The sequence below is a fragment of the Lissotriton helveticus genome, chromosome 5_1, assembly GCF_964261635.1.
Source record: "Lissotriton helveticus chromosome 5_1, aLisHel1.1, whole genome shotgun sequence".
NCBI classification, from domain to species: Eukaryota; Metazoa; Chordata; class Amphibia; order Caudata; family Salamandridae; genus Lissotriton; species Lissotriton helveticus.
In genome coordinates this window covers 1,163,026,055-1,163,098,143 of record NC_136065.1, presented here as the reverse complement: position 1 = coordinate 1,163,098,143, position 72,089 = coordinate 1,163,026,055, and positions in this window count along the sequence as shown.

The following is a 72,089-nucleotide window of genomic DNA, read 5'->3' as shown; positions in this document are numbered from 1 at the left end:
GTGGCTTTTTTTTATGAGAGTGGAGACTGCTGAAAAAGGAATGAGGAAAAAGCTGTTGTATAGTAAAAGCTCAACTAAACCATATTGCTGAAGTAGAGGGACTTAAGACCTGTTTCTTCCTCTCCACAGATGAGATAAAAAGAATAAAGCATTTGCAAATCCAGTTGGTCTGTCCTGTGATATCTACTGTTTTTGCTAATTATTTTTTATACCATAACCTACCTCTCCCTCAATGGCTGTCATCTGGGCACATGCAGGTGCGGTGGCCATATTTTAATGGGTTTCATCTGTGAAAGGAGAAAGTTTATTCAAAAATGGCCACCATTCATGCTTATGAACAATGACGCACTGATGGCCATTTTGCTTTTAGTTTTTTCACTATTATTTGCCAAACCAAGGTGACCAACAGCCACTTTGAAGTGGTAAATGACAAAAAAATGCTTTACATGGCTACCGCTCAAAGGAAGAGAAGAGAGCGGCCAAGTAGCAGTGTACAGCTGATGGACCCTCATAAAAATAACAAAAAAATAATTAATGTGAGGCAGGATGAGTAAACAATGCACAGAGCAAAAGTTTGGGGTGGGTGGTGCTTGTTGGAAAAAGCAAGAGGCCTCAAATAAAAAAGCAAAAACAAGAATTAAAATGAATGCAGGAAGCAGGCTACAGGAAGGGGTTTGGGTAAATAAGATGAGGAGGCTGAATGAGGGTTGGGAAAAGCAAGCGGCTTGGTATTGTGCAGCTGCTGGGCATTTGGTGTCTGCCAGCAAACTCATACATGCTGTTCTGTAAGCGGTGGAACTTTGTATTACCATTGCTCCCCCTTTATCCGCTTGTTTTATGATGATGTCACTTCGCAGGCTAAGGGACTTAAGGGCCTCTTTTTCTCTTTTCTTGAGGTTGTTAAAAGTAGCGGTCTTCATTGGTAATTCTTCAACTTCTTTAGATGCACTCTCCTCAAAGGCTAACACCTCAGGGGGCATCATCGATGTAGGAGGGCAGAAGGTTGATTTTAAATGAAGTTTGGTTGTGTCCGGAATCGGTTCAATTCTGGAACCCCTTTTGAAATATACCGACTGGTTCCTCTGTCCTCTAGTGACCCATATCAAATCATACGTACAGGACACCAAACATCTGCTTAACCGACATCACATATGACCCCGCCCATAACATCATCGTGTGTCTAGACGTGGAAGCTCTCTGCACGAATATCCCGCAGGAAGAGAGCATCAGGGTCATACAGAGTCTTCTGGAACAGGAAGAATGGAAGTGGGAAGCCCCGGTAAGCTAAGTGATCACATTGATGCGCCTCGTTCTAACAGAAAACTTCTTTAGGTTTGAAGACCAGTTCTTAAAAGTACATGGAACTTCGATAGGCAGCACGTTTGTGCCCAGTATAGCATGCCTGTATGTGGGCCAGGCAGAGGAACAAAACATCTGGCCCCTCAATTAATACTCTAACAACATCAGAAAGTGGTTGCACTATATAGACAATATTCTGGTCATATGGGAAGGCGATGTTACCACCTTAAACAATTTCTTTGGTTCGTTAAATCAACTCAATCCGCACTTGAGGTTCACAATGACCCACAATGAAAAACAGGTCTCCTTCCTGGATGTAAACATCCATGCCAGAGAGGGGGCACTATATAGCTCACTCTACACAAAACCGACTGACAAAAACAGCCTGGTGCACTTCGGAAGCACCCACCCACGAGCCCTCAGGGAGAATCTCCTGGTGGGACAGTTTTTGCATTTACGCAGAAAACTGCACTGATCTTAATGACTACAAAGTGGAAGCAGACACATTGTCAAAAAAACTAGAGGAGAGAGCATATCCTAAGAGGATTATTGAACGAGCAAAAATAGTGATCTAGGAACACCCTGAGAGAGGCCTAATTGGAGTCCAATCCTAAAGAAGAAAAAGAGAAACTAATCTATATAACCACATATAATGCATCCTCTAATGACATCAAGAGGATCATAAACAAAAAATGGGGTCTCTTGACTTCCAACAAATTTGAGTTTGATAAACCTATGTTTTCATTTAGAAAGAATAGAAGCATAAGAGACTCATTGATACATACGGACTTCCGAAAAACCGAAACAAAAGAGCAGTCAACATTATGGAACCAGAAACCAGTTACTGGTCACTATCCCTGTGGTTCATGTGTTGTGAGCCCCTTAACCACACATACTAAGGAAATAGATCTAGGTATGCACCATGCATGGTAACAACGTACGCACACCAATTGTAACAGTGAAAAAGTAATCTACTTGATTAGGTGTCTGTGCGACATCATGTACATGGGGATGACAGGAAAGAAAGTGAAGGTTCGTATTAGCAAACACAGAAGTACCATAAGGCACACCAACACAGCAACAAAATTAACAGCCCACTATGTGGAAAAAAAACATACAGACACGGATTTGTGGTGGACAGTGATTGAGAAAGTAAAGGGAGAGGGAGACATCACAAGAACCCTATCGGAACGCAAACAAAGGTGGGTGTACAGGCTAAAAACCCACGTCACAGGATTGAATGTCTCCATCCCTTGGAATCAACTCAATAAGAATAGATAAGTTCAAGCGGAAAAAAACTCGCAACACAAGAGACCTTAGAGCCCCAAATAGGTGCGCTTTCCCGCTTCCTACAGATTCTACCCCTATGAGCTGAAAAACCAGCAGACATCAATCAAGGCAGAACACCTCCTCTGAATTCTTAGCACTGTTGCCCAAAGAAGTAGCACAAGATAAGACCACGACCAACTATACAGGTCTCCTCACCCCGAGCTACAACACATATTGTGATACTAACGCTCATACTATAGATTGTGAGTGTACAAACATTTGGACACACATCAATGAGATACTATTTCTCCTTAAAAACCTCTCAGTGGGGAGCTTCCGAGAAAATGGCCGACATCCGTAGAACTCCTTAAGTTATCTGAGACTGCGGATGGTACTCCCGCGGCGTGTTTCAAAAATTTTAAACATTACGCCAGTGTCGGTATAATCGTTTTTTTAAAAACTACCATGAGGTGCACCGATATTAGGGATGGCGTAGAATAAGGTTCCCCAATGGCCTGTACACTAATAACATGTCTAAACTACATTACCCATACTATCCCGGTTGAGGAACAACCTCAAACTGATGGACTTTCCTTTATGACAGTCCCTGGCAGAACGTAATGACGTTAACACGCCAGTCCGGAAGCAAGCGCACTCGCGCAGACACAGGGAAACGTTTAAAATCAGGGCTGCCCTTTGTAGCGGTTCTCCAAGCAACTGGGACCCAAAACGAGTAGATTGAACAACGAGGCAAGACCCTTGATGGCGTGAGTAATCCCAGTGAAGTAACTTCATACAGGTACGATTCGACATGTAACCGCTAAGTCAGCGGGATGTCCTGACGCTAACTGATGTGTGGTTCCTTCTGTTTGTTTCTCTCCCCCTTTTGTGTCCCCCCCCCAGTTGATTCCATGCTTTTCCATGTATTACGATGCCATTTACTTGATATGGCATATACGTTTAAAACAAAACATTCAATGTGGGACCTATGTATTGCATCCACCCTAGTGTCTGACTACAGGGCTACCCCACTATTGAGGTCCTGCATGAAGTGGAGCCTCTCCTGCGTTGGGGTAAGAAAGAACATAGGAGCGTGATGACTAAGTGAATGTTACGGCGATTTTTAATGGCAGGAGAGCATGTGAGCGGCTGACATGAGAGTTTTATCTAATTATATACACACACTAGTGTAAAGAAAGATGGTAGGATGCGACAAATTACCGTCACCTCATGGGTATAACACAGATATGTATGTTCAAAGAAAATACGCACTTAAGTTAAGAGTGTAAGTCATGATTGTGTCACCATTGGAATATATATTGTTTCACTGGGATTGTGGCACATACGCACAGCTCACATTCAAACAGACAGTGAAATTATGATACTATGGTGGTTATGTTTGTTTTTATGTAGTTCTACAGATGGAGTGATAACATTTTATAAGGAGCTGCTATCTGCCCTTACTGTTTCGAGTGTAGGGAAATCCCCATAATCATTCAATCTTCCAAGGGGTGTAAGTCTGTGCCCTGAAGAAAGTCCAACATCCTTTATGGGGCACCTGTGGACTGAAACATGTTGGTAGTAGGGTCTTAGGACCATAATATCCCATAAGACCCTATTCCATAACCTTTTTAATATCCCTGTCACATCCAAGAATAAAGGGAAACCGGGATCTGGCAGAGGAGTTTTAATCTTTATCCCCCTCTGCCCCAAAAAATATTCTAAGTGCTCCCTGAAAGACGGTCGAGCCCACCCTGGCTTCTAGGCATCAGGGTGTCCCGATGATGAAGCATGACACCACTAGGGGGTGGGAGGGAATATAAAACAAAAGGAGTTGCCTCGTTCCTCACCCTAGGGTGAATAACTTTCCTAGCTTCACATAGGGACATTCCACCTTCAGTATCTTAGAGTTAGTGATTGCGGACATCCGGGCTCCCCGGATACACAGTCAGGGAAGTACTTTGTGGTTAGTAGTGTTGAAACACGGGAGGGTGCAATCTCCTCATAAGTTCCTCTCAGCCCTTCAAGAAGTGAGAACAATTCTCGGTCTAGTAGTGTTAAATGGGAAAAAATGTGCCATTAACTTCACCCAATGGTCTATATAAACACTATTAACCTCCCCAGTAACAACAAAGAGGAGCATGTTTTTGGAAGTTGTCCCCTTCTCCCTCTTTCCAGCCTTGCTCAAGGACCGGGGAAAGCTAAATTGCCTACCTATCCACAACTCCAAGGCAAAATCTGTCAGTGGTCTTTTCTCATGGTTGGGCATTGATTGGAACCCCCACAAGCATCTCTTTGAGACCAAAGGCCAGTGAAAGATATAGAATCTCTTCACTCCCCAGCTTTGACCAATGGCTAAGGAGAAACATTTAAAACCCTGCCCCATTCTTTCACAAAGTTCAAGAATGAAAATGTATCCCACAGTGCTTTGGTGAAGGGCCAGAGAGGGGCATACGACTCCTGACCTCTGACCAGTCACCGTGGCTAGGGAGGTAACAAATATCCTCTGTTCCCCACCCTCATATAGCCCCTTCCACATGCTAGAAGAGCTGACTGCTACAATACTGTTGTGAAAAGACACAGTTGCCTCGGTCTTCCACCTCCTGCATGTGGGATGTGGGAGATAATGCCAGCCAACCAGTTGGTTCCGTACACTAAAGCTGCCTCCCAATGTGCCCTCATGCATTTTTTCTATTTTGAATCAGGTGCTATTACTGTTGGAAAACCAAAGCCGGAGCCCATATGAAGTTTGTGACTCAGACTCCACAGACGTTTCTGATAGCCCTGTTCTCCAGTACTGAAGCTATGTGTGCTTTAGCTGTTCTCAATTCTGAAAAACATGCTTGTACCCCCATTCAAACTTCATATCCAGTTCTTCCCTTTGTTCCTCCTGTTTCCTTACTCTTGTTATGTGCTGGACTGGACCTCAAATCCTCTATCCCGTCTTTATTTCCTACACCCTGTTTTCCACTGAGCTCCTTTTCACATCATATTTTGTTCCAGCTCCTGCTAGTTCTGGCTTTCCTTACCACCAGGTCCTTTTTTTCCTTGGCCTGTTTATACTTTCCTTGCTGTCAGCTGCACCTTCCCATTCGCCCCTTCTGATTACCCCACCTTCAGCTTCATTCCTTGCAGCTAATTGACCATTGTGTTCAGTTCAGCAATGAAAAGGCCAGCGAAGCATGTGGAATGTATTACTCAACAATACATTCTCTACTATTCATTAAACCAGACCATACCATATCAGCAACAATTGAAAAAAATCCTAATAATTAACCATCCCGTGAGAACCTGGACAATGAAGTTTGCAGCAATCAAACATGATTCACATCTGCTACTAGATGTCACTGCTTCCCACTACACCAAACCCTTTGCTTGGTGGAACACCTAAACATTTCTTGCCGATTTAAGCAGGTATGCCTGGATACCAGGTGAGCCTCCAATCTTCTATCTATTAGTTCCCATTACATTTCCCTCCATTCTAAATCCTTTTGGCCAAGCCTTTTTTCCATCACTGATCCACAACTGATGCCTCCCCATTCCTGGGTGGTTAAGCAGTAGCTGTTCAGTTTTTTTCATTCCATCATGTACAATATGTCTTTCTTGCCCTCCATACTCTTCTTAATGCCTGTATGGTTAGGTCCACAGGAATTAAATTCTCAGGTCCATTTTGCGATTTTGTAACGTCTATCCCCTTCTGTTTGCTTTTCCCCTTAGGTGCCATAATTCCAAGTCACTCAGTGCTCAACCAATTTCCAAATCCTTTTTTATCAGAATTTAGTGATCTGAAGCCCTAGGTCGAATTGTGGAGTAGGTGCCACCCAATGCAATCTCAATGTGGGTTCGGCCCTAGTAACTTCACCTCCTGATGGACTTCTTTCTCTTTGGAAGAACCCATGCTTACTTTAACTCCTGACTTTGATGATCTAAACTGATTACACATTTTACATATGACCTGTGCAATTGCACACCTGAGGCACTTCTTCAGGCAAACAAAAGGAACAGCAACACTCTATAGACACTTCAGAGTTAAGGAATCCTCCCCCATGGTAGCTGCTTGAATCAACAGTGCATGACCATGTTCTCCTCCTCGACCTTTAGATCTTGCAGGCACTTTTTGGTCTCTAGATGTTTTTACTTCTGGAAAGAGTCATCAATGCATCTCACTGCCATCCTCAACCAAGTAAAAATCCCCTTCCATTTATATTTGGATGACACCCAGCTCTACATTGAAATCTCCTCGCTAGAAGACATTCACCGATTAAATGCCACCCTCAAAGAAGTCCAACACTGGCTATCTCGCAACCATCTACAACAACCAGAAATTCTACTCATACAAAAGACAGAGAAGCCCACCCAGATGCTAGAATAGATAAACTCCATAGACTCTCTCAAATGCACTCTCTCTCTCACTGACTGTCTGTCAAATCTCTAGGGATCACTATGGACTCCAAACGGTTCATTAAAGATAATATTAAGAATAATGCGAAGAGTACCTTCTACAACCTGAAACTTCTGAACAAAATCAAACCCTACCTACTGCAGGAAGATCTCAAATCTGCCACACAAGTGCTGGTGCTGTCTAGATTGGACTACGGGAATGCCACCATCACAGGCTCTGCCAAATACCACCTTGCGCCCATCAGAACCACTCTCAATGCAACAGCCAGATTGGTCACAGGAATCAAAAATGTTTACCACATCTTCCTTGCCCATTGAAAGAATAGATATGGCTCCTGATTGAAGCTAACTGCAGCTTCAGAACAACCTGTCTCTTACCCACAAAGTCCTGCACACAGGAAATTCAACCCACCTCGCCTCTAAGGTCAAAATGGCAAGACAGACAAGAAATGTCAGAAGCTCAAACACCATGCTCCTCATGCCACCCAAAGCCCACAAACAAAAGACTCTGGATCACTCCTTCTCAAGCAAGGTCCCACTCTTTCTTTTTGCCCGAGGGTGAACTGTGTTACAGACCTGCTCTTACCTCCCGGTCCTAAGAGACCGCACCACTTCTGTTCTTTGCTCCTGTCAGTTCCCGCCTGACGCCTGTGCCATAACGGTCAGAGGGGGACCGAAACTACTAGCATTTCCTGTGCCCCCTGTGTGGCGCTCGGCCTCCTATGCCATCGAGAAGCCCGAGGAGGCGCTTCTAAAGCAGCTGCTGGCTCTTGCAGTGGCGGGTCCTGCTCTTTCTTTCTGCCAGAGGGTGAACTGTATTGCAGACCTGCTATTTCCTCCTGGTCCAAGGAGACCACAGCTCTTCTGTTCTACGCTCCTGCCTGCTCCTGCCTGATGCCTGAGCCATAACGGTCGGAGGGGGACCGCAACTACCAGCATTCTCTGTGCTCCCTGTGTGGTGCTCGGCCACCTACGTCATCAAGAAGCACCAGGAGGCGCTTCTAAAGTAGGCCCGTCTACGCCCGTCAGAGCCAGGAAGAGGCTGGGCTCTGCCACCCCTCTAAAATCTGGACTTTTTTGCGGACATCGATTGGGTAATAATTCAGAGTGTGAAGGTATTGTGATATTCTTATTGTAAATCTCCTTCTGTGCTTGGTTACTTGCAATGTAATTCAATATGGATAAACATAAGGGGGAAGAAGATACTTTAGATGCATTTTTAGTTAGGGCAGAGTCATTATTGACGCACAAATTAGAAATAACTGAGCGGTGTCTTTCCCTGGATCCATCTATTCTTCAGAGACGATCATCAGTGGGTATTCCTTCATCTATATCGGGAGATACAGTACAAATATGTCTGCCCGTTACACCTACAAATGTACCGTTTACCCCTTCCCCTTCCGTGCCAGATTTAAGCTCTTTAATATCTGTTGCACCAGAAGCGCCCTGTAGAGTTACTAGGACACGAGTCCCTAACAATCCTGTTGCAAGGAAGGTGGCAGAAACACCTGCAAAACAGAAACGGGGGGGGGGGGGTCGGTGTAAAAAAGGCTAAGATCCCAAAGGGATCTCAAGTGACTAATTGCACTAACAACGTTAATAATGTAAAGGTTGATTTATTGAAAAGTAAGTAAGTCTGTTAGCACACAAACTTACGAGGTCCCATTGACTTCCGTGCCAAGAGACGTTAATACTGTGAATGTTATGACCGAAACCAATGCCACTCCAGATGATTCGGTACTAGGAGTGGTGTTAACCCGCGTTCATGATTTGGTTGAAAAGAATTTTTCCCTCTTATGGGAAAAATTTAATAAAAAATTGAATCAAGTAGATACTGCTATAAAAAACTTACGTTGCTATTATGTGGGCAAACAAGTGAATGGAGGGAAAGAAAAGATTTAAGAACAATGGTGGATAGTAATCTATCTGTAATCCAAGATGGAAATGCTAAAGAAAATCATTTGATGAATTGTATTCCCAATGGTATGGAAGGTAGAATGCAGGATGTTTTTAATGGTTTGAAATGTGTAGGCACACAAGACACCCACACAGCAAGTTTAGACTTAGGAACAACACTGAGTACTTCAATTAAGAATACAAGAGTTGATTTAATTAATAATTGTTTGAACCCCAATTTAGATGTGTTGAGCCTACCCCCAGCTTCATGCCCTTATGTTCTAATTTTGGCCGGTGTTCCTGCCTTAGGGAGGACTAGAGAGAAGTGTGGGTTGACCTACATAATAAAACTATAAACTGGCTGACAAGACAAAAAAGGTTCCACCCTACAGATGAAAAGGAGATTTTAATGGTTTGTAGAGTGGGATGGGTAGGTCAATCCTTTAAGTGCATTAAAGTCAACTGCATTGTGATTAATTTTCGCAGGCCACAGATGGTTCGCTATCTTTTGAATTTGAATTGAGTTTAGTCCTATTTCTAATACTTCTATAAATTACTAGTTGAGCCCCCTGTAATCAGGCCTACTCCAATTCCTATGTCAAATAGGTTTCAGGTATTGTCGACTTGGATGCCCAAGACTGACAACTACCTATATTACAACAAGAAATGGTGTCTGCGGACTGTGGTTAGGTCTTGGCATCTATGCCTTTTGTTATTGGTCAAAATACAAAAGCTGCTGCTGACAAGGCGAATGTAGGAATTGACTCCCGCACTCCATAAGAGGATGCAGGAGGGTTATTTTTGAAGATCGGTCACCAGGGCCAAATATGTAGTCCTAATGACAGGGAGATGGGTTCAACATATGGTACCCTAGATGTACCGCCTATACTTCTACCTGATGAGAATGGGGCAATAACAGAGGCTACTAATTTACTGCAGAATAATGGAAGGACCATTTCCACATGTAACTCCAATTCTAATTTTGCTGTTGAATCTCAGGAAACTCCAGGATTAGGATATGAAAATAGAGGAGTATATAATCAACAAGGTAGGGATGAATGCCAAACAGAGATAAGATTGATTTCTTGGAATATTGCGGGGTTGAAATGAAATCAAGGGGATGTAGTGTGGCGGGAGTATATGGGACAAAATGAAATAATTTTATTACAAGACACATGGGCTTTGAGAATACCCCATAAAGTAGGATTCAAAATATATAGTGTTGTTGCCACCCCTTCGGTTAGAGGGAGGCTCTCAGGAGGTCCTGTTATTTGGGTAAAAGTTACCCTAGGTATTGACATAAAGCAGGTGTAATTCCTAACTCAGGACATTGTGGGAGTAAAGTTCCGGTCCCCGGAAGCTTGTTTCCTTCCCAGTATAAGAATTGGCTTGGTAGTTTGGTTTGCCCTGTTCCCATCATGCACTGGGACAGGAACAGACTAATTTGCATATAGCCAGGTTCTGAGCTGGGATGGTGCAGTGAGCTAAAAAACGGTGATGGATTAAAACCATGATCTATTGACTTGGTAAGAGTATTCTGCATCATTCAGAAACTCTGTCCATCACCACCCCCCTTTTCCAAATTCGGTTTTATCCACACTATGTGTGGGAGGGTATACTCAGACGTGAGTCCCTTGCTCATTGCACCATCAGGATTCAAGCAAGCCGGGCCGAAGAAGGCTGTGATGCCAGAAACCGGTCCCCGGAAGCTTGTTTCCTTCCCAGTATAAGAATTGGCTTGGTAGTTTGGTTTGCCCTGTTCCCATCATGCACTGGGACAGGAACAGACTAATTTGCATATAGCCAGGTTCTGAGCTGGGATGGTGCAGTGAGCTAAAAAACGGTGATGGATTAAAACCATGATCTATTGACTTGGTAAGAGTATTCTGCATCATTCAGAAACTCTGTCCATCACCACCCCCCTTTTCGAAATTCGGTTTTATCCACACTATGTGTGGGAGGGTATACTCAGACGTGAGTCCCTTGCTCATTCGACCATCAGGATTCAAGCAAGCCGGGCCGAAGAAGGCTGTGATGCCAGAAACCGGTCCCCGGAAGCTTGTTTCCTTCCCAGTATAAGAATTGGCTTGGTAGTTTGGTTTGCCCTGTTCCCATCATGCACTGGGACAGGAACAGACTAATTTGCATATAGCCAGGTTCTGAGCTGGGATGGTGCAGTGAGCTAAAAACCGGTGATGGATTAAAACCATGATCTATTGACTTGGTAAGAGTATTCTGCATCATTCAGAAACTCTGTCCATCACCACCCCCCTTTTCCAAATTCGGTTTTATCCACACTATGTGTGGGAGGGTATACTCAGACGTGAGTCCCTTGCTCATTCGACCATCAGGATTCAAGCAAGCCGGGCCGAAGAAGGCTGTGATGCCAGAAACCGGTCCCCGGAAGCTTGTTTCCTTCCCAGTATAAGAATTGGCTTGGTAGTTTGGTTTGCCCTGTTCCCATCATGCACTGGGACAGGAACAGACTAATTTGCATATAGCCAGGTTCTGAGCTGGGATAATGCAGTGAGCTAAAAAACGGTGATGGATTAAAACCATGATCTATTGACTTGGTAAGAGTATTCTGCATCATTCAGAAACTCTGTCCATCACCACCCCCCTTTTCCAAATTCAGTAAAGTTTTTAACACCAGATAAAAATGAATTGTACATAGTAAATATCTACAGCAGACCTAGCTTAGCAAGTAAGGAATCTGTGGTTATTGAACATTTAGACCAATTCCCATGTTCAGTTAACCCAAGGACAGTGGTAATCGTGGCAGTGATTTTAATCGTAAATCTGAACCTGTGGCAGGATTCGAAAATACCTTTGAAGAAGAAGATATGGTTAATAATATACCCACGTTAGAAAGTAGCCTAGTAGTACCCTGTACATCCGCCGTGGCGCAACTAATAAGACTGGTCTCGGGACGTGGCCTTCGAGCCTGCAAAGGCCGACTGCCTACTGATGGCCCGAATGCTCCAACATTTAGTAGGAATAATTCCAAGAGTTGTATAGATTATATACTGGTATCGATTGCCTTATGGCCAATTCTACATGCCTTGGTAGTTGATGACAGATCAAGGACATCTTAAGGATTTTGGGGGCCCTCTGCCACACGTATTTTGGGGGCCCATGTTCATAACAGCTTTGAACTTAAGATCCAATCAAAGCTCTAACGTGCCCTTTTGATACTGACAGTGCACAGGCACAATTATCCAAAATCTAAATGTGTTCACATCTACTATTCAGGGGTAGTGGTGTCGGTTTTCAATATTGTAACACAGCAGCAGCTCATTAATATTACTGCAAATAATCTCTGTGACCCCCCCCCCGTTTCTCATATATGAGGTGCCATTTTGATTTAAACTAAACCTTTTTTATGGATGTTGCATGAAACATAAACACAACATTTCTGAGCTAAATGTCTGTAATAGAGACTCTCACATCACCCACATTAAACATAAAATTAAGTAAATTATATTTAAAGCAATCTGTTTAAGAATTATTTAAGGTCATCAAGAGAAGACCATCTGTAGAACAGACCTTTCTCTATCAGGGGCCCCCTGAAAGGCTGGGGCCCTGGGCCAGAGCCCACTTTGCCATGCATTAAATCGTCTCTGTTCTCGGTGTCCAGCCGAAGCCAAAGGTTGTAGATGAACAAATCTGGTGTTCAAGGGAGACACAGTCTTTGTGGTTGAAGGCAGACAGGTCCCCCAGGGTTTTCGAGGTTGCTGGCTGCAGGACACACAGGGATTTCGCAGGAGCAAATTTGAGGTGGATAAAGGCTGGTAGGGCTGGGGCCCAGTCTGTGGGCTCTTCCTCTTGTTAGCTTTGGCACAGCTGTTCGGTCCTTCTTCTTTTCTTGTAGTTTCTTTTGGTCTGAGGAAGAAAGGTTCAGGGATGCCCCTAAATACTAGATTACGGGGCGTTACAGGTAGTTAAAAGGTTGGGACCAATGGGTCCCTTCACTGGGGTTGCTTAGTGCAGCACACATAGAAGTTTGCAAAAGATAATTTTTTAAAATGCTTTTTATGTGAACATAAACAATCAATGGCATTTTGTTCTTTCTGTGTGTGCTGCACAATGCAGCAAAAACTGGGAGAAATTAAACATTTCTCCTTGTTGCGCCAGGGTAAGACCAGGTTTTCTTTTGTCTTCATTTTGGTACTGCCCCATATTTACGCCACCATTGTAAATATGGGGCAGCATCAAAATCAATGGGTGTTGCTGTGGAACGCCCACCACAACACCCATTGCCGCCCCTTTCAAGCTAAGTGTAGCGTGGAATGGTGTCTTATCGACAAGGCGGGTTAAGCCACGGTTAGTGGCTTAACTCTGCCTTGTTAATAAGGGCAAAGCCCATATCGTCACCACAGCATCGGGAAAAGTGATGCTGTAGTGGCGATAGGGGCTTGTAAACATGCCCCACTCTTTCTCAGGCCCAGACGATTCTTCCAATTTGCACCCAAGTCAGTAAGAGATTGGCCCAAATCTGACCACTAAGCAGCTATAAGAACCAACTTAGTGTTTCCTAGTGGTATTCATGAATTGAAAAAATATGCATTTTTCATTCCGAGCCAGAATACGAATGCAAGTGCCTCTAAATACATCCACAGTAGGATTCTCATGACGATACTGAAAGCGCACCGTCACCTTCAACTTAAGATGAGGGGCAGGGCTTGAGGGAGGAAATACTTTTAAAATGGGTCATACCATGTAGCATCACAATCTATCTAAAAAAAAAAGAAAACTTTCAATGGTGATTATTATGATGAAATATTGCTTAATATGACGTTTGCACGCAACATGACAATGAGATTACCAAAGTATCCTTGAGTCCCTTTGGTAGCTTAAATGTGCAGGATTTAGATGCTATATCATATGTGTCTAAAACGGATTAAAAACACACCAGCTTGTCTCTGAAACCAGCAATGAACTTCTTTCACAACATGTGCCAGCCCAGTACGAGAGGAACTTCTGTACCCCTTGCATTTTCCTTGCTGCCCCTTAAATTCACCTATCCTTGTTTCAAGCCCAGAACCCACCAACCATCACAGTCTTTTAACAAACAGAGCCGCCAAGCATCCAATGCCTGCCCACTATGTATGTGGCACATTCAGCACACAATAAACTTTCATTATCACTACATGCATACCCATGTTTCTTAAATTGTTAGACTAATTAACAGTTCCAACGATCTAAAGTAGTGTGACATGGAAATTCAGATATAGTTACAGTCCTTGCAGTGCCAAGAAGTTCCTCCCAGAGATTGCCACCTCTATGAACAGGTGTGGGGCTTTCAAAATATTTTTGATCTTATGAAAGCAGTACCTTTCTTTCCTTGTCTTTTGGCTTCTCTACTATTGAGCACAGGGTCTTTCGTAGGTCCGTTTGCCCAGTTTCCTTTTCATGATTCCTTATCTCAGAGACACATGAAATGTGTTGCCAGTGTAATAATGCACCTTGACAGCTAGAGCAGGCATTACACATGTAGACCTACACAGCGCCAGCAGAGAAGCAACTGATGAGAGGCGCACCACCCTTGGAGTAAGTGTGACTAAAGGGGGTTTCTCCTTGCCCACCGCCATTTCAAACATGAAATAGGGCTAAACTTGTAAATTCTACGGTTATCTTTGAAGTAATCCCTCGGAAACGGAACTAGGGTTATTGACACCCTCTTATCTTGACCAGAGGTGAGAGTGTTATACAAATACACTGGGACCGGCAGAGTCCTGAAGAAGGCAGGCGTGACCCCAATCAAGGGGCACAGACACACAGCCGAAACATGTTGACAACTTGGCAGTAAGGAGCACATTATATCTCCCAATCACCACCATCCTTCACGTTTTTAATCCTGGCCGGGGGATTCAGGAATAAAGTTATAGGCAGAACAACACCTCTGAGCTAGTTTTAAACTACACCACACTGCACTTTCACGTCTAGCGTTCCCAGTCACTTTTGAAATATTATTGTTTCTCTTTTTTTTGTTGCATTGTCTTCCCCCACCCTATTGCTCCACCCCTGGCGTTGGCTCCACTGGGGTGTTTTGTAAGCCGCCCTATTATGAAGCATTTCACACAATTGTGTGAGTGAGGGCAGTATTATGACACACAACGCATGCCACCACGAAACACAGACATTTTATTGCTCCCTACTCCTTTTGGTGTTAAAATTATTGACTGGGAGTTTAGAGTAGGTGAGTTCATTACCCTCACCCCTCCATTTTGTGTGTACTACTTCACATGTCCCACCAGCAGCCCTTCACTCCAGGGGCAGCAGTCACCGAATGTGCCAGGAAAGAGGGAACATTTCTAGTACCAAAAGCACCAACAATGCACCATTGAGCTGTGTATCATCATAGATGTCATTTAGGGATCACAGCTGCGAACCCTGGCTTGCCCTTTGCTAACCCTAGCACTGCCTTTGAGACCCCTGGTCTCAGAGGTGGCAAATTCAGTGCCAGGAACACGGGAAGCTTGGGCTGCACTCTTTATTTTATGTTAATTCTTTATTACACTAATGCATAAGTATGAGTGTGTGAGTGAAAGTGGATGTCAAAGGGCATGTAATATCACTTCCGCTACACCTGCATTTTGGTGAATTAACGCCCATGTATATCATATCTGTTTTTGCATCGCAGCAGTTTGAGTTGCACCACTAAGGCATTTTATGTGTCTACCTTAAGGTGTGATTCTTGTAGAGTGAAACCCTTCCAACTTTAGAAAAGTACTAAACACACCTGAGCAACAAAATTTTTGTAAACACCAATGCTGGAAGTATTTCAAGCAATACCCTTTAGATATGCTTCTGTGTTTCCGGTATCAGCTACATATAGCGCCTATTGCCTATGTTCATGGCGCCTGCAACAGATGGTTTCTCCCCAAACACAGGGTCACTCCCTCACTTGCCTTTACATCAGCCTCACCAGCAGTGATATCAATTTATTGCCTATTTCTGTTGAATGGTTGTACCACATGAGAATCTTCAGAAATAAGCTGTACACCTCTTTGTGGACAGGTAATGTGTACTACCACTCCCTCGTGCAACCAATATGAGTTCTAGATTTGAGATAGGTCTGAGTGATGTTGGGTTGTCTGCAATGTGTATATTTTTCTTTCGAATAAATGTTTATATAGTACAGCTATTGAAATGATGCCACACGCTGAAGTACTTTGAGGCACTCAAATATCAAAGTAGCGGCTGCTTCCATTGTGAAGTGGTGAGGAGGGAGGGATGGATAATACAAACCAAAAACATCAGTGAAGGCAGAATTAAAAATATATAAAACTGCCCTTACCTGCTCCGACGGCCGCCCCCTTACTCCCGATCCTTGCCTTTCTGACGTCAGTCCGTCCCAGGTGCCAATCCCAGGGCTTATTTCATGCTGGAAATACTATTTCGTGGTTCGGCACTGAGACAGGAACTGGGAGCCTGTGTTGATTCTCCACCTCGGGTTGAAGAAAGGCTAAGTGCCCATGATGGTTTGGCCCACCACTTCCCCCTTCCTTGCTGGTGTCCTTACTGGTGCTGCAGCATCAGAATGGATGGCCAGACGCCCCATCCCTCAGCTAGGCTGGCACCCTGCAGGATGAAAAATAAAATGATAATAAAAATGTTTTATGTCATTTTACTTTTTCCCATCTGCCTCTCTCTGAATTTCAAGTCATTTTGACTTCATGCTGACAACGAGGAGACGATTCAGCCCTATTTGCTGAATTTCATCATTGAAAGACAACCTCGCAACAAACTGTGCGGAGGAGGATTACTAGAAGGAATAGAGTGACCCCCTGGGCTTACTTACCCTCGAAGTGGGAGATCCAATCTCCACTGGAGTCAAAGCTTACCATCGTCAAGAATCCTCACAAGTCAAGTCTGGGTGCGCCCCCTCTGGGTCCCCAGAGGCGACATCACTCCTTTCCCACCCCCCCAGTCCTGATGAAGACCCGCTTTGATCCGCGAATCGGGCATTATTAGGGTCAAAACATTGATGGCACAAGCCTTTGGACTAACAGAGAGTATTCCATAGAACCCGCCAACTGGAGGGGCACAGTGGAATAACTGCAACTAAAATACCGCTTTGGCCAACATTCTGTTCTTCTTCCCCCTCACTTGTATATAAGTCACTATTCCGATATCACTGCTGCACAATATATCACTGCGCACTTAATATCACGATCACCCGGATTTGATGTGCCACTTTATGAATATACTTAAATTGTTATGTATATATTGAGACAGGGTACTTATGAATGCAACTGAATTCATAAAATAATTTGTTTATACCCTACTTTTTGGTTTGGATTTGCATTTGTTTTGTATAGATTGATTAAGATTGCAACTTGACAAACGACTGTAAGAATGAATCTGGAAAGTTTGAAGAAATCAGTTTTTACCCAACAGAACCACTGTTTATACAATATCTCTGACTTTCAGCAGGGGGCCGACGCTCCTCTGCCATACCCGAGGAGAGGCAGAGTGTTTATTTCAAACCACTAAGTGGAACTCTTATCAGTGGTAGCTGGTGAGCTTGCATTACCTTAAGTCAACACAATGGGCCTGTGTTTGTGTCCACCTTCCTGTTGTGTTGCAGGGCAAGTAATGGAACAGCCCTGCTTTTTGTGAGAAACAGTCTGTTGCAGGCTCCTTGAACAAGGTGCTATATATAGTGGATACCGAAAACACAGAAACACATTTACAGGGTACGGCTTGAAATACTTCAAGCAGTGGTGCTCACTTAAACTATTTGCTACTCAGTCTTTGAATTACTTTTCAACTTCATTTTCAGATATTTTACCACAGAAGCACTACTTAAGACTAACTCATGAATTGTCTTACAGATATAAGCCAGACTGCTGCTTTGATGGGAATTTACAGATATGATATACAGCTAAATAGTGCTAAAACAGGGTTCACTGCTTTCAGGGTAATGTCAACTTCTGAAATTGCCATCACATCTTCTAGGTGCCCCATTCTGCTGGTGCCACAAAACCACTCACATTACAAAGTAAGATATATTAGTGCCATTTGTAAAAAGAAAAATCGAGAACAAATAAAACAAATTGGGAATTGCTCCCAGAAGAAAAATCAACCAAGAAATAAAAGAATGTCAGAGTAAGATGAGAAACAAAGCAGCAGAGAATAAAGTGAGGAAAAGAAAAGTAATGAAAAATCAATGCTGGAAAGTAATGATATAAGGAGCAGGTAAAGCAACATGATGAAAGTAAAAATCCAGGGTTTAAAAAAAATGAAAGGATAAAATACAGCGTAAAGAATGACAAACAAATTAGAAAGTATGGAAGCAGGAATGAGAAAAGATACACTAAGAATGAGAAAAGAGACACGAGAAAGTCCAATAATCAACTTTAGAAAGAAAAGAAATGAGGAATCTGAAAAGGCAATAAGGGATGGAAGAATAAAATTAGGACTTAAACATTAAGAAACACAAAGCCCACAGAAGAATTAAACAAGGAAGAAATGAAAGTGTAAAGAGAATGAAGTGAGATGTAGATATTAAAATTGAGAAAAGAAAAACGTAAAAGTGAGAAAGACAGCATGAAAGGACAGGAAGAAAGCAGCTAGGAACAAGCCACAGAACAGGAAGACAAAGAAATCATAGACAGTGCACGCCCCTTTCATCCAAAACAGGTCAAATTAGCACAAGTTCCTGGGTAAACTTGTGAGCAGTAGCACCACGCCAAGGTTTTGACCTTTGCTACTGAACATTCACACCATTCACTCCTTCATCCATTCATACTACCTTGCTTCCCATTAGACCCACAGACATTCCGCACCCAGCTCCAGATAGGGGCGGTGCCAGAGTTTCTGGGGCTCAAGGCGAAATTCAATTCGCCTGAAGGAGAACCCTGTTTGGTACAACTACAAGGTACCTCATTAGGCATTACCACACCCAGCACGGTGATTGAGGCGCCTGGCGTGTTACGGCGCTGCAGTTCCCTTTTAAAATCTTTTCAACAGCTGATTACTAGCTGCATTGTTTTAATCTCTGAAACTGATACCCAGCGCTAACGCGCATTTGTGCATTTGTATTTTGGCATTTGTATTTTATAAACTGTTGGGCTGGGGGCTTGTCTTACCTATCTCCTCTGCTCTGGACCCCGTTCCGCCCCGGCATTGTGCAGTTTGTGCGGAGGGTCGCAACATCGAGCACCACTTCCTGCCCTACCCCACTTCCGCCCTGCCTCTCCCTCGCGCAGGTCAGCGGTCCAGTGGTTGCTATCCTGAGCCTATATTTAGTGCATCATCTCTGCCATAATTCAACTAGCACGGTGATTGAGGCGCCTGGCGTGTTACGGCGCTGCAGTTCGCTTTTAAAATCTTTTCAACAGCTGATTACTAGCTGCATTGTTTTAATCTCTGAAACTGTTACCCAGCGCTAACGCGCATTTGTGCATTTGTATTTTGGCATTTGTATTTTATAAACTGTTGGGCTGGGGGCTTGTCTTACCTATCATCTCTGCTCTGGACCCCGTTCCGCCCCGGCATTGTGCCGTTTGTGCGGAGGGTCGCAACATCGAGCACCACTTCCTGCCCTACACCACTTCCGCCCTGCCTCTCCCTCGCGCAGGTCAGCGGCCCAGTGGTTCACTTCCCTCTTGGATAAAATGGCGACCTGGTGGAAGCGCAGCGGACGAGCGCAGCAGGAGCGCCGACTTCGCGCTGAAGTTGCGCCAAAGTCGAGCCCGTCTGCGCCCGTCCGCGGCCGACTGGGGCTAGGGGCATCCCCCTCCGCTCAGCTGCTTAGATATACTCCATCACAGCTCTGTACCTACTGGACCCCTGGTGCCATTCCCCCCGCTGTATTTAATCGTGTGACCTCCCTTGGTTTGTTTGCCTCGCCCCTTTGCTTTCCTCCAGAGATTGTTACTCAGTTGACACTCTCGCCTTCTTCCTTACCCCCTACCCCACCCCCTTCCTTTAATCCCCAAACTCTGGCATTTAACATCTCGGCTGCCCTTCTTAACACCCGATCAGCTGTTCAACACCAGTACGAGCTCTTTGATTATATCGACACGCATGAACCTGATCTCTTGTTTTTAACCGAGACCTGGTTCAGAGCGGACTCCCTGCCCAATGTTCTAGCTGCACTGCCCCCTCACATTCTGCCATCCGAGCGGATCGGCCTGAGGGCAAGATGGGCGGAGGAGTAGCTTTGATAGCTCGCGCTGACTTGCACTTTCAGATCCTTCCCTCTCTTACAATCCCTGAAGTTGACTACTTGGTAGCGCGCTCGACCTCATACCAAACCCCTCTGACCTGCGTCCTTGTCTACCGCCCCCCTCAACTCACTTCATCTTTCATTCCTAGTTTCCAAGATCTCCTGGCCACCCTGGCGATAAATAACTCATCAGTCTTAATTATTGGCCTAACGACCCCGCCGAAACTTCTTACTCTAAGGATTTCACTGACCTCATGATTAGCCTTAACTTTGTGCCTCACATTCACAGCCCCACTATTACTCATGGTCATGCACTCGACCAAATTTGGGCCCTAAATGTCCCCATAATGCCCTCTACCATCCTTCCCTGCCCTTGGTCGGACCACTCTCTCATTTCCTTTTCCCTGGCACTATCCCCTGAGGTTAAGCCCCCGCTCCCCAAGAACACCTGGATTAGGAAATGGGGCAAAGCCGTCATGCCGTCCCTCTGCTCGTCCTTGTTCGAGTCTAGCCCTGACCTCTCAGGCCTTGCAGCCTCAGTCCAATTGGAATCCATCAAAAACTGGCTGACTCAATCGGGCGACGAATTTGCTCCCCTGAGGCGGATTACGGTTAAGCGAGCCCATGCAGCTAATAGGTGGTTCCAATCTGACCTTAAGGTGAAAAAACTAGCTGCACGGAGAGCTGAGAGAGCTTGGAGGAGAACCTATAGCCCTTTACTGAAATCCGCATACCACTCTGCCTTACAGACTTATAAAAAAGGCATTCTTGAGGCTAAGACAGAATACTACTCAGGAAGGATTTTAGCGGCAGAGTCTCAATCCAAAGAGATCTTTACCACTGTCCATGAATTGTCAGCATCCAACAGAGTCACGACAACAGTCCCTCCCTCTCAACATCTCTGCGATTCGCTAAACGAATTTTTCATTGAGAAGGTCGCACAGATTAAAATCAACATACCACCTCCCTTGCCAACCTTTGTTAACCCGCTCCTTCCCCCCTCTACCTCAAAACTGGCCAGCATTCCTCTGCTGACCAAGGACTCACTCCTTCCTCTGCTTCGGCGGGTGAAATCGGGCTCCCCCTTGGATTTTGGTCCCGCCCATGTTTTAAGAGAGATCTTCTCGGCCTGTCCTACCCCTCCCCTCACGTTCCTCAACGATTCACTAAGCAATGGTGTTGTTCCCTCCTCTCACAAATCAGCAGTCATCATCCCGATCTTAAAAAAAACTGGTGCTGACCCCTTGTCCCCAGCTAATTACCGCCCCATCTCCCTCTTGCCCTATTTGGGAAAGATCTTAGAAACCCATGTTACGAATACTCTGAGCACTTATGTGGAGGCAAACCACTGCCTCTCCCCCTGCCAGGCGGGTTTCCGACCTCTACACTCCACAGAGAAGGTAGTGATCTCAGTGATGGATGGACTCCGCGAGGGTATTGACATCAACCGCCCGCAAGCCCTTGTTCTCCTGGACCTGTCCGCCGCTTTTGACACGGTGGATCACTCCATTCTTCTCACTCGTGTCAGGGCGGCGGGCATAGAGGGCTCTGCCCTCTCTTGGCTCAATTCCTTCCTGTGTGACAGGACACAGGCTGTTCATCTCGCTGGTTTTACTGCCTCCTCACGAAAGGTGGAGTGTGGCGTCCCTCAGGGCTCATCCTTATCCCCTCTTCTGTTTAATCTATACATTCATCCTCTTATTTTTTCATTGCAGCAGCTCGAGGTCACGGTGTTTAATTACGCCGATGACATCCAGCTTATCTTCAACCTCTCTCACTCCCCCTCCTCTGTTCAGAATTTTCAAACCATTATGTTATTCATCCAAGATTGGATGAACTGCAACCACCTTAAACTTAACCCTGACAAGACAGAGTTGGTCTTGACAGGAGGTGGTTGCAGTCCCTGGTCCCCCTCGTTTTGGCCCCCTCACTTGGTGTCCCTCCCCTCCTGGCTCCCAAAGTTAAAACCCTTGGGATCTTTCTCAATTCCCAACTATCTGTAAACCCCCAGGTCAGTTCGGTGGTTTCCTCGTGTTTTTTTTCCCTCCGGATAATTAGGAAAATATCCCGCTTCTTTTCCCTCCCGGCACTGAAAATAATTGTGATGGCAATGGTGCTCTCGCGCCTTGATTATGGGAACATAATCTATAATGGCGCACCGGCCTATGCCATACACCGATTGCAGCTAGTGCAAAATCAGGCTGCCCGCCTGATCTACGGGTTGCCCAAATTCCATCGAGCAACCCCACTGCTGAAATCATTGCACTGGCTACCTGTGCGGGAGCGGGCTTTATTTAAATTGGGCTGCCTCACCTTCCAGGCCAGGATGGGCACTGCCCCCGAGTTTATATGCTCAGCCATTAAACCCTACTTGCCGGGAAGAGAACTCCGCTCTACCCACATGGCACTCCTGGTCACACCTCGCTTTAAGAAAAAGAAAGCAGGTGGGGCGAAATTTGCAGTCCTTGCACCAGTCTTCTGGAACTCCCTCCCCATGACACTTAGATCCGCAACCTCCTACTTGGAGTTCCGGAAGAATCTAAAAACCTTCCTCTTCTCCAGAGCTTTTGCCGCCTAAACCTGCCCCTCCTGCTGCTGTTGCTAGTACTAGCTCCTATAGCGCCATGAAACCGCTGGGTATAAGTGCGCTCAATAAATGCTTTTAAATTCAAATTCAAATTATGAACGCTCCGCCCCCACCCCAAAGTGCATCTCACTGGCGGTCTGCGAGGTGCTGCCTGGTTTCTCCCACTGAACAATCAAACAAGCAAATGGCAGAGGCCATGAGAAGCAGAGCTGCCGCAGCCATCCTGTGAGTCTGAGCTGCCGCAGCCATCCTGTGAGTCTGAGGTTAGCTTGGTGGCCCAAGTCCCTTATTCACACCGCGTTCACACCATTCATAGCCTAGTCCACACACTGCACTTACACTGCAGGCATCCCCGACTACATCTCTATATATAGCTAAGTGGTGAATGATATAAAGCCTGCCAGGGGTATGATGGAGTAGATGACATCACAAGCGATTGATGGGAAATGCTGATAACCTTTATGGCTACCTGGGGAGACCGGTGATACATTATGTTGGTAGGTGTGGACCCATCTGTCACACAACATCGCATAACCAAAAGGTTGAAGGAAGGAAGTCATAATTAACTAATTAAGGTTTTCTGTGTTCTCTTTATTGCATACTATTTTGAACCTGCCTAGAAAGATAGAATGGGTCAGAGGATTTGTTTCAGAATTTATCACTCTCTTGATTATTCTACAGATGTTGTGGCCTCGATAGTCAATAATTCACAATAGTCATCTCCTTTCATTTTTGCTGCCAAAAAGAATGTCCTTCATACCCATGTTAACAGAATCCGTAAAGACGCTGCTGAGATGGGCCTAGTGCCTTGCACAGGAATGCACAGCTTTTCATTCTGTTTCTTCCTATCTGCTCTTCCCACTTCACAGGTGTGATTCAGGAATTCAAATGGCAGGGTGGAATCAAAGGATTCAACAACCTACATCATTATTCTGCACTGACTAGCAGAGCCTGGAAGCGGTCTTATGGCTGGGCTCTGAGTCTTCATCTGTGTGAAGACTTGCAAAGACTCCTTGTTGTGTGACTATGCACAGCTGCAAGAGCATTGCACACATCCATTCAATAAAAGGTAGTTCTGAGTAACCTGGGAGGACAAGGTGCCCAAAGAAACTGTAGCCTTAAAATCTGCTCATGTCAGCTAACAAAATGAACCTAAGATGTCCATACACAGCTGCTGCTTGAGCCTGAAAAGGTATTTTATGTTTTGTGCAGGAGGCATTCCAAACATAGAATTTGCAATCCAAACATAGGTTTGATGTTGCGAATTAGAAGTTTGGTTCCAGTCTGCATTCTAATGGAATTATTTGATTTCCTAATTAGAACTCTCATTCCAAACTTAGAATGTCCTTTACAAAGTAGAACTGTCATTCTAAATTAGAACAAAAATGTCTTATTAGCAAGGTCTGAACGTTACATTATGACTTCATTGTGACACCACAAACACCTTCATTTCAAGTCTTGCTGTAAATTCGACTTTGTGTGGAAACTGGATTTCTTCTCCAAGGGGTGTTGCAAAAAATGTACCACTACTGTACTCTTCGGGTTTCTCAAGGGCATATTTGGTCAGGTAAAGCCTTGTGAAACTTGTTGTTGTGTCCTGGAATAACTTACTGGAGTCCAAAAGTATAGTTATAAGTTATATGTATTCCTTGTGGAGGTCAGCACCTAAGATCCTCACAGAGCGTCTCTCTTCAACAGCATCCAGGGAGTAACTGCTCTACTGGAGCTTACATGAGAGTAACATTCCACAGTGGTAGGCAACAGACACAATGGAAAGATGCAATACAGAGTAAATACATATTATAAGCAATAAGGAGAAAATGAATATTATAGGTAAAGAAGGGAATATAACACACCCTCTCCAATTAACAAAAGCAAATTAATGACACTATAAAGTAAACATAAAATACCAGGAAAAGAGCTTAGGTGATATAATCTTCAAGATACTTAGGCTTGAATTTTTATCTAGAACAGGAAGACTTATTGAACTTGGAAGAATCATATACAAGAACATTTCAATGTTACCTTCAGATAATGATTCTTTGTTTGGTCCTAAATTAAAATCCGTATCCTGCAAAGAAATATTGTATTCCTTTTCTTGCTCACAGGCAGCAGAAGGAAAATCAGAACTCGAAAAATTATTGTTAATTTGAACATTAGTTTCTAAACAACTATCATTTGAAACATACTCAGAATCATTAGTAACATTCTCATCAAAAGTAAAATAAAATGTTCCTAAAGCATCATGTGAAGTATTCCCATGACGAAAATTTGTGGAATTGACAGAGCTGTTTTTTTCTTTGGCAACATTTATTTTACTCCACCACTTTCTGCCAGCAACCATGACAGCATATTTGGCTAACTTTAACAATCACAGTCTCAGGATAATACTTTGAACCTCTTTTTTTAAATGGTCTTTTAACTCGAACACGTTCGCCCACAGTGAAGTTTTCTTCTTTGACTTTTTTGTTTTCATCATACACAATTTTGGATTTTGCGTAAGACTCTTCCACTCTTATTCTTACTAGATCATGATGAGGAACATGGTTATGAAAACCAGACTTAGTAATGACCCATTCAGGAGAGTTTATTAAATGATTGTCTACCTCTCAATCTAGCAAAAGGAGTAACACCTGGAGTTGAATGCGGAGTGTTATTGTATGACCACATTTTATCACTTACCACCTCTTGTACAAGTAATCCTGGAGAAGAAGCAAGTTGAATAGAATCTTTTAAAATATGGTTTACCCTTTCTATTAAACAGTTACCTTGTGGACTATCTCGGGCAGTAGTGAGATGTTTAATTCCAAGATTGTTTAAAAAACTTTTCATGTTGTGTGAGACAAATTGTACACCATTATCCGAAACCAGAAATGCAGGTATACCACATGAGCGAAAAAGTTGTTTTAAGCAATTGATTACATTTTCAGTGTTAGGTTCTCTGATGAATTTATTAGAGACCCATTATGAAAAATAATCCACAACCGTCAAGATGTATCTGAAACCCTCATTTAAACTACAAATGGGATCAACAAAATCAATTCCTAGTTCCTCCCAAGGACTCCGAGGAAGATCAACAGGACATAAAGGAGAGTTGTGAGTAATTTTTCAGGAAGACCACACTCAATGCAATTGCTTAGCATAATTTCAACCAAAGTGTCCATTCCAGGCCACCAATAATATAAGTGTAATCTTTTCTTCATCCCTGTAATCCCTACGTGATCTTTATGTGCCAATGTGATGAGTTTACTTCTTAAAATAGCAGGAGGAATAAGTGAGGAACCTCTTATGATGAGACCACCTTCAACACTTAATTTATCCTTAACCTTACTGTAAGAAATGAACTCTTTGTTAACTTGACCTTCTCTAGGCCAACCATTACTAATACATTTCTAAACCCCTTCGCAGCGGGGGCAATTCCCCCCACTGTGCTGGGAAGCGTGGGGCACGCACAGCGCCCCCAAGCTCATGACGAGCTGAGCTCGTCATGAGGCACAGTGCTCAGGTGCTCATGACGCGCTGAGCTCGTCACAGCAACACCTGTTCCCATGGAACGCTCAGCACAGCAGGGGAATTATCCCCACGTGTGAGCGTTCCACGGGCCATGACGGTTAAGCAAAACTTGACATGTATCAGATGAGGATGCTTGTTGCTGCTCAAAATGAAACATTACTTCCTTGGTCAAAGTTAATCCGTCAACTGAACCAACCATAATTTCTTTCTCATCAATAAGTGGTTCAAAATTGCAATCATTGGAGGGACATCTGGATAGAAAATTTAGATTTTTCACAGCCCGCTGGGCAGAAAATCTGGATTTTATTAAAGACACGGAGGCTAAGATTATGCAAATCTCCTTTATTGCGTAGCTCACAGCAGCAACAATGAAGAGATCTAGAACTTCAAGAAAACAATCCAACAGGGTATATAGTCCATGTGCATGCAGTGATCTCCATTCTTTGTGCAGCAAACAAGATAACTTAGAAACTTAGAAAACTTTATTGAAGCCATCAGAAAGATCTGATGAAGCATCTCATCTGTAAAACAAGAAGAACAATGAACAAAAGTGTTAGATCTGGGGGTCTCTAGTTAGCAATGTGTTGTAATCTTCCTCCTTCCCTTTCCCTTGGAACATTCCTTTCCCCCTCCTCCCTCCTCCCTCTTGGAACGTTCCTCCAGAGTTTACTGTAGAATGTTGTAGAGCCTGTCAGTTAAGGAGAGTGGATGACAGAATAAAGAGTTGGTACACACCTTGTTTCATAGTACTTTAATTTACAACACTGGTGACGAATTGGTGAAGGGGAACATCTCTGTCATCTCCCCTTTCTTTACTCTCTCCATCCTGCATTCTACATGAAGATTCTTTAGTTCTGAAGTGATTGAGCGTGAAGAAGACTCCAGCGTCTATCTCAGGGATTGCCTACATATCCTGGTGGAGTGGAAGTCTCATTGAAGGTTTCCCTGTAATTGTCTCTTATTGAACTTTTATTCCCTCTGCGTCTGTTCTCCGTGACACCCTACCAAGCACCCGGGTTGCCTGCACCTGTTGGTCACAAGTACACCAGGAAGATTTGAGCCTGCAGGGAATCGGCACATCTGCGGCATTCCTGTGACTGGTCTGCCTTTTGTGGGACCTTTGGCACACGTCCCCGGTCTATTTCTAAGTTTGCGGTAGTCTGGACCGTCGCTGGTTGCCAGAACACTGTGTGACAGGCTTGTGATGTGCCGCCCGTCTAAACAGCTTCTGTCTCTGGCCGCTGTGCCGCGCCCCCGGGGGTGAGTCTCTGCTCTGGGGATGGCTGTGTCTGGGCCGGTGTGGTTGCGGAGTTCCCTGGGTCTTGCTATTTCTACAGGGTGAAGGGTCTGGGTGTGACGGCTTCCCCAGCTGAGGCAATCCTCCGGCGCTCATCATCCCCTGCTGGCCCTGCTCAGCTCCGCTGTTTCCTGCGCCCATCAGCTCCCGCCAGCCCTGCTCACAGCTCCGCTGTTTCCTGCGCCCATCAGCCCCGCCTGCGCTACTCACAGCTCCGCTGCTTCCTGCGGTCACCAGCCCCTTGCTGGTCCTGCTTCCTTTTGGCGTCCCAGCCTGTTTTCTGCACAGCGCCTCAGTTGGTTTTCGGGAGTGCATTTTGTCAGCTCCTCAGAAAGACGTTCCTCGGTGCCTCTCCTCCCTCAGCTGGCTCTTCATATCTCTTCAGTTCAATCAATCAATCAATCAATCAATCAATCAATCAATCACGACTACATACCCGTGAGGGTCTCAAGGCGCTAGGGGGGTTGCTGCTGCTATTGATTGAGGAGCCAGGTCTTGAGGAGTCTTCTGAAGGCCAGTAGGTCCTTGGTCTGTCATAGGCTGGTGGGGAGGGCGTTCCAGGTCTTGGCAGCTAGGTGGGAGAAGGATCTGCCACCGGTGGTCATTCTTCGGATACGAAGGACTGTGGCAAGGGCGAGGCTGGCGGAGCGGAGCTGGCGGGTGGGGGTGTAGAAGTTGAGTCATCTGTTGAGGTATGCTGGGCCGGACTTGTGGAGAGCTTTGTGTGCATGGATGAGGAGTTTGAAGGTTATCCTCTTGTTGGCGGGGAGCCAGTGCAGGTCTCTCAGGTGGGGTGTGACGTGGCTGTGGCGGGGGATGTCGAGGATCAGACGCGCTGAAGCGTTTTGGATATGTTGCAGTCGCTTCAGGAGCTTGGCCAACATTACTGCGTAGAGGGCGATTCCGTAGTCCAGCCTGCTGTTGACGAGAGCCTGGGTGACAGTTCTTCTTGTCTCGGTGGGGATCCACTTGAAGATCCTGCAGAGCATTCTGAGGGTATTGAAGCAGGATGAGGAGACAGCATTGACCTGCTTTGTCATGGAGAGGGTAGAGTTGAGGATGACCCCTAGATTGCGAGTGTGGTCGGTGGGTGTCGGGGCTGTTCCTAGAGTTGTCGGTCACCAGGACTCATCCCCGGCTGAAGAGGTGGTGCCGAGGATGAGGACCTTCGTCTTGTCCGAGTTCAGCTTCAGTCGGCTGTTCCTCATCCATTCGGCGACGGCCTACATTCCTTTGTGGAGGTTGGTTTTGGTGGTGTGAGGGTCTTTGGTGAGGGAGATGATCAGCTGGGTGTTGCCGGCATAGGAGATGATGTTGAGGTCGTGATGTCGGGCGACGTGGGCGAGGGGTGTCATGTAGATGTTGAACAGCGTCGGGCTGAGGGAAGAGCCCTGGGGTACGCCAAGATGATTTAGGTGGCAGTGGAGCGGAACGGGGGAGGCGGGCGCTCTGAGTTCTGCCGGAGAGGAAGGATGTGGTCCAGTCCAGGGCCTTCTCTTGGATCCCGGCATCGTGTAGGCAAATCCGTAGTGTGCGGTTGCAGACCGTGTCGAAAGGCAGGTGACAGGTCCAGGAGGATGAGGGCTGCTGTTTCTACGTTGTCAAGCAGGGTCCTGATGTCATCGGTGGCGGCGATGAGGGCGGTTTCAGTGCTGTGGTTGCTGCGGAACCCGGACTGGGACGGGTCCAGGATGCTGTTATCCTCAAGGAAGTGGGTCAGTTGTTTGTTGACGATTTTCTCAGTGGCCTTCACCGGGAACGGGAGCTGGGAGATGGGTTGGAAGTTCTTGAGGTCCTTGGGGTCCGCCTTGGGTTTTTGAGTAAGGCGTTGATCTCGGCATGCTTCCAGCTTTCCGGGAAGGTTGATGTCTCAAAGGAGATGTTGATTACTTTCTGGAGATGGGGTGCGATGGTTGTGCTGGCTTGGTTGAAGATGTGGTGAGGGCATAGGTCCAGCAGTGACCCGGAGTGGATGGTGTTCATGATCTCGCTGGTATCCTCGCCGTTGATGCTGGTCCAGGAGAGCAGGCGGTTGGTGCAGGTGGTGGTCGTAGGGGTGGTGGTTGCCGGGGCTGTCGTGGTGTTGAAGCTGTCGTGGATGTCTCCGATCTTGTGGTGGAAGAAGGTGGGCAGCGAGTCGCACTGGTCTTGCGAAGGCGGGATGTCGCTGGTGTTGGAGCTGGGGTTGGAGAGTTCCTTCACGATGTAGAAGAGCTTTTTGCTGTTGTGTGCATTGTTATTCAGGTGGTCTTTGAATGAGGCCCTCTTTGCGGCTCTGATGAGCTGATGGTGTCTGCGGGTGGCGTTCTTGTGGGCTGCGTAGCTGTCCGGTGTTCGTTTGCGGAGCTAGTTCTACTCCAGTTTTCGGCATGTCCATTTGGAGGCTTGGAGGTCTTCAGTGAACCAGGTGGCTTTCTTGCTGGTGTGGCTGTTGAGGGTGCCTTGAGCGGGGCAAGGGTGTTGGAGCAGTCGACAATCCACTGTCTGAGGTTGCGGGCGGCGATGTTGGGGTTGGCGGGTGGGCTCTGGGCGAGGGTGTTGGTTAGCTGGTCTTCTGTGACCTTGCTGCAGCGGCGTTGAGGCATCTGTTGGGTGCGGTGGTGCGTGGTGGGCTTCTTAAAGGTGGAGTGGATGCAGTGGTGGTCGGTCCAGTGGGGTTCGGTGGTGTGGTTGAAGGAGACGTGGGGGCTTGCGCTGAAAATGGGGTCGAGCGTGTGGCCGGCGGCGTGGGTTGGTGTTGTCACAAGCTGTCTAAGTCCTAGGTTAGCGAGATTGGTGATCAGGGTGGTGGAGTTGGTGTTGTTGTTGTTCTCGAGGTGGAAGTTCAGGTCCCCGAGGAGGATGTAGTCCGTGGAGGCGAGGGCGTGTGTGCTGATGAAGTCGGTGATGGTGTCGCTGAACTGTTGTCTGGGTCCGGGGGTTCTGTAGACAAGGGTTCCTCTGAGGGTGGTGTTGGGGTCGGTGTGGATATGGAAGTGCATGTGTTCGGCAGTGCTGAGGGTGTTGTCGGTGTTGGTCGAGACTCTTGAGTGCGGGGAGGGTGCTGGCATCGTTGCGGAGTCGGGTGTTGTGGTGTTTGCAGGAGCCAGGGGTTCTGGCACTGGGCGCGGTCCAGGCGCGGATGGGCGCAGAAGGGCTTGCCTTAGGCGCGCCTTCGGGGGTTGTGGGAGGGAGAAGCAGCTGGAAGGCGGGAGGCGGGAGGCAGGGGCAGCGAATGGCAGAGAGGGGGGTGGGGCCACAGGGGACGCAGCGGCGGGACAGAGGCAAAGACAATGGCAGCGAGGGGGACAGAGGCAATAACGGGCACAGGATACAGAAAGGAAACAGTGGCAAGGACAATGGCAGCCAGGGGGAAAGAGGCAATAGCGGGCACAGGATACAGAAAGAAACAGTGGCAAAGACAATGGCAGCGAGGGGACAGAGCCAATAACGGGCACAGTATACATAGAAAAAAACAGTGGCAAAGACAATGGCAGCGAGGGGGACAGAGGAAGTAACGGGCACAAGATACAAACCTAGGGCCTACCACTGGCCACCAGGGATGAGGTGCAGGTGGTAACCTCCGAGTGGAGGAGGGCCTCGACTTCCAGCAGCGGCGGCGTCAGGGCACACAGGCAGAGCTATGTGGTGAGTGAGCGACCTACCAGCAGGTCAAGGGTCACTGTCAGGAAGACGTTCTCGGTGCCCCAGCCACCTCACAGCCGGGTCTTCTGTCAGTTTCCTGTCAGAAAGACACTCCCGGTGCCCCAGCCACCTCATGGCTGAGTTTCAGTGATCGCTTTTACTCTACATCACCAACCTCCTGCTACTTTTCTCCTCAAGCTCAGTTCCAGCAACGAATTAGTAAGAACTTTCATATAAAGTATATGTTACTAAAGTCTGCCCTTCAAAATAGTGGGCAATTTGTGTGGCTGTACACCTGGTTTTGTGCATTTCTTTCGGTGATACGCACACCATTCCTACAGAAGACATTGTTTTGTGCGTTGCATACTGAGATACACACTCCTTTAATACAGAAGACATTGCTTACGAAATTTCTGTAATTGCTATAATACTACTGGTGGGGGCAGTTTGCTATGTACTTCAATGACACTGGTATTACGCTATAAGTCTGTGAAGTGTATTTTTATTCAATTGTACTCTGTTTTTATGTAATTTTGCACTGCTTCCCCTGCCCCAGGCCTATCCAGGTGACACGCTCACCTTCATCAGTGATCCAAGTTACTTTGCATGGTTCAATTAATTAAAGCGTAGAAAAGTGGGACTACCACCACGAATGTTGTGAATCTCTTTAAATTGTAGCAGCTTACTAGAGGAGGTTACCATATAGTAATCTTCTTCAGAAGACACAGTACTCTTATCCCTTGAGTAGTGCACTTATCGCACACCGCCCTACCAGTTGTAGCTCGGTATTGGTTCCCTCCATTCTGACTGTTGAATATTTCCTGTGGCAGGTTGCTAGTATAACTACCTTTTCCACTATGGCTGTACAAGGTATGAGCCAACCTCCTCCATTCCTAAATGAAATCAGGGAACCGGAAATTCACTGGAAGGAATGGATAGATGTATTTGCCTCATACCTCATTGCAATAGGCGGCGTCTGCACAACCTAGGCACCTAGGCATATAGGGTAGGAAGATTTATGACACCTTACCTGAAACAGAGCTAGAAGAGAATGAGTATACGGACGAGTTTAAAGTTACGGTGTTACATTTTGGTCACAGGGTAAACATAGTTTTGGAGCGGCATAAGTTCTTTACCCGCATCCAAGGTAAACAGGAATCTGTCATCAATTACATAGTGGCACTCAGAGGCCTGAGCCAATTATGCGACTTTGGTGAACTCACCGACTCACTTATCAGGGACCAACTGGTTAGGTGTATAAATAATAGTCGGATCCAAGAAAAGCTACAGGCAAAAAACCCCACCTTAAAAGAAGCAGTTAGCATATCAGTCTCTGTAGAACACACTGCCAAGTGGGTCAAAGAAATGAAGTCCCCCAATGAGCTCGTAGCTAATGTTTTTAATAGCAGTGGTGTGCAGGACAATTACAGTGATAATGAGGTGTTCAAAGTTAGACCCGGTGAAGTCAAGGGTAACAATTCTGTCAGAGAAACGGAAAGGTTAAAATGCTATAGATGTGGCAGCAGTAATCATCTTGCCAATGATGTGCGCTGTACTGCCCACAATGTCACATGTGTAAAATGCAACAAGAAGCAGCGAGAACAGTCAAGTTAAAGTAGTGTAGAGTGAGGGTGATTTGTCCCCTAAGTACGTGTTCCAAGTAAAAGCTAGAGACTGTCATACTTCTCCAATTTCTCCTGGGCACTCCAAAGACCACAGGTCCATTGAATATCCTAAATGTACCATCCTTGTGAATGATAAGCCCCTAGATGTGTTTGCTGATTCGTGTGCCCCGGTTACCTTATTTAATATTAATGTCATAAATGAGATATTTGATTCCTCCAGTCTCAACATGCTCGAACCTGACATTTCAGCTGTAGGGTATGCTGAAAAGAACATCCCATTAGTGGGTTTGATGATGGTGGGTATTACATTCAAAGGGAGAACCATATGGGGCAAAGTGTACATGGTAAGCATAGTATCCTACATAGGTCCCCTTTTGTCCTTACACCATCTGTTTCTTCAGTTTTTGCCTGACTCACTTTTGTAACCCCTTTCCCCTCCACAGGGAGATGTGTTTTAATCTTCCTCCTTCCCTTTCCCTTGGGACATTCCTTTCCCCCTCCTCCCTCCTCCCTCTCGGAACGTTCCTTCAGAGTTTACTGTAGAATGTTTTAGAGCCTGTCAGTTAAGGAGAGTGGATGACAGAATAAAGAGTTGGTACACACCTTGTCTCATAGTACTTTAATTTACAACACTGGTGACGAATTGGTGAAGGGGGACATCTCTGTCATCTCCCCTTTCTTTACACAATTGTATTTACCTTTGTCCAAATAGGGACCCTTACTTCTAAGTCAGGATAAGAGGATTACACTCCTTAATAACCCCTGCTCACCCCCTTGGTAGCTTGGCACAAGCAGACAGGCTTATCTCAGAGGCAGTGTGTTGAGCATTTGTAAATATACACAGTAATACAGTGAAAACACTACAGATGCACACAACACAGGTTTTATAAAAATAAGTATTCTTTATATAGACTTAAACACAAGACCACAAACGACAAAAATCCACAATACTACACTTAAGATTGCTTAAAAGATGATTAAAGTTGCTTAGTTCAAGTTGATGATAAATGTGACAAAGTTCTCAACAAAGTGCCTAGATACGTAACGTAAAGTAAACATAAGGCTCGCAAAAGGGGGGATGCGTCGGTTCCGTGATCCGGGGAGATGATGCATCGTACCTCAATGCTTGCACAGAGTAGAGGATGCGTCGTGATCCTTACCAGTGCGGAGGTGATGTGTAGATTCTCCGTCTCTGGGCCCGTTGCGGTGCCCAAGATGGCTCCTTGATGCGATGCGATGATCCGGTTGCGATGCGAGAAGATGGCGCCCTTGATGCGGCGATGTGATGACGATGCGATGACGCCCTGGCAGCCCTGCGATGACTCTGTACTTTAGAGCCACGACAGGCCCTGCGACACACTTCTCCAGTGATGCGATGGCACTCTCTCGATGGCATCATGCTTCTACGGTGATGCGACAGCAGGCAGCTTCGATGAACACACGCTTCCAAGGAGATGCGGCGAAGGCTCGCTTCTCCGGCGATGCGACGATCATGACTGCGGCGGCGACACGCTTCCTCTCGGTGCGTCGCGCTTCCAGCTCCCAGCGTCATGCAAATGTCGGGATTTGAGAATTCCCAGCAAGGAAATTCAGAGAGGAGCTGGAGGTGAAGTCTTTTGTCCCTGAGACTTCAGCAGGAGGTAAGCACAGTTCAAGCCCTTGGAGAATATTCTGTAAATGATGAAAGTCCTTTAAAAGTTCCTTCTCCTTTCCTTGGCAATGAAGCAACCACTGCAGGCCAACCCAGAAAACAGCATACTGGCAGAGGGGCAGTAAAACTCCTGCAGCTTCCTTGGTTCTTCTCCTTGGAAAAAGGTTTCTTGTCCAGAAGTGATCTAATTTCTTGGGATCAGAGAGGCCTCTGCCTAGTCCAAACCAGTTCCTGAGCACTTTGTTTACATGACTCTCTTCTTCCATTCACTGTGCAGGGCAGAGACATCAGACGCCCCGCAGGAGGTGGAGCCAGCACAGGGGAGGGAAGATACAGCTCTGGAGCACTCTGTTGACATGATTCCTCCTCTCCTTTGACAGTGCAGGGCAGCAACATCAGACACGCCACAGGAGGTGGAGTCAGCATTGTAGAGGGAAGGCCCAGCCCTATTCAGGTCCCAGGTGCAACTCCTCCCTCCGGTAAACAACGTTTACCACGAAGTTTTTTACTACGCGGTACCTTTACCACGCGGCCGTTACACCGCAAGTCGTTACCACGACTTGCGCTGGAGGGCGCTGTGGGATAAGGAATTTTATAAATTTATATTCCAACACCTTCCCTAGTATCCACGGGGACTGGTGTTGGAATATAAAATTATAAAAATCCTAAATCCGCGCCCTCCAACGCAAGTCATGGTAACGACTTGCATTGTAGCGGCCGCGTGGTAAAGGTATGCGTTGTTACAACCTGCGTTGTAACAACGTACATCCCCTCCCTCCCATCTAGATGCAGATCTCTCTATTCACCACCAGGCTGCCCCAGCCTGTCTCCTGGAATCCTCCAGCCCTGTCACTCACAACCCCAGACAAGGAATACACAACCTAGCAGAGGCAGGCCTGGACAGTTAGACAACAAAATACCTACTTTCTAAAAGTGGTATTTTCAAACACAGAATATTAAAACCAACTTTACTAAAATATGTATTTTATTATTCTGAGTTCAGGCATATTAAATCCGAATTTCTACCATGTTCCCTGAGTCAGTTAGGATTATAAGAATGTAATAATCTAACTGCCCATTCTGGCCAATGGAGAACAGGTAGCCTTCAATATTGAAAAACGAAAATGGCTGTAATTCACTATTAGAACATGCTACACACATCAGAGCATGTCCTACCTTATACTTAGAATGCACCCTGCCCTTGGGCCTACCATTGGGGTATCTAATATGAAGCAAAGGGAAGGTTTAGGGACTGGCAAGTGGGTGCACTTGGCCAAGTCGAGATGGCAGTGCTAGACTGCACATAGGCCTTGCAATGGCAGGTCTGAGACACACTTTACACGCTGCTTCTGTGGGTGGCACAACCAGTGCTGAAAGCCCAACAGCAGCATTTGATTAACAAGCCCTGGGCACACATGGTGCTCTGTACTAGGGTCTGACAGATAACTCAAATAACCCAATCATGAAATAACCAATCAGTACATTCATTTAACATAGGGAGCACTTGCACTGTGGCACTGATTAGCAGAGGCATAGTGCCCAAAGCATAAAGCCAGCAAAAACATATCAAAACAGAGGAGGCAATCCGTCAAAAATGGAAGGGAGACTCACACCAATGATGCCAGGTCTAACAAAAAGGATAAATCACAATCCCAGGGTGGGATCAAAAGAGGTGGGATAATCTTAACCTCTGTGTCTTTAATAAAATCCAGATCTTCTGTCCAGCGGGCTGTTAAAAATCTAAATTTTATGGCATGACACGGAGGCCAATATTATGCAAGTTCAAAGTGTGGTCAAAACATTATCAATAACATTTGATACAGGTTTAAGGTAACATCTTTTGAAAATAGATTAATTCAACCAATCTGCAGCGCTAAGGATATCCTTGCGGCCCCCATCTAGAAAAAAGGCTTTGGAAGCCAAGGCCCCTCTAAGGGAATGAGCACAAAAACTGAAACATCAATCCCAGCTTCTTTCATGACATCCTTAACCCATCTAGCTAAGGTGGGAGAGGAGACGGCTCTAAGGGGAATCTTGTGGGATATAATTAATTGATCTACAGACCCTCTTAAGCCCAAAGTTCTCCTTTCGTACTCCAACAAGCTCTTCACCGCACGCAAATTTTCATTCTGAGGGGAAAAGAGTAGAATACAGAGGTTGACTTGGTTTTAGTTAGTCTTTTAATGAAAAAACAAACTGCCTCAGGTTCATAAGCTCTACTAGAGATATCCAAGGCTTTAACATCTGAAGCACGTCTGAAGGAGACAAGGCACAGTAAAACGGTCAGTTTATAGGACAGTTTCTTCCGAGAGAGAGTAGAGTTCTCGCCCCAACTGGTAATCACTGTGAGGACATCTCTTACATCCCGTAGAGCAGAGTATTTTGGAAGAGGATGATTCAAAACACGCATACTCCTCATAAGCTTTTTGGTCCACAGGTTTTGGCCTACTGAGGTACCATCTATCAAGCAGTGTCCTGCTGCAAAAACTGATCTATATACATTAACAGTTCAGTAAGCTAGGCCTGAAGAAAAGATTTCAGTCAAAAAATTGAGGACCTGAACTACATCAGCTGAAATGGGATCGTAATTCCGTTGAAGGCACCAGCAAACCCATTTACGCCTAGCCAATCAATAGGCTTTTCTTGTACCAGGTGCCCATGATTCTGACATGAGTCTGAAAGCGCCCTCCGAAAGTCCCAGGAGGTGCCACTGTCTCCTGAAATCCTCCATGCCACCAATGACAGGATGCCCTGAAAAACAAGGGGGTGACGCTCTCCCTGAGGGCCTGTTACTATTTCCTCGAAGGTAGGAATGAGAATTGGGAAATCCACGCTCATCTCTAGGGGGATGGGGAACCATGCCTGCGATCTCCACATGGAAGTTATCACCACTATAGATTCTTTGTTCCTACGAACCTGAACAAGGAGGCTTGGAAGCATGGCAAAAGGTGGGAATGCATAAGGTTTCAGACCAAGCTAGTTCTGAAAGAAGGCGTCTATCCCCAAGGCCAGAGGGTCCGGCCTCCAGCTGAAAAACTTGGGCAGTTGAGTATTGAGACGGTACGCAAAGAGGTCTATTCCAAAGGGACCCCACAGAGATTGGATCGCAAGAAAAACCTCCCTGTCCAGCTTCCAGTTGCTCAAATCTATGAAATTCCTGGAAAAGCCGTCTGCCAACCCATTGTTTAAAACCGGAATATATTCGGCAATGACTGAGATGCCTTTGTTGAGGCAGTACGCCCAGAAATTCTTGGCTAGGTCCGAAAGACCTTTGGAATGAGGGCCCCCCATTTTGTTCACGTATCTCAAGGCGGATACATTCTCCAAGCGAAGCATGACCGAACATTTCATCAAATCCTTGATAAAGCTCTGGATTGCAAAGGGTCCTGCCAGTAGTTGTAGGCAGTTGATATGTAGATACTTCTCCTGGGGGGTCCGAGGTCCCCCCGTTGAAGAATCGCCACACGTGGCACCCCAACCTTCAAGGTTCGCATCTGAGTGTATGACTAAATCTGGTTCTTCCCCGAGGATTGTTCTCCTGTTCCAGGCCTCTACATTCCTCAACCACCATAGTATTTCCTTCCTGGAGTCTGTGTCTAGGCAAACCATCTGAGAGTAGGATGGATTCATCTTGAGGGCCTTGGCTTTGAGCCTCTGCAGAGCCCGATAGTATAGGGGACCCGGATATATCGCTTGGATAGTTGAGGACAGTAGTCCCAGTATCCTCGCTAAGGTCCTTAAAAGAAAACTGTGAATCTTTAGAATTTTCCTTAACTCCTTCCTGAGTGTTCTGACTTTGTCCCCTGGTAGTTTCAATTCTGCTTGGAGGGTATCTACTGAAAAACCCAAGAACTGAGTGATCTGGGCTGGAGTTGTAGCGGATTTTTTGTGTTTAACACAAAACCTAGGTGTTCCAGGAGATTTATAGCAAGGGTTGTGTGCTGAGAAGCAACCTCCCTGGACTGGGCCATTATTAGGATGTCGTTGACATAGAGGATTAATCTCACTCTCTTGTTCCGCAGCCACCCTGTTATTGGGCGAAGGACCTTGGTGAAGCACCAAGGGGCCGATGAAAGCTTGAAGGGGAGGCTGCAAAACTGCCATAGTTTGTCTTCCCAAAAGAATTGGAGAAATTTTTGATGCAGGGGCCAGATGGGAATGGTCAAGTAAGCATCTTTGAGATCTAGTTGAGTAAGCCAGTCCCCCTTTCCTCAAAATATCTCTGAGTAGGTGGATTCCCTCCATTTTGAAATGGCGGTAAACCACCCACTGGTTTAAGTCTTTTAGATTTATAACAGGCCTCATTTTCTTGTCCTTCTTTTCTACCACAAAGACATTTCTGAGAAAGCCAATCTCTTCTCCCTCCCGGATTGCACATTTGGCACATAGGTCTCTTACCTCTTGGGACACCAATGCGGAATCCTTTTCCGAGAAGGGAATTTCCTGTGGGAGTTTCTGCTGAACAGGCAAGTCTGTGAATTCTATTTTGTAACCTTTGACAGTGTCTAGTACCCAGGGGGCCTGACTCACCATGTTCCAGTTCCCAGAGAAAAGGGTTAATCTCCCTCCCACCTTTATAGGGGTATCTGAAAGGTCTTTGGATGCTCTTACCTGCTGAAAAGACTCTCGCTTTCCTTTCATCTCTGAATCCCCTTCCGCAGAATCTTTGTCTTTGTGGAAAGAAGGACGACTGAGAACCAAATCCTGATTGGGAGGATCTCCCCCCTTGTCCCACAAAGGGTCTTGATGAAAAATGTCCACGGTCGGGGAATCAACCCCACATCCTCCCGGCCCGTGAAAAAACTCTATTGTTAAACACCTTCTTAATATCTTTCTGTGATTTTTGAATGGAGTTAAAAACTCCTACATATTCGGTCATTTCTCTGATGAATTCCTCTCCAAAGAGAAGACCCTGTGAGGATGCTCCCCCTTCTTTAGTAGCAAGTTCGGCTAGTCTGGGGTCGATCTTTAAAAGCACACTCTTTCGCCTTTTGTTAGAAAGCTCAGTGTTTGCATTGCCTAGAAGGCAGATTGCCCTTTGTGCCCACTGGCGCAGTTCCTTTGGGTCAATGGGAGTATTACTAACGTATGCTCCTTCTGCTAACTCAAACATTTTGGTCAGCAGGCCCGTGATATCCAACAGCCTGTCTTGGCAGGACTTAAGGCCCTTGTCGAGTCCCCTTCTCGGGTCCTTCCCGGTCTTGGCAATAAATGCCACTACCTTGCTGTCCAGCTCAGGGTTCATAGCTATTTTGTCGGGTAGGGAGGGGCAGGGACATTTGGATCTGAGACGAGATCTGCCCTCCTTGGGTATCTCTTTGCGGAGCCAAAAAGAGAGGTATTCTCCAATGTGATGAGACGGGTCCTATTCCGGGGAGAGGAGGTGTTTAATGAGGAGCGGGTCAAAAATATGTTCCCCCAAAAGGGTCATGCATTCCCATTTTAGACCCTGAGGCCCCTAATGCCTCACCTGAAATATCTCTGATTTCCCCTTTCTCTTCATCAGAATTAAAGTCCGAGGAGTAAGAGAGGTCAATCTCATCCTCGATCCCATTGTCACTATCGATGGGGATAGGAAGGTTCGGGCCTCTGAGCTGCCCTTCCAGTGTGCCCGAGGCACCGTCATTGTCACTGCCAGACTGTGAGTTCAAAGATATAAGGTTGGAGCTCCTGGGCTTCTTAGCATCCTTAGAGGGGTTTACAATGATCTGTCTTTTCCTTTGGCTCGTCGTAGCCTTGGTAGGTTCCTCTGGAGGTCTCATGGGTGGCCAGCCTGACTTGGAAAGGCTTTCAAATTGTTTGTTAGTGGTGTTGTCCAGAGACCCCATTACCTTGTCTAGGGCCTTATTAATAAGCCCTTCTAATTTATCTTCCATTCTGGAGGTAGAAGGATCAGAAGACATAATAAATTGAGGTCAGGAAGAGTGGACTGAGTAGTGAGATAATAACTGTCAAAGGTAGGAATGTTGAGCAACAAAATGGATTCTGAGTAGTTATGGTAAAAGAGTCAGGTAAGTCTGCCAAGGAGCTTTCCTTTAATATATATTGAGGTATGTAAGTCCTTTCTCCATTTGTATCAGTGAGGATCTGATAGCCCTGTGTGAAATAAAATGGATGTAACTGTTTGCTAAGAATCTTTCCTTTAATTGGTGTATTAAGGGATTATTACGTAAGCCCTTTCTCTATTTTTATGGACTATAACCTGTTCTGCCCTTCTTCTCTCTTTTTTTTGTAATGCAGTCCGGACAGTGATCAGTAAGGGGAGTGAAGGGTTAGAAGAAATCCCGTAAGTCAGGCTTGTTTAAATTCTATAAATGTTTTGTTTTTGAAAAGGTACTTCTGACGGAGTCTCCGGGACCTCTAACAGAGATCTCCGTCGCCTCCCATCTCCCTGTTAACCCTGCGCGGCCTCCTCGAGCTTTGGGTGAGGCCGCAGGGTCACCATAGAAGCGAAAAACAGTAGCGCGTCGGTCAGCACAGGATCGGCATTTGAAAGACGAGCCTTCCTTGGCCTGAATGAGCCAAGGAAAGCTATGAAAAAGGGTCGGACGGGGTGAGAATGCCTCCGTCCGACTACCTAAGGGGGAGAAATATTACGAAGCTGAAAGAGAAATATTACGAGGCAGAGAGGGAAGATCTCCGTCTCGATAGCCAGATAGCGCGAGTGCAAGGCCGGGGAATTAAAAATAATTAGGAAAAAGTTTGGACATAATGATCGCGAGTCCCAGCAGAGTAGGGGGGGGGCGCCTGCATTATGAGGTACAACATGAACTAAGGCATAAGCAGAACATAAAATCAAAATGAATTAGACAGATTCAGTGCTGCTTAGAGGGCGGGGAGGGGGAAAGGGGTACATTCACCCAGTCAGTAATCACCCACATCAATCAATAAACATGTTCAAACAAGCATAGATCAAGCACAAATAAAGTATAAGTACTTAACTTGTGAGCAGCAGCAACAAAGAAGGGAGATCACTGCGTGCACATGGACTATATACCCTGTTGGATTGTTTTCTTGAAGTTCTAGATCTCTTCATTGTTGCTGCTGTGAGCTACGCAATAAATGAGAATTGCATAATATTGACCTCCTTGTCATGCCATAAAATCATATTCCTCCTGGAATATGTCTCATGGAGAAATTGTAATCTAAATAAAAACCAATGGTTTGTGATCAGAAATTAAAACATACTCCTTTCCCCACAAATATGTGGCAAAATGTTTGACACCCCAAACACAGGCAAGTGCTTCTTTTTCAATGGTGCTATCATTTTTCTCTGATAAGAAAGTCTACGAGAAGCAAATGCAACTGTATTTACAACACCATTAAGCATTTCACTGAGAATGGCACCGAGACCTAAATTGCTTGCATCAACTGTAATATAAGACATCAAACAACTATCATCAAATGGTATAAGAGCAGGTGCATTTATAATTAGATCCTTCAAACTAATGAAAGAGTCTTGTTGTTCATCTCCCCAACATAATTTCACATTACTTTTGATTCGTTTTCTCAAAGGTTCACTAATAAATGCAAAATTCTGAACGAAACGTGAATAATATTCAATTAGGCCCAAAAAAGATCTTAATTGATCCTTGTCAGATGGTTGAGCGCAATCACGGATAGCTTTTAACAAATCTTGTTTAGGATGGCCTAAATAATCAACCTTGCACAGTAAAAATGTGCATTTAGTTTCTTAACTGATTTTGTTGATCCCATCCTCATCGCCAATTTATGTTGTGTCCTGGAATAACTTACTGGAGTCCAAAAGTATAGTTATAAGTTACATTTATTCCTTGTGGAGGTCAGCACCTAAGATCCTCAGAGAGCGTCTCTCTTCAACAGCATCCAGGGAGTAACTTCTCTACTGAAGCTTACATGAGAGTAACATTCCACAGTGCTAGGCAACAGACACAATGGAAAGATGCAATACAGAGTAAATACATATTATAAGCAAGAAGGAGAAAATGAATATTAAAAGTAAAGAAGGGAATATAACACTTGTCCATGGAAAACAGTTCTGTACTTGGGAAAAGTCTGACAAATTCAGGGCAGAAAGGTGGACATCAGCTATAATTCTCCAGTGCTGAGAGGAAAATGCCTCGCAGTGCAATATTCTGCATCGTAGAATGTTCAAACCCTACAGTATTGTCGATTAACGTTATGGAATTTCTGATGCAGTGTCCGCACAGCACTGGTCATTATGGGATCCGCGTCATGGTGCAAGAGCACGGCTGTCACATGAGTGTTCATGCACATTACAGCATTAGCCAGTCAATGACCCAGCACACATTCACAAGGTTCTCCCAGTCAACTTCTCCACCGAAGAAGAGGATGGACTGGTACAGGACCATTCAACTGATCCCAAGGAGGGGAAGGGAGAATGGGATGGTGCCTAATGGAGGGAATGATATAGGGACTGCGTGTTAGGTGCACACATAGCACACCCCAGCTGATTCATATTTAATTACATATTTATTTTATTGATCACAATAATCATATTTTAATTTAACTCATGAATGGCCTTTGTTACAGAGAGGCCATGAATAGGGCCCACAGGTGAAAGATGATTATTCAGTTATATCATATAAGAGAAGTAGAGCCAAGAAGACAAGATTAAATATAGAGGGTATTTGAAGAGACCATATGCTTAGGAGCATGGCTATCGACACATTTGACAGTAATACAGGAAACCTAATGTAGAACAAGCATTTGGAATGAAATAGGTCTCGCATTACTGAAAGATTGAGCTATTCACTTTATTGCATGATAAATTAAAACCTTTGCAAACAAATAAAACATAGGTTTAAAAAAAAACAAAGCAACATCATTGGTAATACTAGAATTAGTTACGTGCTTTTTTAAAAATTACAGTACTTCCATAGAGTTGCAAGGAAATAAAAAACTGGAGTGCAATGCAGCCAGTAAGGAGGATAAGATGGCACAAAACACAGCATTTGTCGGAATGCTAATTACCGGGGGCTCCTTTGTAATCCCAGTTCCTTTGAATTTAGTGTTAGGGATTTTTGATCTTAATAGTGTTTTAGGTCTGTCGCGGGCGACAGAGAATTTGTTATTAATGGGAGCAGTCTGTAGTTCATCATATCATTTGCTCTCGTGGTTTGTTTCACCCCTTGCCAAATTATTCCCATATATGTAATCATCTTGTTCCCTGGCCCATGTTGTTGAGCCTGGGATGACACAATAAAATAATAAAAATTTATATAATTAAAAGGTATGTCCCTATGCTGGCCACCAGCGAAAGGCGGCCGCAGGAGAGTGCGTGGGAGCGTTGATGATAGACAGAATTACCGGGGGAGTCTCTTATAAACAGTGTTGTTATACATTCCTCAGAGGCCAGTGGACCAGAACTGATGACCATTTTGTTAAAGAACTTCCAAGCTTAACTTTGCTTTTGCTGCACTCATTAACCGGACAAGGCTACAGGCCAACCGGACGTTGCTGCCCTCGAAGCAAGCCTTTACCGCCTCCCTGCATGATCCTAACTGGCTTGCAATCAGGTGCGGCTTTAATAGCTGTCTTCGTTCCGCTCCCAAGCGGTTGCAGATGCATAGTAGATGTAATACATCCTTGTTGATGTCTCCACATAATCTACAATGGTTTGAAGTGTCTGTCCGTTTCCATGGTGGAAGATGACACTTTGCGGGTAGAATTCCCAACCTCAGAAGCAAGAATCTTTCTTTTGAGATTCCTAGATAAGGTTGAGGCTTTGCCGTCGCGTAGGTCTGAATTACAAACCAGCCATGGGCCCTCCTGCTAAGGGCAGCTTTGTCTTCTGTGAGGGATACAGTCTTTACTGATTTATTTATCAGGGTCTTGAAACATTTTAGAGATGTACTAGTTTCCCATAGATCCTGTAGAGCGAGCAGCCTAATTGCTAATTGAAGGTAACTCATGGCTGGGTTGTCATTTTTCCTTGTGATTTTCTTTCCACAAGTATGAATTCAATGTGCCTGGGGCGGCTCTCTTTATTTTGAACCAGCATTTGGCATAGGCGCCCTTCCGTTAAATTTGCAGCTTTTAAAGCCCAAACTCTAGCCTTATCTGAGCTGGCGAAGTGAACTGCGCGAGATTAAATATTATTCTTATTGCCTTGGCGACCACATTGTCCAAGGTGACCTCGTCTCTCCCTCTCATTGGTTCACTACCGTAAGTGATCGAAGGTAAGAGTCTAGCTCGGAGCCCTTCTAGTAGTGGAAGAAGACTAGGGCCAGTTGTTTTTTGCTTGATATTTTTTAATGCAACTGCCAATGCGGTCCCTCTACCTTTGATGGTTACTTTCTGTTTGATGAACGAGCCATTCCTATCAAATATTACTCCCAAGTACTTGTATTCCTCAGCTATCTCCAGCAACCTGACCCCCATCGTCCATCTAGGATGGCGTTTGTTGTTCCGTTGGTTTAATACCATAACTTTGGATTTTTCAAGGTTTATACTCAGCCCATTCTTCTCAGCAAAGTTACCTGTGATGTTTATTAAATGCTGCAAGCCGACTGGAGTGCGGCTGATGAGTAACAGGTAATCTGCATATAGGAGGTTCGAAAGGGTTAAGCCCCCCCAGTTTCGGGGCATGATGATTGCATTTGTCCAGCTCGTTGGTGAGGTCTGACACAAAGAGGTTGAACAAGGTTGGGGCCAGGACGCAGCCCTGCTTCAGCCCTTTGGTAGTTGGTATTCTCCTTGACAGGCTGTCTCCTGCTCCCACTTTGATTTGTACCCATGTTTCAGAGTGAAGCAAAATTAGCTGGTTCAGGAGGTTTGTAGCTATTCCACACCTTGAAAGTTTCATCCAAAGTATGCCCCTGTCAACGTTATCAAAGCGGCTTTATAATCAATAAAGCAGACAAAGAGTGACTTGTTGATATTTTTAGTAGCGTCTACCAAGAGAGAAAGAGCAAGCATATTTGTTGAGGTCCCCATGTTTTCTGAAAGCTGGTTGGGTTGATGGGAATTAGGGCTTTTTCCTGTGCCCAGTCCATAAGTTCATTCAATAAGAGACCTGCATAGAGTTTGGCTTCAATGTCTATTAATGCAATGAGCCTGTAGTTTTTGGGCTCAGTCATACTTCCATTTTTATGGATCGGTGAAATAATTGACCCCTTCCAGGAATCAGGAATTCTTGCGAGTTTCATGATATTGTTGTAGAAGGGTAATAGCGCTTCGGCCCAGTAATTCGGATCCTGCTTTTTATATGATTGGTGGTAGGCCATTGGGCCCAGGGCCTCCGTCTTTCCGGCTTTTCGAGATTCTATCCGCGAGCTGTTTGTTTGAAAAGAAGGGGGCGAGTTCCGATCCTTGGGGTCTGGGAAGCTGCTGGTCGCATTGATACACCAATGTACGTTGTATGCTGTCCCCAACTTCCGAATTAAAATGGCGCTGAAGGTACTTTGCCCAGGTGTCCTCCGTTATGTGCGAATTTATTCCCGGAGCTGATGGGTTCTCTAAGCTCCTGACAGTTTGCCAAAACCTGGCGCTGTTGTTGTTTTTTGCATCATTTATATGTTTTGCCCATATATCACTTTCTTTTTTAGCAAGCCATATGATTGTATTTCTGCGTGCCTTGAGCCTCCTTAATTCAAACTGGATTTAATCAACTGGGCCAAGTAGACGGAGACTAGGCAGTGCTTTGTATTAGTCTTGTTTTTCCTTAGTTCGGCATTCTGGTGTCTTGAAAAATAAATTCTTTGGCCGCTTGACAACTTTCATGGTGCCTCCCAGTCTTTCTTTGGCTTTGCTTTTCCTTTGGATGGCACATTTTTGTACTTAGGGGCCGATTATGATGGCGGACGGACCTGCGTCCGTCCGCCACCCCAGAGTAGGAGGGACCGTTCGCAGAGGCAATTTAGGATGTGACCGCCACCCTGGCGGTCACATCCTTTATTGTTAACATTGCGGCGGGTGCTGCTTGAAGCAGCACCCGCCGCAATGTTAAAAATGTAATCAGTGCATTTGCATGCACAAAACGGCAGGCACGCGCGGTGCCTGCCGCTTTGTGCACACAAAGGCCATGTGCACCCCCCACCCCCTTCAACCCTGGGGGCCCGCAACGGGCCCCCAAACAATAGTCTGTATGCCTTTCCACGGCGGAAATGCAGCCGTGGAAAGGCATAGTACTCCAGACATCCTAATATGCCTGGCGGTGTCTGATAGACAACGCCAGACATGTTAGAGCTTTTCCGCCGTGGTCGGAAGGCGAACGCGGCGGAAAAGCTGCGGACGGTCTTCCTGACCCCCCAGCCATCCTAATCTGGCTCCACAGTGTTTTTTCCGCATCCTCCGGGCCGGCAGACACTTCCGCCGGCCCGGGGGATGCGGAAAAACCGCTATCATAATCGGCCCCTTAGTTGGGTCGAAGCTTTCAATTAAATTCTGCCAGGCCGTTAAACTGTTCTCACTCAACTGTTTACTTTCCTCCCATCTTTTTTTCGATAGGGTCAGAAGTTTTTCTGGATCACGCCTGTTACATTTGATTTGTTGGTGGTTTAATGTGACCATTGAGTGTAGATTCTCAAATGGGTGAGTAATTGCTGTTCTATGGGCGTCAAGTATAAACTCTTGAGGTTGATGGTCATTGTAATCCGGCGTTCAAATCATAAACCCTTTTATTAGGCTAAAGAGCGAGAGAGAAGTAAAAGTGTAGTCTATTGCAGTGTTTGTGAGGGCAGTGTGAAAAGTAGCAGCTTGTGGGCGATCTCCCGTAAATCGGCCATTTAATGCTACCAGAGACAGGTTCTCCAGCTCATCCAGAAGGTCCCTCGAGATTTTAGATAGCTTGCCCGACCTGCAGTTGTCCTGGCATGGGATCCCCCATGCAGCGTGTCGATCTGCTGCCGGACAGTCTGAATCAACACCCCCTGTGAGGCACATATTGAAGTCCCCTGAAACAATGTAGTTTGGAGATTTTTCTTCGGGGACAAGCTTGGTTAGTTTGGCTACCAAAACTTTAGCGCCTATTTTTTTATTGTGGGGGTGTATGTAGGTATTAACGAGTATTAACTGTTCCTTGTTTCTAGGGCTGGATATTTCTATCTGTATTGCTTTTATTCCATTTGTTGGGGTGTTTTTACATATTAGCTCCTTCACGGACGTTATAGTTTTGATTGAAGCATAGGTTGTGAGACCGCCTTTCACATGCCCAAATTTTGAGCTTCTTGTTCCCGGGAGGTGGTATGATTTGAACCCTTGTAAATGAAAAGGATCTTCCAACCATGTTTCATGTAGGAGAATTATATTGAATTGTTGGAGGTACGTCAATAGGCCTTTGTCAAAGGTTTTTGCACCGAGACCATTTATATTCCAGGAGCAAAATTTTAGGTTGAGTAATCTTGATCTTACTTCTGGGATCCCATGACATTCTTCAGCAGGCCAGTGTCTGCTGGGTGGAGTGTGAGGGGGGACCAAGTACCAAAAGCCGGGACGGAAAAAAGACATAAATTATATTATTCTCCCAGTCCAAAAGAATCTGAATAAAAAAGAAACATATGTTACACAGAGGATCTAGAGACATCCGTTCTCTAGTGTGTGGAATCCCATAAGATATAAAGATCCACAAGAATACATTAGCAAATTGAAGAAATTTGTTTTTTAAGTAAAAGTCTGTCCTGAAGAAGGTGTTAGAACTGTTTAAGGCACCGAAACGCGTCGACAAAGGACTTTCTTCTGTTTTAATGTTATAATGTTTTGTTAAAATTTCTTCATATGTGAATAGTACTTTGCATTGATTGTTTTTAATTGTAGTAGAATTATTTAAACTGTATGCATTGGATAAACTGATTGATGTAATGTTTTTAGAAAATGCTATGTAAGAAATGAATTCACATGTTTTTAACATAATTAAAATAAACTTTGTGAGACAAAAAGATACCTTAGTTTTGTGCAGATATAATTATCCGTGTCACGTTATAACACTAAAAAGGTCACATTAGTGTGTAGACCTTTGGGTCACAAACTAAAAGCTAGTTACACAGAAAGGAATTCTCTCTTTTTTGTTTGCTTCTCACCCAGTCCTTTCTGGTACTCTGGGAAACTCTCTCTTTTGAAACTAATCCATAAAAAATGTACATTAGTACAGAAGATTTGATTCTACCTGTGCGGAGGTCTAAGATGTACTCATATATTAGAAGTACCGTACTTTATATTATACAAAAGTGGGAGATGTGAGGGACCATGAGGATTCACCCACCATCCGCAAACGCAACGGTTCATGTACATACATCTCTTAGGCTGGCTGGGCTTATTTGCTTGGAGGTGCCACTTGCTAGGAGTCATGCTCCTCACTTTGTCGACTGTAATATACATTTGAGTACTATTTCCAGCCGAAACAGGGCAGACACAATCTAGGTTTTAATCAAAAGTTTGCTGATCTTAATTATGTCAGGTTAATGAGGGTGTTTGAGGTGCACCCGTGGGTCTTGCAGAGAAGAGGTTGTTGTGGGGTAGGATAGGCTTTCATTGCATCCTGAAGACCCGCCATGTGTGCAGACCAATGAGGTCCCCTCTTATGGGTAGAACAGTAGTGTGTAGGATTGGTGCTACAGCAAGGAGAGATGCAGGTGAGATGCAGCCGCCTGTGGTACTTTTCCCATTGCACCAAGATCCTTGTTCTGTCCACAACCGAGTGTCCACATTGTCCACATGTCCATAATGTCCTTGGGTAAAGCTTGGTGTGGATTTCATGGGAACGTATAAGATGCTCACAGGAGGGTACAAGTATGTTTTGGTCCTTATGGACTATGCTTACAAATGGCCGGAGATTAAATTAGTCGGAGAACCCAATACTAAAAGTATTGACTTTTTTAGTGATGTTTGGTCAAACGAAGGATTTCCAGACGTTTTGGTTTCAGACAATGGCAGACAATTTGTCAGTACTGAGTTCTAGTCTTTTCTGTGTGTCTCAGGTGTAAGGCATATGAAAAGTTCCTTGTATCATTCTCAAACCAAGGGCCTTGTTGAGAGGATGAACCGTGTGGTAGGGGAATGTGTGACGTGGGCTAAAGCAGGTAATCATGAAGTGAAGGGTGCTTTAAATAGTATGATCTGGTTTTAAAGGACTACACCCCATTCTTCTACAAAGATGTCACCTTTTGAGTTCATGAGAAGCAGGAAGGCCAATATTTTTTTCAGACCTGGATGGATGTCTAAGTGGATCAGGTCTGAGTCAGATGATTCTAAACGAATGTCTATTGTCAAAGAGGACATGTCTTACACTCAATCTAAGCAGAAACAAGGGTACGATTCCAAGAAGGGTGTTAAAACCTCCACTTTCAAGGTTGGTGTAGGAAGCTGTCTCTATATATACAATACCAAAGTGAGGTATAGTGTGCACAGAGTCTAGTGGAACCCAAAAGGTAGGCAGAGGTAAAGTAGATAGCACCCCAATCTCTATTTGTGGTAGGGTGGTCAAACAGTAAGGTTTTATCAGAGGACAGTGTTAAGCATCTGTTGTACACACTCAGTCAGCAAATGAATTCACACACTCAAAGACAGAACTTCAGACCAATTGTTTTTGTATAACATTTTTATATAGTTATTTTATTTTCTAGCGCCAAACAAGCCTGGCACAGGTAAGTGATGAATACTTTTCAGTAAAATACAGTTGTGATGCAGTTGGGATTGTAATTGTAAATGCACTTTGTTTTGACTTACGGTATTATTTCTGAGAAATGCAATGCTTTGTAAATATAGTACATATACTATGTATATGATTTTCAGTAAAATAATAGGTAAGTTACTTTTGAGATTACTTTTCTTACATAGTGTAGTATACCTGCATACAACATTGGAACATTTCCTCTAAACAGATAAGTAAAATCGTTTTGTAAGTGCAATTTAAATGAATTTCTTTCGTTTTCCAACTCCACACTTTTCCAAGAAAAACAGTCAATGTTAGCCTTTGAAGGAAAATAGTGTTATCTGTTTTAGGGTAAGTATTCGGTAGTGGGAGTTGAGGTTCTAGGGGTGGACTCATGGGTCCCCCAGGGTCAGGAATGCACTCTTGTTACACCCTCAGCTGCACTAGGGCGGCCGGGTGCAGAGTGCTGAGGCCCACTGTTTTCCAAAGGGGCATAGGGTACCTCTGATATGGGGGTTGCTGACGAGCAGGACACTTGGTTGTGGGAGAAAAGCTCCTGGACTTTAACTCAGGGCAATTGGGGCAACAAAGTAGCACCAAAGGTGCACCCTCAGCGGCTCTAGGGCGGCTGGGTGCAGGCTGCTGTTTCGAAGTTGGGTGTCCTGTTGTTTGCAATGGGGATCCTCCGGTCTGCAAAGGCACTGCAGGCTTGGGGCCGAAGGTCTTCTGGGTGTGACCACCCCTTCGAGAGGTAAATTGGGATCTTGGGGGTTGGTTAGGCACCATCGGTTGGACCAACCAAGGTTTTGGGGCAGCGGGTGCAGGTGTGCCTATTAGTGTTGAATCTTGTTACCAGCTCCTGGTCGCAGTTAGGAGGACCTTCCAGATTTAGGTTGTAGGCGTCGGCTGGAAGCTTGAGGCAGGGCAGGGGTCGCCGGATCTCAGTTCAGGATCATCGGTAAGACCTCCTTGTGGTGTTTGCCCACTCGAGCTCGGGCCGTGGACGGCGGATGCCCAGTGGTGCAGATTTTCGGTCAGGGACATTTTAAGGAGTTTGGGGACCCTGGGCAACACGTATTTTGGGGTCCACTGTTCAGAATAGCTTTGAACTTAAGATCCAATCAAAGCTATACCATGCCCTTTTGACACTGACAGTGCACAGGCACAATCATCCAAAATCTAAATGTGTTCACATTTAATATTCAGGGGTAGTGGTGTCTGTTTTCAATATTGTAACACAGCAGCAACTTAATATTACTGCAAATAATCTCTTTGACCGCCTCCCCGTTTCTCATATGTGAGGTGCCATTTTGATTTAAACAAAACTTTTTTATGGCTACTGCATGAAACATGAACACAACATTTCTGTGCAAAACGTATGTAATAGACTCTCTCACATCATCCACATTAAAAATAAAATAAAGTACATTAGTTTTAAAGCAATCTGTTTAAGAATTATTTAAGGTCATCAAGGGAAGACCATCTGTAGAACAGACCTTTCTCTATCAGGGGCCCCCTGAAAGGCTGAGGCCCTGGGCCAGAGCCCACTTTGCCCATGCATTAAAACGTCTCTGTGACAGATCTGAGAGCGATCACTATCCCCTATGTCTGACACTCGCTGCCTACCTTTTTCAGACAGCTACTTTGAGGGTAGGAGACACCAATTGTAGTGTTACTGAGCCATTATTAAGTAACAACCGTAGAGCCCTAAAGTGGCCTTCTATAGGGGGTAATGAAGTGGCCATGAGGCAGATCGACGATATTTTGGCAGTGACTATTTCCCCGTATGTAGATTCATTCGCTACAGAGATTCCAATTATGAGTATACACCAGGTATTGGTAGAAGCTCTGACACCCATATTAAGTAGGATCCCCAAAGAACGTAAAAAGGGGATAACACATGTGAGTAGTCTGGATAACCCCTGGTATAACAAAGATTGCCGTGAGGCAAAAAAGGAATTCATTTTGGCGACCAAAGTTAAAAATGTAACAGCTTTAAGGGATAAAGGGAACAAGTATAAGAGATTATTAATCCAAACTAAGAAAAATGGGGATGACAATATTTGGACTGGACTAATTAATGCAGCTAAAGTCAAAGATCACTCAGGCTTTTGGCGCCTGATATCTTAAGGTAGTAAAAAGGGAAGATGTAGCAAAGACCTTTTTTTAGATGCAAAAACTTGGGTAAGACATTTTTCATGCCTTTATTCAATATCTACGAGTGAGATAGAGTTCAGTCTTCAAGATTATGTAATCATCCCAACTATAGCTCCATTACATTTTAGTTTGGATGAAACATTGGCAGTAATAGATGCAGTTAAACTGGGGTAGGCACCAGGACCAGACAAGATACCAGGATACTTATGGAAACATGATAAAGAGGTTTGGGGCCCCTATATTAATCTTGTATGTAACTCAGTTGCTGTATGTGCCCCCATACCGGAATCATGGAAAGGGGCTGAGATCACAACCATTTTAAAGGTAACCGCCAAGACCCTTCGCATAATTGACCAATTAGTTTAATAGATGTTTTACAGAAAATATATGCACAGCAAATAAAAAAAAATTAATGACTGATTTGAGGAGAATAGCATTTTATCAAAATATCATGTAGGTTTAGAGCTAAAACTAGCACAATTGACCAGGTCTTTAGATTCCTCTGCATAAGTTGAAAAAACATAGTATTTAAGAAGGGTCCTCTGTATATCGCCTTTGTTGACCTAAAGGCTGCTTTCAACCTCATCCCTAGGAATATCCTCTGGAAATCCCTAAAAAAAACTAGAGGTACCGGGGGAAATACTCTTGCAGATAATAAGATTACATGAGGACAATTTTGCAAGGGTTAGATGGGGCCCGAAGGGCGAATTTGCTGAACCCATTCAGGTAAACAGGGGCGTTAGACAGGGATGTGTGCTGGCACCCACCCTATTTTCATTATACATAAATTATATTCCTGAATATGAGCTGTAAACATGATTCTACCAAGCTGGGAGGGGGGGGGGGTGCAAGTACCGCTGCTTTAATTGCAGACTACATCAACTTAATATCCCAAACCCCTAAAGGCTTACAAATCTTAATAGACACTTTCGGGGTATATTACGAGGCTAAGGGCCTGGAAATAAATTCTAGCAAAACAAAATATATGGCAGTTATTCCACATAAATCTTTTAAAAAGAACTTAACTGTCAAAAATCAGAAGCTAGAATATGTGCATAATTTTAACTATTTAGGTATTATTTTGGATACCAAAATGACTTGGAAACCGCAATTGGAGAAAAGTAAGACTATTTTACTCCAAAACCCTCTACCAATAGTCAAAAAATATGAGAGCAGTATGTCTAAAGCGGCATCCCCTGCCCTTGAGGTATGCAAATACAGGGCACAATCGGCATCCTTATATGGGGTAGAAATGTGGGGCCCTCAAGTAATAACACTTTAATGGTGGGTGAAAATACGTTTTTTAGACAATTACTAAGCCTTCCAATGCATACACTGCTAATACCCATTGTAATGGACCTAAATATACACCGTACAGATTACCAGGCAATTTTACGACCATTATTATTCTGGGTGCGTCTGTGGTCCACAGTTGAACTCGTCCATTACAAAGAAGGGTTAGAGGAAATCCTTAGGCTCAAAAATGGCATAGGTTTACCATGGTTGAAGCATGTCTATGGCTGGTTTTATAAATTTGGACGTAAGCATATTTGGGAGGACCCCACTGAACTGTCTATGCCCTCAAAAAAGATATTGAAGCTAACCTTTTGGGCTTATATCCAAGATAGCTTGTCCCATTGTTCAGCCACAGGAACCCTAACAATACAATTCCTTTCAATGAAATCAACTTGGAATTTCGAGCCATTCTTGGATGAAGTGCAGCCGCAGTTAGCAAAATCTTTGTATCTGAAACTTCGATACGGTGTATTACAGATAAATTCAAATACATTAAAATGGGCCCGCAAACATGGGATGAAAGTACTGAGTGCTGTGCCTTATGCCATACGGGTGCAGAAGAAAATTAATTACATCTACTATTCTTCCGCCCAGCTTATCCAAAATATAGATGGAAATGGATCAAACCCATTGGGTACAAGATCCTGCTATGAGGCAGAAAGAATACTGAGAACAGATACATTTTAAGTAGTGGTTTTCTGTGTTAGTAGGTACCTGTTTGATGTAAGTGTAATAAGAAAAAGGAAGGCTTGAAATTTTAGTTTAGTATACTTGAAGTATACCAGCTTTAGCATTTGCACTTTACTTTGTACATATGGAACTCACTGTTAACTATTAACTATTAATTTCATATTAGTCCTGTATTGTACTGAAGAAAATGTGTTCTTCTTTCTGTATATTGTATTTCGTGTATATATCTTATAGCATGACTATTTGAAAATCTTTTTATTAGTGGTAAACCATGACGTTTATTTTATGGATGCCACAAATGATATCTTAGTCTTGTTAACCTACAATGATATTGGATGTAACTCCTCAAAGTCTTTTAAAATTTTAAATGTTGCAATTTTAACCATACTTATCCTTTTTAATGGCTAAGAAAGGTCTTGTATTGGAAATATGTTTCCTAATAAGTATGCATTGGTCTAGCTGTACCATTTTTGGAAGGTTAATATATGAAATGTTTTTACTGTGATGTGTAATGTATATCTTTTATGTTTTTTTAAACCGACATACAGTTTCAATTGATAATTGAAATATGGCTCCTGATTGAAGCTAGCTGCAGCTTCAGATCAGCCTGTCTCTTACCCACAAAGTCCTGCACCCTGGAAATTCAACCTACCTCGCCTCTAAGCTCAAAATGGCAAGACAGACAAGAAATGTCAGAAGCTCAAAGACCATGCTCCTGATGCCACCCAAAGCCCACAAACAAAAGAGTCTAGATCGCTTCTTCTCAAGCAATGTCCCTAAAATATGGAACTCCATACCAATACATATCAGGACCAACGCCTCCTTCTTGTGCTTCAAGATACAGTTAAAAGATCTCCTCCGCACCCGGCATCTCAACTAGCGTATCATTTATCACTCAAAGAGACAGCATCCCAATGCTCAGCTCTCCCTGGATCACCCCCACTGTTTGTCCTCTCTTGTACTCAACTCAACCACTGATTTGACTTGGTCTGACTCACTTGAGATGATTTATCGTGTTACCTTGATGTAAACATTGACTGATGTAAAGCGCTCTGATGCCCTCAGATCTTGCCAGCGCTATATAAAACTCTTAAATAAAATAAACAAATAAATCCATGCCAAATCTTCCTTCTGCCTCTATCACCATGACACACTATTACAACAAAAGGACAGATCCGCGATTCCACTGAATGAACATGCATGGGGGCATAGTGCACAATGTGACATCATGTGCCCTCATTACCATGCATCATTGGGGTGATGTTGGGCCTAGTTATGGCTGGCAGCACCAGCCGGTGTCTGAAGCAGCCTTTCAGTGCTCCCCACCACCAACTGCACAGACACCACTTGGGCTAGTTTTTACACCTGTGGAGAACAGTGATGTGTTTGGTAGATGAATACAGACTATTTAAATCTAATTTGGCATGTTGTTCTGCTTTTGGTTCAATGATTGACTCAAGCTACTACTTTTCTTCAAAATATTTATTTTAAGGTGCTCAGAATTTTAAACCGGGACATTTCACAAAAATAGTAGGACCCCAATTTTACTTCAACCAAATGCCCAGAATGACCGCGCTCCTCATCAGAGAATTAAAGAAGAGGCAGTAAGAATACAAATAAAATTAAATTTTTAAAGCCAGTAACATGTCTGGTAATTACATTGCTTTCTTATAACAGCTGCAACCTATCCCTGCTTTGGAAAACATAAAAAGGCACCTCCCAAAGTCTTCAGTCGACCCTCTATAAAATCTGAGACATCAGCTCAATTTCCCTAAACCTGTCGGGACAGCTGGTGAAAACCGGGACTGTCCCTGCAAATCCAGGACACCTGTTGACCGTAATTTATTTTGGACTTTTGTGTGATATACTTTAACCAGCTTGGATATATGGTCCGCCCCTATGTTTGTATGCTTAGGCCAAAAAGGGATGGATGCGGCGGACAGTGAGTTTATTTACATCTAATAATAACAAAAAATTCTCCCCTTTTTAATGACAAATTAGGTGGGGTGATTCGATCTCAGACACGCAAAGGCATTCATTTGGACAAGGGCGTCTCGGTCCCGTGGTGCACGCAGAGAAACCTATAGACAAGTCCGCCCATAATTTGCAAACAACTCACAACTACAGAATAAGGAAAGGTATGCGCACAAATTCCAAATCAAAACCTTTGCAAACTTTTTATTTCAGTTTATTCTTTCTAACAACCACAACAAATCTAACGCAGCATTTCACATCGTGGGTTGCGGTGAACCAAAGATAATCTTTTGATGCAAAAGTGCAAGGGGGTTTTGGGGGGCAGCCGAGCCTCGAGGTCTGCCCCCCGGGCAGATTGGGACTGGGAGGGGGGCGAGATGGTGGCAGCCATGCTGTGCTGTTTTGGGCTGCTTTTGGGATAGCCCAAGCAGCCCAATTGTGAAAGAAAGGCCAAAGGCTTATAGGGTGTTTCAGCGCCTGCCCAGCCACCATTTTAGGTTTCGGTAACCTGGTGGCTGGGAGGGCTGCAGGATAGGTTTTTGTCTGGGGCTTCTGTATAGGTTTTTGTCTGGGGCTTCGTTTAGCGTGATTTATGTTTTCACCTCCCTCTTGGTGCTGTGTTATGGCGGCCGAGGATATCCGAGTTTTTGAGGCCATCCGCCTAAACAGTGAGGCAGGGCGGATGGACCTCCTTGTGGGCCCCCAGGGGGTGGCGCGTCCGGTGATGAGTGCCTCAGCAGGTGTGGCGGCGGCCATTCTGGCCTGCTCGCCGCCCCGGAAGATGGCGAGGACGCTGGTTGAGGGTCCCTGGTCGCGGGGAAGGGCCGAGCGTGACCCTGGGGTGTGCGGCTGTAGGCGAGGAGGGAGCGGGGGACCGTGGGAGGCCTCTGTGGCGGGGGCACTCGGGGGCCTGCTGGTGGAGCCCGCGGTGGTTGGTGTGGACCGCCCCGCTGCTTCGGGGGCGGTCTCGGTGAGAAAGGCGGGGAGGCCTGGGGCGGAGGTCGCGCCTCAGCCTGGGGCCTCAGGTGCGGGAGCCGGCGGGTCTGGTGAGGTGGCAGGCGGCAAATGGCGGGGAGGTGCGAGGAGCGCTTCCCCCGCTGTGTAGCGGACGCGGAGAAGGCGAAGGTGCGTGTGAGCGCACAGGAGGCAGGAAAGAAGGGGAAGGGCAAGAGGGGACGGACCAGACAGAGCACTGCGCCAGCAGTTGGGGATCGGGGAACGCGGGAGGCGCGCAAACGGGGGGGGGTGGATGACAGTCCCCCCGCGAGACCAGGAGGAGCGCGGGTGCTCAGCGAGGGAGGGGATGATGAGGAAAGGAGAGAGGGGGGGGACAGGGGGACGAATTGAGGGCTGTGGGGGCCGGGGCAACAAGGGGATACAAGAGGAGGAGTCAGCGACTGGGGGGCGGCGCCAAAGAGGGCAGGTGGCAAGGGGGGTCAGGGAGGGGGGGATTAGGGGGTCAGGAGGAGATGGGGGTGCTGGGAGACCGGGTTTGGGATGTGGTGGGGGCAGACACGGAGAGGGGTGGGGGAAGGGCCGGGGTCCCAGGTGGAGCAGGATGAGGTAGGGGGGTGGTAACCGTTATTATACCGGAGGGGAGTGGGGGTAACTGGGAGGGTTTGAATGCATTTGAGTCAGGGGGAGGGGTCATGGAGGTGCGGGGGAGCAGAGAGGGCCTGGGGGGTCCGGGTTTTTTGGGGTGGGGGTGAAGCAGGGGCAGGGAGGAGCGCCGGAGAGGCAGGCGGTGGGCGGGGAAGGTTGGAGGGATGGGGACGTGGTCTGACGACCGGGGAGCGGGGTTTGGGGGTCTGGCGTGGAGCGAGGATGAGTCGGAGGTGGAGGGGTGAAGGGGGGAGGAAGGGGCGGTGTGGAGGTCCGGGGCGCGGGGACGGGGTGGAGGCTGGGTGAGTCGGGGTTCCGTTGGAGTGAGCGACCCAGCACACCAGTCCAGCCATTTTTCTTGCAGGAAGAAGAGCGTCGAGGGGCTCCTGACTTGGCAGGGTTAGGGTCGGTCCAGCGGCGCCAAGGCGAAGGGAGGGCAGAGCCTCACGCGGCGAGCCTGGTGACAGCGGGGATCACGGCGCGGTCGGCTCAAGAAGGCTATCGGCGGGCTCGCCGACCCCAACACCCATGGGGCACCAGCGGCCTGGGGAGTCTCTGCACTGGAGGAGCAATACGCGCATTTTGTTTCCTGTGGCTGGCAGGGGGCAGTCGGCGCCGCCGACAGGAAGGGGATAAGGGGCAGGTTCTGTGCAGGTTGTGGAAGACAAAGATGGCTTAGAGGAAGGAGAGTGGCTTGATGGTGAGGGCGGAGGGGGAGTAATAATGGTGTTGATAGTATTTTACAGAGGTCACGGGGCCAGCGAGAGCAGAGGGCCCGGACATCATGTTGGGAGCCGAGAGAGGCGGCGTTGGAGGGGCATGGTGGAGGACGGCAGGTGGAGACATTGGTGTCAGGTATGGGAACAGTGGCTGCAGCGGCGAATTAGGTGGCAGTGGGGTGGGGGAAGGGGGATTTGGGGATGTGTGGCTGCGCAAAGGAAAGTATGTGACGGATAAGGGGGTGGGGTCTGAGGTGGGGCTCCAGGAGCCGGCGGGCAAGGACACAGGCGCAGCAGGCAAGGAGGTGTTGGGGGATGGGGATAAAGGGGGTAGTGGTGACCGGGTCCTCTGGTGGGACGGGGTCGACGGGTGTAGGCGTGCCGGAAGAGGACGTCGCAAAGCCAGAGGGTAAGGAGTTAAAGATTAAGAGGCTTCCATACATGGGGGTCACAAAGCCATTGGGGGAACACCTGATGTTGGCTACAAAGGAACGGATTTGGAAGGGGGAGTATGTGGAGATCCTTAAGTTGCTTCATCGGGAGGTCAGGGCGAAGGAGGGCTCGAAGGAGGAGGAGTATGAACTCCAGAAGAGGCCGAAAGTGCCTCTCACAATAGAAAACTAGACAGCAGCCTTTTTGATTTTTGCGAGCGTGATTGCGAGAAGTTTCCGGAACGGTCGGTGTCCTTGTTTAAAAACATCGACGTCATATGGAGGGCCCAAATTACGGGGGGCGGGTTTGCCTGGGCGCAATATGATGAAGAGTTCAGGGCACGGATGGCCTGGGATCCGGAGGCCAAATGGGGCAAGCTAGATACCGATCTTTGGCAACATACGATGGGGTTGGCAGGGTCGGGGAAGACCATTTTTACAGCTAGTGGACTTCCCATCATCTATCAGCCCTTTCAGGGCCGGCCCACCCAGGGAGGGGTGGGGGCAGAGGCGAAGAACCAGTCCGGCACCGTGGGACCATGTTGGGATTACAACAAGGGTTTGTGTACGCGAGAGCATTGCCGTTTCAGGCATGAATGTTACGGCTGCGGAAAATGTGGGCACCCCCAGGTCAGGTGCTGGGACGCGGCGGGCACATCCAAAGGGGGTCAGCAAAGGGCAGCAAGTGGTCAGTGGGCCAACTACAATCAGGCAGCCGGGGCCGGCAGAGGTGATGGGGGTCCTGGGCCCAAGGGCTCATACGCCGGTTAAAGTGGATCGGCTAGTGGTGGCGCTGCGTGACTACCCGGACGCGGGGGCCGCCGAACATCTGCGGGGGGGTTCCAGGAAGGGTTCAGTCTAGGGCATGAGGGGCCCAGGCGGAGGAGGTGGGCCGACAGTTTGAAGTCCGCCAAGGAGCACCCGGAGGTGGTGCGGAGCAAGCTGGGGAAGGAGGTGTGCGAGGGCCGCATGGCGGGTACTTTTGAAGATTGGCCGTTGGAGGAGTTGATTGTCTCCCCGGTCGGGGTCATGCCAAAGAAAGAGAAGGGGCAGTTTCAGTTGATACAACACCTGTCTTGGCCCAAAGGGGGCTCATATTCCTCCGTTGATGCGGCCATGGCCTTGGTAGTGCTGGCGGGCGCAACGGCAAGGATGGCAAAGTGCGACATCAAGTCAGCTTTCCGGCTGCTCCCAGTCCATCCAGACGATTGGGGCCTACTGGGAATTCAGTTTGACGGCTGCTGGTACGTGGACAAAGCATTGCCAATGGGCTGCTCGATGTCAGGTGCACATTTTGAGTGTTTCAGCACGTTCCTGCAGTGGCTGTTTACGGGGACGGGTCACCAAGGTGTCACGTACTACCTGGAGGACTTCCTTTTTTGTCAGCTCCCCCGGTTCCGCAGACTGCCAGGAGGCACTGGACAGGTTCCAAGAGCTCATGGGGGAGTTGGGGGTGCCACTGGCGCCACAAAAGACAGTAAGGTGGTACATCGCTGTCCTTTTTTGGGTATGGAACTGGACTCAGAGGCTATGGAGGCCTGTTTACCAGTGGAGAAAAAGCAGCATGTGACGGATAGGTCACCAAGGTGTCCCGAACTACCTGGATGCCTTTTTTTTGGTTGGCTCCCCTGGTTCCGCGGACTGCCAGGAGGCACTGGACAGGTTCAGGGAGCTCATGGGGGAGTTGGGGGTGCCACTGGCACCGGAGACGACAGTGGGGCCAGGCACGGTGCTGTCATTTTTGGGGATTGAACTGGACTCGGGGGCTCTGGAGGCCCGTTTACCAATGGAGAAAAAAGCAGCATATGCTGGAGCTGGTGGAGTGGATGTTGGCACGACCCCAGGTTACAGTGTTGGAGATTCAAGTGCTGTTGGGCCACCTCAATTTTGCTGGCAGGGTGGTGCGTGTAGGGAGGAGTTTTGTAGTAGGCTCGCCAGGGCATTGGCGGGGAGTCAGCGGCCGCGTCACCACGTCCGACGTCCCCCGGGAGTGATGGAGGATTTACGGATGGGGCGTTTTTCTTGCAGCATTTCAAGGGGATCCCCATGCAAGGGGGGAGGCTCTGGTCTGGGATGTTCAGATCTTCTCGGATGCAGTGGGTGAGTGACGGTTTTGGATTGTAGGGGAGGCAGGATGATGTAGTGCAGTTCATCCTGAATGTAATTGGCAAGGGGCTTACGCAGGTCACGATAGCGGGGATCGCGTTTATGGGTATACTGTTGTGGGGAGGTATGTTTGTGATTGAGGAGAGCGAAGACGGAGCAGAGAGGGGTAGGTCGCTGGGTTTCATTGTTGGCAGTTGCGTCGCAGGGTAGGTGCCCTGGGAGGTGGAGATTGAGACTGAAAGCAGCGGGGCGGCAGGAGGGGGCTGTTTTATGACATTGGGACGGACGTCGGGTGTCTCGGGGAGCAACTACTGGCGGTTCTGCACAAGGCATTGCAGGGGTTGGGGCTAGATGGGAAGCTCTTTTGCACCCATTCTTCGGAATTGGCGCGGCGTCGGAGGCACACCGGCAGGGGCGAGGGGACAGCATGCATTTGGGCAGATGGACGTTGGACTGTTATCGTCGGTACATTCGGGGCACGCCCAGCGTTTTGAAGTGCGCGGTGGCTATGGTGGCTGTGGTACTTACTGTTTGTTTCCTTTTTAGGTTCGGTGGCGGATCCCCTCACCTGAGACATGACGGTCTGGATCGTGGGGCATTCCTTTGTAAGAAGGGCCCAGTTGCAGGGCGATCCAGTTATTTTGGAGAAAATTTGGGTTTCAACCATAATGTGTTTAGCATACGTTGGAAGGGTAAAAGGGGTATGCTGTGGTGGGAATTGGTACCCACGCTCAACACCATGGTGATAGCGGGTAGGTGTCCTGACGTCCTAGTGCTGCATTTGGGGGAAAATGATATAGTGAGGGAGACTGGTCTGGTGCTTATGAGGGCCATGAAGAGGGGCCTGGGTGAAATCAAGAGGAGGTGGTTAGGGTGTGTGGTAGTGTGGACAGAGTTTGTGCCACGTTGGGTGTGGAGGGGCGCGGTGCATCCTCAGGCAATCGATAAGGCAAGGCAAGGAGGAAGGTGGCGATGGAGAGGTTCTGTAGGCACCTGGGTTTTCTCTAGGATCTGGTACAAGGATATCAGGTATGATGCCCCGGAATTGTTTGGGGGTGATGGGGTCCATTTGTCCCATATGGGCATGGATCTTTACCTGCTGGAGCTTCGCGAGGTGTTGTCGAGATTTGTTAGGGGTCGCTAGAGGATCAGATGGTTCCGCCCGTTTTTTGGGGAACGGGGGGGGCAGGAAAAGTAGGGAGGCGGAGTATCCACCTATCCTCCAGACTTTTCGTGGGTGGCGGTGTTTGTTTTGGAAGTTGGCCAAGTTTGGCTGGAGTTTTGGTAGTTAGCGTTAAGTTGGGGAGCTGGTGTTCAGGAACGGAACGGGGAAAGGTTAAACAGGTTGGAGGTTTTACATTGGTGCTCATTAGTTACAGTTGCAGGAAGACGGTTAGGTGGTTAGGTTTTGGGAGTAAGAAGGTCAAAGGTTATGGTATAAGATTGTGTATTATGGTGGATTTATGTAATGTATTTGCATTTTATGTATTGTGTTTTGCAGGGTGGGTGATGTTTTTATCATGTGGGGATCGTAGGGGCGGGAAGAGGAAAGGCAAGGGGTCAGGTAACTCAATGTTTAGAGAGGTTTACTTTTGTAAGGCGAGGAGCCAGTTAATAAAGTTTGTGATGTGCACCTGTTTCAATAAAGCGACCTTTTACACACACAATAAGGTTGTCAGTCTGGCTTGCCCCCCTTCTCCCTCCCAAGGGGGTTTTGTGGGGCAGCCGAGCCTCGAGGTCTGCCCCCCGGGCAGATTGGGAGGGGGAGGGGGGGCGAGATGGTGGCATCCATGTTGTGCTGTTTTGGGCTGCTTTTGGGATAGCCCAAAAGCAGCCCAATTGTGAAAGAAAGCCCAAAGGGTTATAGGGGGTTTCAGCGCCTGCCCAGCCACCATTTTAGGTTTTGGTAACCTGGTGACTGGGAGAGCTGCAGGATAGGTTTTTGTCCCCGCCCACCCTCCCTGGGTTTAGTGGTTTTTGGGGAGGTTTTTGTTAGGTTTTTGACAGGACCCGTGTTGGAACAGGTGCACAGGGGTTTCTGAATTGTATGTTGTCGCTTGGAACAGGTGCTGGCGGTGTTTGTTTTGGAAGTTGGCCAAGTTTGGCTGAAGTTTTGGTAGTTTGCGTTAAGTTGGGGAGTTGGTGTTGAGGAACGGGGAAAGGTTAAACAGGTTGGAGGTTTTACATTGGCGCTCATTAGTTACAGTTGCAGGAAGACGGTTAGGAGGTTAGATTTTGGGGGTAAGAAGGTCAAAGGTTATGGGATAAGATTGTGTATTATGGTGGATTTATGTAATGTATTTGCATTTTATGTATTGTGTGTGTTTTGCAGGGTGAGGGATGTTTTTATCATGTGGGGATTGTTGGGGCGGGGGGAGGAAAGGCAAGGGGTCAGGTAACTCGATGTTTAGAGAGGTTTACTTTTGTAAGGCGAGGAGCCAGTTAATAAAGTTTGTGATGTGCACCTGTTTCAATAAAGCGGCCTTTTACACACACAATAAGGTTGTGAGTCTGGCCTACCCCCCTTCTCCCTCCCGATTCCCGTAATTTTCTCACGTCGCCTGTTTTTCCCAAGTTAGTCCACACTTCCTAAATGGCGGAATCTCGCAGGAATCACATCCCTGAAAAGTCAAATTGCTCATGATGCTCAGAGCTCAAAATCCCATCGCAAGCATCATATTTTTGCGGCTTGATAATGTTTATTTATAATAAAGTAACCAGCGCATAAGTAAAACCCATACTAAAAAGCAGACGTTAAAACCCCCAAATACACATTACATTTAAACCAGGTACCCTATAACTTTTTTGTTCTTGAGTTACACATCTTCACAAAGGTAAGCACGGGCATAAATGGTATTTCTTTTACTTTTACATGCCCACATTTTCTGATTTGATCTCAGGGTCACCACCAGCCATGGATTACAAGCCACCACAGTTTGGAAGAACTTTCTTTTGCAAGAGAAATATCCGAAGTGGTAGCTGTATGACTAATCTTTATTCCCGGTAGCAGGTCCGATCCAAACTCCCAGCTGCCAGGCGGTGCAGATCTTCGTCAAGTACTCAGACAGAAACTAGAAAGTACACGAGATGAGCATTCCATAGATGGTAAGTGACAATAATTAACAGCACAAAAATACATATCAAGTACAGAATAAATCATCTCCCTTAATAAAAAATGAAAAATTAAATGAATTACATAAGGTTCTCTATAACATACTCAGGTTTCTTAAATAAACATCCACATCTCGTGATGGTACGGTCTTGTGCTGGTTGAATGCGCTCATCTTCAGTGATAACACAGGTACGTTGACTATCAGTGGAAATAGATTTAGACAAATCCATATCCAATGGTGTATAAGTTGTATTGCTTGGTTGCACCTGCAAGGATGAACTGTTGTCAATCAAAACAGCAAGCAGAGGTACATTAAGATGAGAATATAATGAATTACCAGACACAAGCAACTTATTTTCCATAACAGTTTTCTGAAAGTCACCAAGAGTAATCACATTTCTCAACGACCATCCAATTTAACAGAACGAAAAAGTTGAGTAACTTTAAAGGAACCATGAAAATGGAAATCAACGTCAGATTTTATAGACTTCACATTCTTTATCATGATCAAAAAATCCACATTTGTATCAGTTTTACACACAACATACACACTGTCATGGTAAAGTTTAATTTTATTTTCAGATGCCTCAACTCTAGATTTGAGCTTGTGATAATCAGAACTGTCACTCAGCGATTCAGTCGCTAAACTCTTAGAAGAATGCTTGTCCTCCCACCAGTCAGGAACCAAACCTATATGTGATCTCCTCCCTCCTAAAAGAATAAAAGGTGATGCATCAATGTCAAAGTGAGGAGCATTATGGTATGCCCAGACTTTATCCCTGACAAATCCCACCACATCAAGACCACACATTAAATCAGTGTGTATGCCTTCCTTAAGCAATCTGTTTACTCCGCCCTGCTCCATTAGATTGAGGACTATACAAAGCCACAGTATAATGTTTAAGTATTTTGTCTTTCAAAAATGTTTCCATCCTGTCTGACACAAATTGCACGCCATTGTCAACAAAAAGCTCTGACGGTGAGCCCTCTGAAGGCTAACATTTGACTTAAAAAATCAATGATAACTTGTGTTTATTTCACAGAGAAATGTATAATTATCCCATTTGGAACAGTAATCAATAAGTACAAGCAAGTAACAAAAGTTATCCCGAGATGTTGCTGTAGACTGAGGTACTGAAATTCTGAACCCGTTTCATAAAAGTCGTCGTATCATGACGGTTTTGGTAGCATCAGACCGAAAATGCAGAGTGTAAGGTGTACAAGTATTTTCGTGATATTCGAGTGACGAGATCACCATGAAATCAGGGATTCTGTTCTGAACCCCCGGGTTCCATTTTGTGTACGGCAGCCATTTTGTGGTTGCCCTCACATAGGTCAGTGACTAAGGCCTACCGAGTCCTTGGTACACGTACACCTTTAGCTAACTTCTGTGTGACCTGGGCAAGCTGACTCCATTGCCCGAAGCCAAACCTGCTCAGCCAGTTTCTTTCCCAGTGGCCGATCGAGATTAGGGATCAAGCCACAGCATACCATAAACCCTTTATTGCACACAACTATGTCTAATCTTACTCACACCTGTCTCTACTCCTTTCTTTATGTCCTGTTTTACGGTGAGAAGGTACCTATTTTTATTAGGGGTCCGCCTGATTTACCTGATGAAGAATGGTGGGTTTGACCATAATTGATTGTGGGCTGGGCAAACTGAAAAATGGGCTTGTCATCATGATGTTGCTTTTTCTTCGTCGTGAAAATATGTGAATGGTCAACTGTAAATAGGGAATGTTTGCCTGAAGCATAATATTTGGTATAAAAAGGGATGACTAGCTTTGTAAAGTTGAGCAGTCTCCTGAGAACATACACCGTGTTGTACTTCTAGGATACCTGTTACTGGTTGCAGCCAATAAATTTCATCTTTGACGTCACCAAGAAGTTTCTGAGTTTCTGTAATCTGAGACAGGAGAATCCGAAGTCTTCGGGTGTGTCCCCTGGCACCGCTGGATTCTAAATAACCCGGTACTTCATTTGGCGCCCAATGTGGGGCGATTTCAGCGGTACCGGTCCAAGCCAGAGGTTCGTGAGGAGCTTCGTGTGAAAATTCTGGAGGAAGGCCAACCACTTCATCGACCCCTGTATGTCGTCGTGGTCCGAAAGTCTTTGCTGCGAGGTTCCCCGCTTTCCGACGGCTACGAAGGACTGCTGCCCTGACTATCGCCATGTCTTGGACCCTTTGATGATTTGTAGAGCGAGACGATAGACGAGTCTTCTGGTGACGTCATCGATACCTCAGTGGAGCGTCTCCCAGTCCTTAGTTTTGGGTATCCCCTTGGGATCTTTGATTTGGAACTTGCAAGTACCAAAGCCGAGGGACTCGTGTATTCACGAGACTATCGTATTCGATATTCCCTTGAAGTTTGAAGCTAGACTAGTGAGCGAAGATGCCTGGTTTTAGCAGACTTGGAAATTTGTTTTGTTGTGGTCGAAATAGGGATTCCCGATTGGAGGACTCGTGTCCGGTTCCTCCGATTGGAACTTCAACATATGAACTCTATTTGAAGCATGGCGTGGTCCCCCATCACATATAACGAAGTATGGATTGTTTACACAAAAAAGGACGGTGTCCTTCAATGGCCCCGATATGGTAGTTTTGACACAGAAATTCTAGATAATCTAGAGGTTAGACTTTTTGAGAAGAAAGCCCGGCCGGCGATGTTTGACTCTTTCCGCCTATGGCAAAAGGAAGCCAAACAGAAAGAAATTAAATTAGCGAAGAAAAATAAAAGGGAAAAGGGTATCTCGATAATGCAAGCTGCTATGCAGTATAAAGATAACGAAGAAGAACAAGCAAGTGAGCAGTTGCACAGGCAACGTAAAATGGCAATTGATAAATGCTATCCAGTTTTGCCGCCTCTTCAGCAAGATGCAGCAAAGGAACTCGAGAAAGATCCTTTAATGTCACATTTGTTAAGTTCGCCACCCCCCTATGCGCAGAGTGCTACAGCACCTCCGTAACCTTTAGTGGCCCCTCGCTATTGCACAGCCGCCAGCTCCTCTTCAGTTGGCTCCTACTCCTCTGGTGCAGCCTTCTCAAGGGCTGCCGACTTTGCTACCTGCTCCATCTTTAATTCCTATGACTTTTCCACCTGTTCTTGCTGCCTCCTCTGCTACTGCTCCTACGTTAGCTTCTTCTCAGTCTGCTTTATCTCCTGTTCTATCAACTTCTCCTTCTGTTCGACAAAGAAAGAATGATACTGTTACTAGTCTTTTGTCTCCTTTCTTTGGGTCATTAACTACGACCCCTGTTTCAGAGCATAAACAGTTGCGTAGCCAACTGCCTGATTCTAGAGAGAAGGGAGTATTGGATCATTTGGCGCATAGATGGGTTACTGACCCCACAAGATATGAGTTAGAGTCTGTTATGGAAGTCTTCCGCCAATGGGAAGCACCGAAGCAGAGATATGTTTTTGATAAAATGTGTGCTTTTCTTTGTGAAGAATTGGAGGATAATGATTTGGAATCCAATCCACCTGAGCTGTGCCGTGTACGGTTCGAGTTTGCAAAAGGCACGATTGTGGGTTCCGATGTTGAGAGAGCAGTTGCGACATTGTTGTCATTTAGGAGTGAGGCTATTTCTCGGTCGTTGTTTGAGCCTGATCCCTCTGTTAGGAGGAAAGTGAGACAGTACCCCATGAGAGAAGTTCCCCCAGTTTGGAAAGAAGGGGATCTAGCCGCTAATCCACCTGTTCAGCCTCATTTTCAGCGTGTTTGGGTACATGTTCCGTGGAAACTTGCTGAAGTCTTGGCCCTCAAGCAGACTTTACCTGACCCTCGTAAAAATCCTGCAGGGTACTATAAGGAGTTATCACAGACTGCAGACTCATGTATTATGAATCTAGCTGATATAGACATGTTGTTTGGAAATGTTGTTCCACAGCCTTTATGGGGTTTGATTCGTCACACGGATCATGCGCAGGAGTTAGGGGACACATGGGCTAATATTAGTGCGGCACATGAAAGACAAGTAGGCGGTGCTAAACCTGAGCCTTTAGTAGCAGAACTCCCTGGTAAGATCGTTACCTACATGAAGACTTTAATGCCTGCAATGCATGTAAATTGGGACAAATTGTCTGCGTGTAAGCAGAAGAAAGATGAAACTGTGTCCGATTTCTTCACCAGGTTTGAAGAAACGTTTATCGACCACAGTGGTCAAGACATGAGTACAGAAGGTGGTCAACGGTTGTTCGTTGACAAGTTTGTGCACAATTTGCTTCCCGAGTTGTGTAAGAAATTGAAAGATTCAGAGAGTTCTTGGGCCGTTTCCTCCTCAGCACAGATATTGGCGACTGCACAATACTACGAAAATAGGGATAAGGATGAGAAGGACAGAGCAGACAAGAAAACTAAAGAGTTAAAGACGAAGGTTCTTTTACAGCAAGCGTATCCGTCCCGTAGTAACCAACGTGACTATCAGCAACCTCAGCAGTTTCAGCGCAATTCGCAAAGGTTCGAGCCTTCTCAACAACGTTTTCCTGTAGGCCCTAATCAGTGTGCATATTGCAAAGAAGAGGGCCATTTTAAAAGTAGCTGCCCTGTGTTGTTACAGCCCATGAATGGTATTTCTAGCGCAAGAGTTCGGGGTGTTCCACAAGCTCCTAGAGGTAGAGGACGTGGAGGTTTCCCCCAGAACGCGCGTCCCTTTCCTCCTCAAAATTAAATGAATAGTTTTGATCAGCAGAATAACACATCGTTTAGGACGACTCAGTACTATGCTGATGACTACTATGTCGAGGGTGAGAATATGAAGGGTAATGATTGCTAGGACAGCCGTAGACAAAGAGAGGGAGTTGTTTCAGTTCCAGTAGATCAGAGTGGACCTTATGTTGAGGTGATTACATCAGGTGTGTCAGAGCCTTTTCTGTTGGATACTGGTGCTACGAAGAGTTCTATTATGCACTCTAAACTCCCTGGCGCACCTTTGTCTGGCGAGACGAATGTTTCATTAGGTTTTTCTGGCGCCCCGGTTAGGAACCTGATTTCTAGTCCTATGTCTCTTTCTGTTGGACCTTGTGGATTCGAAGCACCCCTTATTCTGACGACAGGTTGTGGTGAGAACTTGTTAGGATTGGATCTGTTGAAAAGATTGTATGCAACATTGTATTGTTCTCCTTCGGGAGTACAACTCACATTGGGTAAGAAAGTGGTCTCCCCGATGTATTTGTCGAAGGATAAACTTCCGGCAGAATTGTCATCTCTTCCTGATATTCTGTGGGCTACTGGTCCTAATGACGTGGGTCTTTTGGAAATACCGCCATATGTTGTGACGTTAAAAGCGAACGTTAAAATGCCACGCATTCCCCAATACAAGATCTCTAGTGAAGGTGAAAGGGCGTTGCTAGCGATCAATTATGATTTGATTGAAAAAGATGTAATTGAAGAGACAAGAGGTAACGTTTGCAATAGTCCTGTTCTGCCTGTTCTGAGGCGTACTGACTCCTCTCAGCCACCTGTTTACAGGTTTGTAATTGATCTTAGAGCGGTGAATAAAATAGTTGTGCCACAGTTTCCAGTTGTTCCTGACATCACTGCCTTATTGACGATGATTCCAGCTTCCGCTACTTGGTTCTCGGTGATTGACGTGAAAAATGCCTTTTTCAGCATCCCGATTGCTGAGGAGAGTAGGGATATTTTCGGCTTCTCTTTAGGAGGTCGAAGCTTCCGGTTCAAGCACGCTCCTCAAGGCTAATGTGAGAGTCCATCAATATATAGTTAGGCTTTGAAAACACAGCTTGATACAATTGTTTTACCTGATGGTGCTGCTCTTATTCAGTACGTCGACGATTTGTTAGTCGCTGCAGATACTGAGGAAATTTGTAAAGAAGCCACCTTGTCGTTGTTGCGTCATTTGTCTGATTTGCACCATAAAGTGTCTCTTTCGAAATTACAGTATTGTCGACAAGAAGTGACCTACTTAGGTCATCTCTTATCGAAGGAGGGAAGAAAATTGACCCCAGAAAGAATTCAAGCGATTGCAAAAATGAGTGTGCCAGTTACACAGAGAGAAGTGCGTGCTTTCTTGGGTATCACATCATATTGCAGACAATGGATACCAAATTTTTCTCTGCTGGCCAAACCTTTGGTGGCATTCACCTGTAAAGATACACCGAATCCCCTTCCGTGGTCTGAAAATTGTCAGAAAAGTTTTTCCGAATTGCATAATGCATTGGGTTCGGCTCCTGTGTTGGGTACCCCCGACTACAGTAAGCCCTTTACACTGTATGTCCATGAGAAAGAAGGATGTGCATTTTCAGTGTTGACACAGTCTTTTGAGGACAAGCAGCGTCCATGTGCGTATTTCTCGTCGACTTTGGATCCGGTAGCTAGAGCATTGCCAAGTTGCTTGAGAGCCACAGCGGCAGCAGCTGTTTCTATTCGGCAGTCTGCTGGTTTGGTGATGAATAATACGTTGTTTGTAATAGTTCCCCATGCAGTGGACACTTTGCTAAACAGAACCAAGACACAGCATTTAACTAGTGCTAGATTGTCAGGTTATGAGTTGACACTTTTAGCGAGTCATGTGCACATCAAGAGATGCAGCATGTTGAATCCAGCTACGTTGTTGCCGATTGTAGCAGAGACAGATATTTCTGAACAGCATGATTGTTTCCTCAGGACAGAAGAAGAAACGAAAGGGAGAGTAGATCTTAGAGACACTCCTCTTGTGAAGTGCGATGGTACCTTATGGGTGGATGGTTCATGCTTCAAGCTTCCGAATGGTGATACGACTGCGGCATATGCTGTTACGACTTTGCATACGATTGTTGAAGCTGCACTTCTGAGCTCAATCAACTGGCAGTCCCTCGCTCCATGAAGGTTAGATGGGGGAATAAGGCCTTTTCCATCTTGGCACCCCAACTATGGAACTCACTTCCCCATGAGATTAAATCTCAACCCTCACTGGACCTTTTTAGGAGGGCTCTGAAAACCTGGTGCTTTGTTAAGGCATATCAGTAAGCTCTATCCATCTTCTGCCTCAGCTAGCTTGGTGTTAGGCGCCTTGACGCCCATGGGGCTAAGTCGCGCATGTGTAAATCCCACTTCATTCATTCACTATCCCACATAATTCAGCTCAAGCAGCAGAGTTGATTGCACTTACGAGAGCGTGTGTATTATCAAAAGGAAAGAAAGTGACCATATATACTGACAGCCAGTATGCGTTTGGTGTGGCTCATAGTTTTGGACGATTGTGGAAGGAACGTGGGTTCCTCACGTCTCATGGAACTAAGATACAGCATGGTCAGTTGGTGAATGAGCTCCTTGAGTCACTTACTTTGCCGTTGCAAGTCGCAATTGTGAAATGCAGTGCACATAAGAAGGTTACTGACGACGTTGGTCGCGGTAATGCGTTTGCTGATGAAGTTGCGAAAGAAACGGCAAAAGATGTGATGAGCCGAATGTATGTTGCGGGCCCTGCAAGATGGATTGGTGACGTTGGAATGTGTGAAGATACGATAGAGAGTGTGAAGTCTATTCAAGCTGAAGCTACAGAGAAAGAGTTGAGTGTGTGGAGAGAGAGTACGGGTAAATTGGATGCGAATGGTTGTTGGGTTGAGTTGTCAGAGCATCAGAGATGGTTGTTACCCGATGCGTACGTGCTTGCAGTGGTTACGATGGCACATGGAATGGCCCATATCAGTGTGAAAGGGATATGTAAGTTGTTGGCTCCAGTATGGCAAAACGCTGGAATTCCTAAGTGTGCAGAGAATGTGGTAAAAAGTTGTATGGTTTGTCTGAAATACAATCCTGGTAAGGGAACTCCAACTCCAGCTGGTCATTTTGCGCCTCCAACGTATCCGTTCGACGTTTTGCAGCTAGATTTCATCCACATGGAGAGGTGCAACAACTTGAAATACGTACTCGTTGTTGTTTGTGCCTTTTCGAGATGGGTAGAAGCATATCCCCTGAAAGATAATACTGCCTTGTCCACAGCGAAAGCCCTTCTCAAAGAATTCTTCCCTAGGTTTGGTTTACCGAGAATGGTTTGGAGTGATAATGGGAGTGAATTTGTGGGTCAAGTGATGAAGAGAGTGTGTGAAGGACTAGGAATCCGCCAGAAG